At 37.9% G+C, this 55,048-nt stretch overlaps 4 protein-coding genes across 7 annotated transcripts in view; 1 reads left to right on the top strand and 3 right to left on the bottom strand.

The window, feature by feature from the left end:
• Window positions 1-1,186: 1,186 nt before the first annotated feature.
• On the top strand, window positions 1,187-9,670 carry LOC307155401 (natural killer cell receptor 2B4). Of its 3 annotated transcripts, none has more exons than XM_079866003.1 (7): window positions 1,187-1,642; window positions 2,623-2,931; window positions 3,265-3,522; window positions 5,065-5,169; window positions 8,161-8,225; window positions 8,413-8,487; window positions 8,733-9,670. In XM_079866003.1, exons 1-7 carry the CDS (start codon window positions 1,585-1,587, stop codon window positions 8,817-8,819), a joined length of 957 nt encoding a protein of 318 aa, XP_079722129.1. In that variant the 5' UTR covers window positions 1,187-1,584; the 3' UTR covers window positions 8,820-9,670. The 3 variants fall into 3 exon arrangements, with proteins under 3 accessions (XP_079722129.1, XP_079722128.1, XP_079722127.1); XM_079866002.1 differs by having other exon boundaries at window positions 3,265-3,528; XM_079866001.1 differs by having other exon boundaries at window positions 3,265-3,540.
• Window positions 9,671-16,720: 7,050 nt separating this feature from the next.
• Window positions 16,721-24,982, bottom strand: LOC307155058 (SLAM family member 5). Its single transcript, XM_079865385.1, has 6 exons — window positions 24,602-24,982; window positions 24,034-24,348; window positions 22,287-22,559; window positions 18,478-18,600; window positions 18,336-18,390; window positions 16,721-18,255 (listed from the first exon to the last, which is right to left on the bottom strand). Exons 1-6 carry the CDS (start codon window positions 24,648-24,650, stop codon window positions 18,177-18,179), a joined length of 894 nt encoding a protein of 297 aa, XP_079721511.1. The 5' UTR covers window positions 24,651-24,982; the 3' UTR covers window positions 16,721-18,176.
• A 3,071-nt stretch (window positions 24,983-28,053) lies between these two features.
• vangl2 (VANGL planar cell polarity protein 2) lies at window positions 28,054-48,728 on the bottom strand. The gene is made up of 8 exons (XM_079867637.1): window positions 48,472-48,728; window positions 40,783-41,037; window positions 39,760-39,883; window positions 37,665-38,272; window positions 35,325-35,461; window positions 35,033-35,168; window positions 31,858-32,101; window positions 28,054-28,425 (listed from the first exon to the last, which is right to left on the bottom strand). The coding sequence occupies exons 2-8, from the start codon at window positions 40,851-40,853 to the stop codon at window positions 28,165-28,167; spliced, it is 1,581 nt and encodes a 526-aa protein (XP_079723763.1). The 5' UTR covers window positions 40,854-41,037; window positions 48,472-48,728; the 3' UTR covers window positions 28,054-28,164.
• Window positions 48,729-52,598: 3,870 nt separating this feature from the next.
• Window positions 52,599-55,048, bottom strand: part of arhgef11 (Rho guanine nucleotide exchange factor (GEF) 11) — a 38,627-nt gene continuing 36,177 nt past the window's right edge. For both annotated transcript variants that reach the window (XM_079867868.1, XM_079867867.1), the window contains one exon: window positions 52,599-53,218. In XM_079867868.1, coding sequence (XP_079723994.1) covers window positions 53,160-53,218 — 59 coding nt within the window. In that variant the 3' untranslated portion in view covers window positions 52,599-53,159. The remainder of the gene's footprint in view (window positions 53,219-55,048) is intronic.

The following is a 55,048-nucleotide window of genomic DNA, read 5'->3' as shown; positions in this document are numbered from 1 at the left end:
CTTTATCCTTTTAAATGAGTTTCTCTAAGATTTTGAAACAATAAATTATAGCTCATATATTTTGACTCTTTCCACAGAAGATCTATTAAATCAAAGCGTATCTTCCTCCGTCCAATTTTTGGATCAATGTCTTCTGTCTCTTTCATATTTCTGACAATCATCATGTTCTACTTACTCTTCCTGCCCACAGAAATCACATTTCCCTGTGTAATGTTTACCTAAGCCTAATTATTATCTCGTCCCTCCTACTCCTTCCTGTAGTTATACCTCATTTCTCCCACTTCCCTTTGAATCCTGCGAAACCATTGCCCTTTTATTGTTTCTTCCCATCACCTTTGCCATCTTTTCTTCAATCTCTTTTTAATAATGATCTTGATTTCTGATGTTTCTGATGTTAACTGTAAAATCAATGTGATTACTTTTAGTACTGTTCTTTTGTTATTTTGTCTGCCATTTCATTTTGCCATTTCATCACCACATTGTGTGCTGGTGTCCACAAAAGTCCCACCCACCACTAAGTTGTTAAATCTTGCACATTGTCACATCACAAGATGGCGAAGTGGCCACATCAGGTGCACGCTTTTGACTTCTCCTCCTCCTCCTCCTCCTCCTCCTCCTCCTCCTCCTCTTTTTCCTGAAAAACACGGATGGACAGTTATAGAGTGAGATGCAATAGCGTTGCATGTTTTTGTGCTGAAACCTGTTTCCAGTAAATGAGTTTTCCTGTCTCTTCTGCTGACCATCTGAGTAATACTTTCCATTAGAACTAAAACCTCTGCCGATGTGAGTTTCACTTCCTCAGTTCAGATGCTCTGCAATGTCCCGCACAGCCTGAAATATGGCTGTGTAAACAACAAAGGGTGTGTCTTTGACAGTATGCATTTAACTCTGTACTCTTTGTACATTCTCTATAGGCTACATTCAATCGAAGAATGTACAATTTGCATGCCTTCTCTTTTGGAAAAGACGAGTAAGACGCTGGGTAAATGGCACAAGTCGCTTGTCTATGGTGTGGCTGAGGTTAGTTTGTGGTTCACCAGCTTGATGTGGACCAATCGAAAATGCAAAGTGCAAATATTATTCTTTCACATAAGCAAATTAAGCTGTTTTACTCAAACAGATACAGCAACGCAAAGCACCTTTGACAAAGTGAGTCTTTTTTTTTTTTTTTTTTATAACTTCCTTATTCCGACTGGAATTTCACTTCACTTTCGCTCCCTGTTGAGGTGCCAGCACTTTTGCACATTACAGTAATGCATGTTGCGCTTCAGTTCACCTCCATATACAGCAGTGCTGCTGGGTGAAACTGGTGTTCATGCACTAAACTCTGGTGAGCGAGTGGGAGGTGCAAACAGATATAGAGACCGCAAAGCCCCTGAAGCTCAAGCGCATCTTTCAGGAGGCGTCTCTCAGGTCCTTTTGTGTGTTGGCATTTGCGTTTGACACTTGTTTGTGTCAGAAGGACAGCGAGTAAATGTACACAAACTGAGAGGCTCGAAGCGGTCGGTGTGAGGAAGTCGTTTTCTCTCTTCTTTCTCTTCGCTCTTTCTCTGATGCCTCAGTCTGTCGTCTAAACGTCCGGACATGAACATCTTTCAAGAGTCAAGAGTTTTAGCAGTTCTCCTGCTTTTCCTTCTCCAGGGTGAGTATCTTCAGAAACATCTCAGTTAATGTCTCAACAGGCTGTAAGACACTTCCTTATTTGTGTTTGGTGTGTATAGGATACGCATCTGAAAAACTGCTCTTGGTTACATTTACAGACACATATGTGTACATCTTGGGCGCATATGTTTATGTTTGTATATGTGTGTAAATCTGTTTGACATAGTAACTTGAATTAACTGTGTATTTATTATGTTACTGAATGTTTAACGCAATGGATTTTTAAAGGATTTTATTTAAGCTGAAATGTATTTTACGCTTATTTAGACGCAAATGATCATGCATGTTGAGTTTAAGTCTTATCTGTGTTTCATCGGTGAGAAAAAAGAAACGTGCGACTCAGGAAACCTCGATCTTATCTTACAGAAAGTGGCCAAATGTTACTGACCGTTATTCTGTTGCAACCAGCATTAATGAAAAATGTTTGTTATTGCTGGGTTTTAAGTTCACTTGTCATTCATTGCTATGGAAGAATATATATTTTTCAAATGTGCTACATAAACAAGTGGCACTGTTGAGGTGATGGTGGGTGGAGGAGGGGATGCGAAACACTTCCTTTATTGAGCGAGAATGGACACCCGAAACGATGAGCCGAAAATGCAGATCATGAGTCATTGTGCAAATATACATTACAAACCATTACAGGCCATGAGCTAGAGTCTGAAATTCAGATATCCGGTGGGAATAAAGTTGTTCTTCAGCCTGACTTTGTTGTGCTGAAGTTCTTGAGAAGATAAGAGTGAATTCGTGAGAAGTGTGAGATGGTCTGTGATGATAAACCCTCACCTCAAATGCCGTGAGCTTCTTTTGATGGTTTATTTAATATTTGTAATCTCTGTTCCCTTTTTCTCATTGGTTCTGATGATGTTGTTGCCAAACTAATTATCTTATGTTGAATGTGAAAAATATGGCATGATTTTGTGATGATTTGTAACCAGAGTTGTTTGTTGTGTGTTGTAGAGTCACAAGCTGATCCAGATGTTCAGGTGCACAAAGCTGTCGGAGACTCGCTGGATTTAATAGCTAATTATACAAAAGAAGGTCTTGAAGTAAAGTGGAAATATAATGGAGCTGAATTCGCTGAGTATGAGAACAATCAGATCAAACGGTTGGATCCTCCATTATTTCATGAAAGGTTAAATATGTATAAGGACAATATTAGTATAACAATAGAAGACCTGAAACTCCAGGATTCTGGAAGCTTCTCTATTGTTGCATTAGGAAAATCTGGTCAAATTCCAACAAAAGTCATTGAGCTGCGTGTTCATGGTGAGTTTAACTTGATATTCATCCTGTCAGTGCTGTTAATGTAAACACACATAAACACTCAATAACTGGAGTTAAATAAGTCTATCATTTAGCTGAAGTTAAATAGTTCCTTTATGAAGGAAACCGAACACCTTTAACATTAATGATTCAAAGAGGGAATTTGCATAGTGATGTCATAGAAGAATCTTCCAGTGAACAGTTCTAGTGTAAAGAACTATTTTCCACATTTGTACAATAGATATGAAAGGTTCTTCTTGGAAACATAGACACCAAAAATAAAGTTTATTTTCAAAATGTAAATATAATTGACTTTAGTATATTATTCTCCTCCAGATCTCATCAGAGATGTACAGATTGAGCTCAATAATTCCTGGCTGGAGTCAAAAAACATGTGTGTGTTTCATCTTCGGTGTCTGGCGTCCGGTGATGCGAATCCCTCCTACAGCTGGAGTGGAGATCTGGCCAAGACTGGACAGAACCTGAACATCAGCCTCCGTCCAGCAGAGAGCGCTACACTCACCTGCACCGCCAACAACACCGTCAGCATCAAGCACAAGATCCAGACTGTACTGTGCACAGAGAAATCTGAGGGTACAAGTGTGCCAGCGGGTATAGTTTTGCATTAAAATACTGAATTGCTTAACTTCTGTGATTAAACATGTTATACTCTGAAGAAACATCATTTTTGGAAACCAAAAGGAACTGTAGAAGTGATTAAAGCAAAGTCACTACTGTACCCAGCTAACAACAAATAGGCCTATTTTCTAATGTTCCCACGAAGCTAGCAAAAAAAAAAAATTGAATTGAATTGAATGTTCTAATGTTCTTTTTTTCTTGGCTATATGAATGTTGGAACGAAGAAAACATTCCATTTTATCATTCTGCGAACATTTTTGGTAATGTTATTTTTAAATGTATAAACATTGTCGTGGAAATTCTTAATACTTAAAATAAAATTCTTAAAATATAATACAATACAACACTTCCCTGAAGTAAGGTGACAGCGTCCCATCAAGAAGCTACTTTCACTACCTCAATCACACGTGAGCACACAGGTCTTTAGCATCTATACACTCTCACCGTCCCTCTCAGGTGTACGCTGGTCCGACAGAGGATCATTAATACTAACTCAGAGTATCACAGCCTCACCCCGAGGGCGGCTCTATAGACTTCAACACTATCACTGTCTCTGCGCTGGTCTTTTGAGCGTAGAATCTGTTTCTCAGCTGCGCAGCAAATACCTGACACGACTCCCAAGTTGCTCTTTGTAGAAATGAATGTTTTAGAAAATGTAGAAAATGTTTTATTCACGGCCGAGAGATCACTGGCCACAACAACCAAGTGAATCTCCTGAACAGAAAGATACATGTACATTTATATCATACAGTTGAGTAAAAATCAATGTCACTCAAGTCTTCTTCACTGTGATTTGTTCAGGTGATTGATTTGTAATGATCTGAGCTAGTCATATGACTGTTAGTTCTACTGTGTTAAGCACTTTTTGGTTAAGTATGGCCTTTGACCTGAGCATCCTTAGTCTGCGTTTCTCTGTACATTTAATGTTGAAAATACCCATTACAAAAAATATTTCTATCACAACATTCTGAAACGAGTTGCATTAATGTTAGCATTTAAAAAATGGTAGATGAACATCCAACTAAAACGTAAAAAAAAAAAAAAAAAAGTATAACATTTTTGTGCTAATGTTTTGAAAACATTATTAAAAACCAGATAACTTTGAACAAACATTTTATTAACATTATACTGGAAGGAAGAACGTTTGTTCACAACTTTGAGAGAATCTTGACAGAACGTTAATTAGTTCTGGGTAAATGCTGTCACAGTATTTGAAGCTTTTGTTTTTCAGGTTTATTTACAATTGTAACAGAGTTACAGTTCAGGAAAAGGAAGAGGCAGGAACAAATACAAATTTCTAACATAAAGTTTATTGATAAAACAAAACATAACAGCATTCTATAAATGTAACAAAAACACACTGTAAAATGTCCCAGGCCTGGTCTTCTCTCGCCTTCAAATAATGAGCTCAGTTTTTATCGTACATGTTTTGTAATAACTGTCATGTTTTAATATCGGTGGTACTGATTTAACAGTCATTTGTTTCTTGTGATGCAGGGTTTGATCTGATGTATTTGCTGATCGCAGGAGGCGTCGGTATCGTCGCTCTTGTCATATTCGGTGCAAGCCTCGCCGTGTTCTGCAAATGGAGGAATCGTACAGGTGTGTTGAACACAGCAGAAGTTATTAAAGCAATAAGCCCAAAGAAACCGTGGTTTACTAGACTAAATGGGTTTTACCCCTACGGAAAAAAAATATATTTCAATATATTTATGATCAGTGTATTGAATGGTTTAAATATATTGAAAAATATGTGATGATGCATTGTTACACTAATATCTTGTCACATAATTGAGTTATGTTTCTGCTACACAAGGTATTTGAGCTGCGTTTAGGAGGAAAGTTGTGTTGGTGTTACTTAAAGTCATAGTTCAACCAAGAATGAAAACCACCCCATGATTTACTCACCCTGAAGCCATCCTATGTGTATATGACATCCTTCCTTCAGACAAACACAATCAGAGTTATATTAAAAAATGTCCTGGCTCTTCCAAGCTTTATAATGGCAGTGAATGTCGGAAGTCCATCAAAGCGCATCCATCCGTGATTAAAGTGCTCCACACTGCTCTGGGGGGTCAATAAAGGCCTTCTGAAGCGAAGCGATGCGTTCATGTAAGAGAAAAATGTCCATATTTAAAACTTTATCGGCTTTAACTAGCTTCTGACAGACGGCCGTATGCATCGATTTTCGCCAAAAGAGTCACACTTCAACTTGACGCACAAAGTAATGATGAACACTGTTGCCCAGCCCTGTTTGTTTGAACCGCGAGAGACTCAAAGCTTACTCTACTTCTACATCTACGTCATACATCGTCAAGTGTTACTCTTGTGGCGTAAGTCGACTTGTGTACGGCCGTCTGCCTGAAACTAGTTATTTTAGTCGATAAAGTTTTAAATATGGATATTTTTCTTACACGTACGCATCGCTTCACTGCAGAAAGCCTTTATAAAAAACCCAGAGCCGTGTGGAGCACTTTAATCACGGATGGATGCACTTTATACAGAAAAAAATATACAGCCGATCACTGCCATTATAAAGCTTGGAAGAGCCATGACATTTTTAAATATAACTCTGATTGTGTTCGTCTGAAAGAATAGGTGTCATATACACCTAGGATGGCTTCAGGGTGAGTAAATCATGGGGTAATTTTCATTTTTGGGTGAACTACACGTTTTCAACAAGGATCCTCAAAGGGATAAAGTCTAATTGGTCAAACAAATTAGTTGAATTTAAAATGGAGGTCTGCACGGGACTGTTTTTTTCCCGTCCCGCTCTATTCTAGTTAGGTTCTATTCCGCACCCGCCCGCTGCCGCTTAAACCAAAAAATGCATTGGTTTAACTAAAAAATAACTGAGGCAACTATTTGCATCAGAATATTGAGTATTTTAAACTCCACTAATTTGCGTTTGACCAATTAGACTTTACGGGTTTTCAACATGCACCCTTAAAGGGGACCTAATATGCCCCTTTTTATAAGTCTTATGTGTCCTCAGAATGTGTCTGTGAAGATTCACCTCAATATAACACACAGATAATGTATTATACCATGTTGAATGAGTGGAAGGAAAAACATGCTGTTTTCCTGCATGTCTCTTTAAATGCAAATGAGCTGCTGCTCCGCCCCCATGTCCAGAAGAGGGAGGAGCCTTTACAGTTCATGCCTTGGAAACTCGGCCAAAAATTAAAACATCGGTTTGATTATCATCTCTATATCGTGGTCATGCTCACATGAGATTGCAGTTCTTTGTAATCATGAAAGTTTATTATGTGCATTAGTTTTTTAAAGCCATATTAGTGTAAACCTCTGATGTATGGTTTTCTGAACACACACCCCCGAAGCACACGCACAGAAAGCTGGATGTCAGACGGAGCATCCCCTGAGTACTAAACTAAGTTCTCTTTTCATGTCTTATTAATTTTCTTTTTGTATTTGTCTGTTTTATTGTTTGTGTTTTTGGACCGTGTGTGTCCTTAATAAAAGCTTTAATTGATTGATTGAGATACACACAAGGTCACATAAACACAGTCGGTTATGTCTGTGAACGTAAACAGCAAGTAAAGAAATAACATGTACATTAGATATGTGTATTAAAGTGAAAGCAGCGTAATATAAAGTACCTACTGCTGGATATGCTGTTAATATGAATCAAACAACAAAAGAAAAACAGAAAATCACTCTGACTAAAATAACTTTAGCAGCTTTAATAAGAATACATTTTCTTACTTGAATGCTGCTGTTAAATGCTCTGTCGAGGAGATAAAAGTGGCGGGCTGTGTTCAGCTCACTGAGGGTGGGGCTTACGCTAATAGGGCGGAGTCCATCAGCAGTTGTGGGTGGGGCCTATGCTAATAGGGCGGGTCCATCATGAGTTGTGGGTGGGGCCTACACTAATAGGGCGGAGCTATCATCAGTTGTGGGCGGGGCCTACAAAATGTAACGTCACACGCTACAATCTGCAAACGGCTTGTTCTGAGACACTGCTTATGATTTATGTGGATTAAAAAAAGGAGGGGGTGGATTTTTACCTTTAGTGTGGTTGTGTTCACACACTGCCGACACACAATTATGTTCAAACACCATGTAAAAGTGAATTTTGCATAAGAAGTAATACCAACACAACTTTCCTCGTAAACGCAGTGCAAGTTCTTGGTGTTGCAGAAACAACTCAATTGAGTGCAAGTAACTCGTGAATACACACTACTGTAACAAAATTTAAAAATATTGTCAAACATTTTTCAATATATGAAAAGCGGTAATTTATTTTGTATTATTCAATATATTTTAATTTATTAACACAAAATATGATTGCATGTATTTTTCAAAATATTTAAACTATTTAATATATTTATCATAAATATATGAAACAAGTATTTTCTTTCTGAAAGGGTTTCTAAAACATCCCTTAGCTTCACAGGGCTTATTGTTCTTACAAAACAGTTACTCCATAAAAACATTTATTTTGTATGTTTGTTAGAGTAATTTACAGTGACTTTGAACGCGGCTCAACCAATCAGAATCAAGGAGCGGAACTATCCGTTTCATGAAAAGCGTTTTATTCATGATCTCACAGCTGATTTCACACACTTTTAGGACAAAATGAAAGTGAAGCTGGTATTACAGTCTATGAAGACGTGAACACCGAAGGCATTCCAAAGGTGAGCGGCTCATTTCATTTTCATTTCATAGAAATCTGCCTTTTCAGGTTCCTGTGGATGTGCAAGATGCATTTAAATCACTACATGTCTTGTACGCATTTCTATTTTATATGCATACAAACCTAATTTGTGGCATAGAAACGTGGATATACATTTAGCAGCTAACCAGATTTAATCTATATTACAGAAACGAACTGAAAGTGTTACAAAAGGGATGTCCATTTATGAAACGGTGGACGACCTGAAAGTCACAAAAAACATGGTGAGCACTTGCATGCATCTAATATTGCTGTCATCCTTTTTGCTTATAAAATGGGTTTATAATATGCATTTGCTTTACAACACAATAGTTCATGTTGTTCTTTGAAGTAGCATAGAGTGGGCAAAACAAATATGGTAATGATCATGAACATCTTAGCTGCATGTTTAGAGACGTTGGTTGACCGCACCGTTGCAGAGCATTTCTGTGTAATATGTTGTAACGTCGTCCTCGTACTCCCTCTGCAGCCTCAAACCCTGTATGACAAAATCAACTTCCAGCGTCACCCTGCGGTCGGACCCAGCGCTTCCTCGCCTTACCAGGAAGTCCTGTGAGTGACAGACGGTTCATGTGTTGTTTCCCGTCTCTGCACCAGTCGACCTTGAGCGTCTCGCATTAAATGTACTGTGTTAAATATTTCATGTTGAAACACTTTTTGTATGAAAGAGAATTGTCTTTGTAAAAAGCATAATTCACAATGCACCACAATATTACATTATGCACACTGTCATTCAAAAGTTTGGGCTCAGTATGATTTTTTATTGTATTTTTTTTTTTATGTTTTTGAAAGAAGGCTGGATTTATTTGATGCATTTATTTTGATAAAAATACCATAAAAACTGTAATATTGTGAAATATTCAAATTTAACTCTTTCCCCACCGGAGTTTTTGAAAAAAGTTGCCAGCCACCGCCAGCATTTTTTGATAATTTTTACTAAAAATTCATGTTTTATGAATATCTGAACATGCAATATATCAAAAGAAAGAACAAAGCCTCAGCTTTTAAACAAAAAAAAAGTTTTATTCTTGTTTTACGCATTCTTTTTTTTTTTATCAACACTTGAATGTGTGTATGTTTCATAAAAAAGCAACATTTTGAAAATCATGTTTTTACATCCAGATCAGATTCAGGACGATGATTAGGGTGACCACCTGCTAATAAGCCCAAGGGGGGACAAGGGGTATGTTTCTGAGGGACAATGTGGGACACTGCCTGGCGCGGCGGTGCCCCCACCCCACGGGCAGACTCACTGATAGTGGTTTACCCATTTCTAGCACATACCACCTTACATGGTAATAATGCCCTATTCCCCTAAACATGAGTAATTGCTGATGTATGCTCATGAATAGGCCAACCAATGTGTATTTTTTTTCTAAATAAAGATTCATAATATTTTGAACATTCAATGAATTGACAGATGTACTTCCACTTAAGATTTACTATTTAATTGTATTTATTTTTCATTACAATTTATTCACTTTAAATAAATTATAATATAAAATTATAGGATTAACAGGAATTGTAGTTGCTCAACACCACAGGAACAGTAAAAAAAAAAAGTATTTAAAAAAAATACGATTGACATCGTATTCCCCTCCATGTCCGATTGAGAAGGACGTTTTGCAAAGGTCACAAAAAGCCCTCTCGGTATCCCCCTCAACACCTTTCAGCCACAAATATTCATTTTCCCAGTCTTTCTTGTACCCACACCTTCTCTTTTTAATTGATGATGACGGTGCCTCTCAGTCTCTTTCTCGAATTTTTCGAATTGGAAAGCGCGCATCTAAAAGTTCCTTCCTTCCAAGTGTGTCTGGTATGCGCGTGCGTGCGCTGTCATGACAACAACGAAAAAGTTGACAACAACCTAGTCAGCAGTTCAACTGAGGGGTGGGTGTGGCAACAATAGCGTGCTGAAATGTCAAGTAATGTTCGTTTGTCTGCTTGGGGCTCGAGGATATAGAGCGACCAACTTTTTTTTGAGCAAGCATAGATTATACGTGACACGGTCTCAATTTGCGGGACGCATGAATTGGGCTTCAAACGCTGTGCGCGCACGCGCTACGCGGGACGGGTGGTCACCCTAACGATGATCAAAACACAGATGAAGATCGAGTCCATCAACAACCCCTCATGCTTCACAGTCCTAAAGCTCATCCTGGGTCGACATTTCATTCAGTAACATTAGGCAGTTTTGATACCGTATGTATGCTGTTTAATGTTGATGATCGCGTTATTTTACATATGCATCTGCTTACATATGATATCACTTGTTTCTGCTGCTTTTTCGCATGTGTTTAGATCTGGAGATTCAGTCTTTCAGAAGACGTGTAATAGCGCCCCCTACCGTATAACAGTGAAAACACGGAAAGCCAGAAAGTCCGTCAGTGGCAAGGAAAGAGTTAAAGGGGGGGTGAAATGCTCATTTTCACTCAATCTCCTGTTAATCTTGAGTACCTATAGAGTAATATTGCATCCTTCATATCTCCAAAAAGTATTTTGTTTTATTAAATTTTTAACATAAAGATAGGCTGTACCGAGTCTTTCCGGAAAAAAACGAGCGGCTGGGGGCGGGCCCTGTGGGCGAAGCTTAGCTGTGCTAACGCCGCGCCAAGCTAGTGACAACACACAGAGACATTTGTTCAACAAACAGTTTTACTCACCGTCCGGTTCCAACGCACGACCGCGAACCTTTATCATTGTGACTGCTCGATCCTTAAGCATTAGACGATCTGCAAATCCGTCGATCTGGGCTTTGTTTATAAAACAATCATCGTCGAAATGCAGGGAACAAAAGTCTTACACAACTCCGTTTATGCTCAGGAAAACAATCCACGGGTTCCTTAACGCTGGGTTCTTTGGGAATCTGTGCAGGGTTGTCTTGCCCTGGCAACCAAAAACACACTTCTTTGGTGACATTGACTTCCCAAAAGCCGGGCAGGGCGCTTTGATGGCGAACTGCTTTCACTCTCTTGCTCTGGTCTACGAGTGCGCGCGCGGCCGCGATCTTACCGGAGAAGTGCCCTTAGGACCCATATAAGGAAATTCCGCTCTATCTTACGTAAGACAGAGCCATACTCGAAAAAAACTTTCCGAAACTTGTGACAAACCGTAAGGAGTATTTTTGGAACAAAAATACTCCTTCAAACGTACAACTTAGTTTTTGAAACTTTGTCCATGTTTAGCATGGGAATCCAACTCTTTACCAGTGTAAAAAACTCAGTATGCATGAAATAGCATTTCACCCCCCCTTTAAAATAACTGTTTTCTGTTGTAATATATTTTAAGTCATTTATTCCTGTGATGCAAAGCTGAATTTTCAGCATCATTACTCCAGTCTTCAGTAGATGTTTCCATCCACCTTTTTCATGCACTACGATGGAAACACGATGCAACACTCATGTGACTTTGCCTCAACAGTGGATGTGATTGATCCACTGGTTAGTCCAGTTATCCAATCGCATCGCAGCATCTCAAATGTTGGTTTAGTCAAAGTCTGTCATCAGAATGATTTGGTTTAATTCCCTCCAAAAGCGTCAAACACCGGCATCCGAACTTAAAAGAACATGATGGAGGGAAAAAAGAGCCCAATTGAAGAAACTTACATTTTGAATTACTGATATAATGCGCAACTTTGAATGGAAACATACAGCTAGTGTCACATGATCCTTCAGAAATTTGCTGATTTGATGCTCAAGAAACATTTCTGATGATTATCAATGTTAAAAACAGTTGCGCTCCTTCCTATTTTTATGGAAACCGTGATGCATTTTATTTTTCAGGATTCTTTGATGAGCAGTAAGTTTAAAAGAACAGCATTTGTTTGAAATATTACGCTTTTGCAAAAATGTTAATGTATTTTTTTATCAGTTTACTGAACAATACAATTTCTTTAAAAAAATATTGTTGATCCCAAACTTTTGAATGGTAATGTATATCTTTCATACACTCATCTTTTATATAATAAACAGTTGCGAAACCACCATTCTGCCTTTTCTGAATATGATAAATACTCCAAATTGATTAGTTTCATATTGAGATGCATTAAATCAGTCATATTGAGATCAAAGACTACAAGCACCAAGAACAGTTCGAGACAGATGTGTGAATGACTTTATGATGTGACTCACAAGTGCTTTATATTATAAATTGTTGTTTTCTTAAAATAACAGCGTCACACTTGACAGTTGTCATTTCTACAATTGTAGTGAATCAGCACTTTATCAAGAATAAATGTGTCTTTATGGTATTTGAACACGGGTGAATTATTGTATTGATCCAATGTTATTCTGGTTCAAGTGTTCATGTACAGTATGAGTATGGATCAGCTGCTCTCAGACACTTACATATCGGTCACTTAATTGCTTAAAATACACTCTTAAAATAAATAAAAGGAAGAAGCCGTTTTGGTTCCTCAAATACTTTTCCAGTGAAAACTTCATACGTAACCTTTTATTTCTTTGAACATTAAAAAAGACAGCCCTACTGTGAGCTATGAGGTTGTCATTCGATAGTGTTTCTGTCGAAGGCGTCAACCCGCATTACTTCCGCTTATTTTTTAAATAAACATGTTTAAGGCGAGACACCCATGGTGAATAGGGTAAACAAGATAACTAATAAATATCACCATACTTCACCAGTTGATTGAGTACATTAATAACAGCAAAGATTTTCTCTATTACAGGTTTTCAGAAATGTTATGTTTAAATATGAAAATGAGGCATTGTCTAATTAAATATGCACTAATTTGCATACATTTCTAGAACAAAAATCTGAACATTGGATGAAGTCAGGTTAAAAATTATTGTTTCATTTATTTGATATATTAGAGCCAAAGGTTTTTACTGAGAGGATTTTTGATATCTCTATTTATAACTCCACAAATCAAAAAACTGTCAACAGCCAAAAATAATAAATATTAGGAATAAAATGTTGTATAAAATCAGGAAAACTATAAATGAACAAACCCCTTTGTAAAAACCTTCATAATATAGATAAGAATAAAACTGTAAGTGTTGCTGAAGTGGAGATTTCTGGCTCAATGTAGGAGGAAAAACTCATTTTGAGAAAACGGCCTTTAAAGATATACACTGTAATTAAATTCTACAGATGCAAATAGATAAAGTGTTCTAAAAGATACAGTTAAAAGTGTACTTTGGATGTTTTCTGTCCACTAGTCTGAAAAAAAACATGATCCCAAAATCTCAAAATTGACAGATGCATGAAAAAACTGTTTTTTGTCAGTAGTGTCTCGCCTTATTAACAGTGGAATTTGTGGTAAAAAACAAACAAAAAAACAAAACAAAAAAAACAAACCTACATTACTTTTATGATGTTGTGAAGAAAATTACACCAATCAGACTCAAACCACGTAAAATACACCAAAAGACATCTTTAGCTTCTCCCACTCCGTGAAGCACCGCAAATTACGCAATCGAGTCGGCCTCTCAAAAATGTTTATATATTTTATTGCAAAATATGCATATACAAATATTAATTTGAATATATAATCAAGTAGTTTTAGAATTCTCCATTGGTTTTAATTTGAATATGCTGTTCGCAATGCCTCATGGGATTGTAGTTCCCTCGCTAAAGCTGTTAAGTACACACTTAAGTGTCTTGTACCTTTGTGTTTTTCTCTGATTTTCAAATACTGTTTTGCTTCAAATCCAATTTTGTAATGTTATGATTCACCCCGTTGCTGACTGGCTTGACTCATGGCTTTTTGGAAATCCCTATGGGAGAAACGAATGGAAAAAATAGGTATGTAACCAATACCGCTGAAAAAGTGGACGGGCGCTAATGCACTATAGATAACCTTTATGTTTAAATGTAGGAGTATCTAGCCTTTGCTATCGGTCAGCAAAGAGTCGCTCACTTCCCCTTCTCATATTAACGTCAGACATTTACAGACATAACGGGTCCCTTAATTTCTCTTTCCATCAGCACCTTTACTTCTCTTTCACAGCTCGTCTCCGGTCTCTTACTTCCTCAGCCAGAAGCCGTCTCACCTTTGACACGTCACCCCAGTTCTCAACTTCAATAGATTTAGTTACTTTTCAGAAACAAACCATATCTTGTTTCTGAGACTCGCCAGTAACACCCACGAGTCTCACACTTTAGTTTATGGTCCAATTCTCACTATTAACTACGACTTTTGCCTCAATAAACTCATCATAACGGCTTATTACTGTTTAGTAGGATAGTTGTTAAGTTTAGGTATGGATTAATGGATGTAGAATATAGTCATGCAGAATAAGACATTAATATGTGCTTTATGAGTAGACTACTAAAAAACAGCCAATATCCTAATAATCTGCATGATAAGCAACTAGTTAATAGTGAGAATTGGAGCCTAAACTAAAGTGTTACCCAGGATTTTAGTGCAGATCAGCAGCTTGAAAGTCACTGTTGACTAAACAGTGTTAATAGTCTTCCATTGTCTGACAACAGAAGTGTATGTTCACTAGTCGTATCTTCTGCTCTAACTGGTGTTTTACTATAGCCAGCTCTTACGTAGGCTATAAGTTGTGCGTTTTTTTCGCTCTTTCCGTAAAGCGACCTTGAACCTAAGAGAACAACGATGTAAATGAAGCATTGAAATACTTCTGAAATAATGTCACTGGGAAGTTTGATCGAGTGTGCAAATGTTTCAGTGGAATGTCATTTTTATAGGAGGCTTATTTCTGAAGTACTGACTCATCTGCAGATCTGCTGAGATAAAGGTGATGTGTCCATTTCTGGTTACACTTGACCACTTCCCATTGTCACAATGACCTAAAACTGACGTGTCAGTTCTGAGAATACTGTGACACTGACACGTATACACTGACGCATAAACTCGTTTCATCAGGCAGAAGTCGGCTTCAAGACTCAAGGAGTTCATTTACAAAGATCACAGTAGTTATACCCTCCACCGAGGTCTGTTACATCATTACTTCAGGTTGAATGATTCTGATTGGCTAAGAACTAGATAAACAAAGTATATTTCCACACATGGACTGATAGGCAGTAGCTCATCTCCATAGTGTGTACGGCTGCCGCCAGGACCCTGAGTACCAGTGGCCCTCCGAGGTCACAAGACTGTGTCTGTAGGCGCCAACATGTCGAAGAAAACAAGTCATTCAATCTCCAATAATGCCACTTGTTCCTCAAGAATACTAACACACACACACACACACACACACACACACACACAGAGCACGACCAAATCCAACCTTGAAGAAACTATCAACAGGAGACTCTTCCCAAAACATAAAGATACATGTTTTTTTCTCTCTCTCTCTCAGTGAGGTGACACTTTAATATATAACAGTAAAGTAAATGCTTTAACTAAGAAATGGTCACTTAACCTGTTGGTTCCAATGACTCTTGTGACATATAGCTGTCATGGTGAGCTAGAAGAACAGGAATATGTTTTAACACGTTGACATCTTTCTCAAACAAAACGAGTCCATATTTCATCTCTGAAAAAGAACATTTCATATGTAACAGGAACTTTAGAGACGCAGCACACAGTGCAGCTCACATTTCACACACACCATCTCCCCCTTCATCCCCCTCCTCACCCTCACCTAAAACTCACTGAAAACCTATGCAATGTTAAGAATGTACAAGAAGTAACTATGCGTGTTTGATATCATTTAAAGTGTCTCAGTGCGCCTGGTAAAATGGTCTCATTCTCCCAACTATAATGAAAAGCTAAAAAAAGTTATAAAATATGAGAAAAGTGATGTGTCCCTTGAAGTTGTTCCCTCCCCCAGATCCTCCATTCAAACTAACTCCTGTGTGTAAAACAAGAACCCATTCAAGTACAAATTCTGATCTCACAGTGTGAATCCCTCAATAGGGAACCAAAATCTAATTATAATGACAGATGCCACCATTTGGTAAGAATATTGAATTATCTGGGTATATAAGGAAAAGGAGCAGAAAAGTCTGTAGGTTGACTTCCCACACAACCGCTGTGTGTATTTTTTGTTGCCAGGTAGCCTAATCATTTCTACAAATTCCTCTATTTCTGAATTGTTATGCTTAACTGATGATTTTATTCTTATGAATGGGATTTTGAATTATTGCTTCATTACCTGGTCAATAAATTGTAAACGTTTGATTTTATTCTGACTGACTCTGAGATTCTTTTTCCCAAGTAGATTATCGGATTCGTATATTTCCACAAGTTTGCGTCATATTAGTGACGACTTATCTGGTATCAAATTCAAGTGTGGTGCGTTCAAGTCCTCCTGGGAAGTTCGTACGTACGAGGTGGGAAGTCTTGCTTATAACGGCATGTGCGTTCAAGTCACTTTCGTCGGAGCAAAATGGCGGAGTACTTTCTCTTAATTAATTACACAAAAATACAGTAAGGTTCTTAAACTCTTTTTCTAGAAAATGAAGACCAAAGAAATGTGCATCAGGTGTACTTTGTATTTTTATGTTTTTAATTAATTTATGAAGCCACTGCCAGCTCATCGTTATATGTTGCATTGTTATATTATAATACTATCATATTCTGTGTTGGCGATTAGCTAACTGAGCTGTTAATAGTTAATAGCCTGACAATATCACAGCTAAATACCTTTACGTATTGTGTATTCCACCATGTTAATCACTGACACGCCCCCAACTCGTAAAGATCGGAGCTTAGAGAAAATCCCGAGCTCCCCACTGGTATTTACGACATTGTGGTGGCGTTCAAGTGCGTTCAACTCGTAAATACGATCTATACGAGATGACTTGAACGCACCATTGGATGCAGAGACGAGTAATTTCCGTCTAAAATCTGCAAATGCTATTTGATCAACCTTGATTTGGGTGCGTCTAATTACCTCTGTTTTAATTGAATGTTACTTTAGATAAGTGTATGTGAAATGCCACGGGCTTGGCCAAGCTCAAAGCCATTTTAAGAGAAGTGAAGTTGATCGACTATCTTTGATTGTGTACGTGTGAATACAGCAAATCCCAGATATTTAGCCAATTACCTCTGTTTGATGACTGGAACTGGCGAAATTGTGCCATGAGAAAGAAAGGCCTCAGAGTGATATAGCTTCCTGATCTAAGCGGGTAAAATATAATTAGAGTTTAAAAGAATAATCTAATATTTGTTCACTTTTAATGATGCCCAGACATCATTAAAATCTTTTTCATTTATGGAGTCAGATGAAATAACGAGTCAATACATGTGAGAAAATATATTGTATTTAATCTTGTTGTGTTGCGAAGAAGGAAAGACAAGCAATGCAGTGAAACCTTCCCCGTATTAGTGGAAACCCTCATTGGACCAATAGAGGGGCTTACAAAACAAAGTAAATTGGGAACTAAACACAGGCAGTGAACACTGGGAAAAAACAGAAACAGAAAAAAATACTTCAAAATAAAAGTCCCTGTAAACAAACCAGGACAGTAACTTTGCACTTACATTCACTGCTACAATTCATTATAACAGTCCTGGTTACCAATTTACATATTATTTTTGGTTTTGTTTGCTCGTGAAATGTTTCTATTTATTATATAAAAAAAGCTGCCATGGTTGTAGTCAAGTAAAGTTTGATAGGAAATTAGTACCAGAAGAGTTACATCCATTTTAACTGACCTTGCAGAAATATTACCTCAGATATAACCTCAGAAATAACCTCAGATATTTGAGCCAAATGGATTTTGAAGACATCCATTTTTTAATAGTTTCATCATAATTTTTGGTAAAAAGGTTGTGTGTAGATCATGAATCATCATTCACACATGGGTGCATTTCTACACACAGAATCCAGAGATCAAACCCACAGTCACAACTTTAAATCGAAGCTTCTGCCTCATGATGCTCCCAACCTGTGTAACTATTTTCTTGAGGAACACAATGTCCAATCAGCTCCTTTCTTTGAATAAGCATGCATGCTGGTCACTGTTCAGCTGAATCTTATACAACAGAAGTGTTTTTGTCCTTCTTCATGTTCTTTTTTTTTTCTTCACCACCACCGGACTCAGAACTGGAACCACTTCAAAAAATAAACACCTAGGATAAGTATTGCTGTAAACCGCTGAGTCCTTTACATCTATGATCTCTGTGGTATATTACCATATATTCCGGAAGAAATTCTGGATCGTGTCAGGCAAGGCATCTTTAATTGTATCTAGGACAGACAAATTATAGTTAATACGACAATATCAGTCATGCAACTGTTGTATTGTAAAGTTTGATTATAAGATCTGTTTGTTACCTCTCTGTGTAAATGCACATGCAACAGCCAAAGTAAACATGACTGTAAGCACAATAGTCCCAAACACAGACGGAGCACATGAACCGCACGGACTGCAAGTGCAGACTTCACACTTCTTCTCCTCTAGAAAGAAAAGAACAAAAGAACTCTTCATTTGCATCTATGTAGACTTCCTATTCACCGGCGCTGCCCTGTTGAAGCATCAGTGCTGTGAAGTTACAGGCAGTAAAACTGCTTCTGTCAGGGACAATGTCTTTTGAGCCCCTTTCTTATGATTCTTGAGTGCATTGAAGTGTATTTACTCCCTCACTGCACATGTGTTAAAGTCAGCATGAAAACAATATTGACTATTCTTTTTTTTATGTAATACTGCAGTATTTATTATAAATGATTCGTGCACATCATTTTAAGTATTTGTGTGCCTCGTAATGTTGAAGAAAAACAAGTTCCCCTTCCTCTTGCAACGACATCTCTTCTCTGAAGACATGTTTACTGGCATGAGGGTGGGACAACCTGTCAATCACATGAGATCCACCAATAGCAAACCATCCAATCAATTCCGTATGAAAAAAATAAATAAATCAAGCCCCGCCCTACATTTGTTCTTGTTTGCAAAGTCGCTTCACTCGGATATATGTCATAATAGTGAAGAAAAAACTATTGGTGGATCTCATGTGAGTGACATGTTGACCCGCTCTTATCATCAGAGAAGAGAAGAGATGCTGAAAGAGGACTATGTGAGATTATGAAGGAAAATACACTTCAGAAAGATAACGATGGACTCTGATAAATCATTAATAGCAATATTCCATAAAAAAAGCAATTGACATTTTCCTTTCATGGAGACATTAGCCCTCTCACACAAGTGCTTGACAACGTGGCATCTGTTTTTCGGTCTTCCATCTCTTCCCGTTTCTTTTGTTGACTCTGAAACAATGGCCTGGGCCAGTGTTGCCACGATGCTATCAAAGCTTTATTAGAGTTGTCAAAAAGTACAGACTTCGGTACTGAAATTTTAAAAAATGTGACGATACCACCATTTCCCTTCAGCATTTTGAGCTTTTGAACGGATTCTTAAACACCTCTGATTGGCCAGTGTGTTGACACGCTCAACATATATGTCTCTGATTGGCCCTTGTGTTGACACACTCAACATATATGTCTCTGATTGGCCCTTGTGTTGACACGCTCAACATATATGTCTCTGATTGGCTATTGTGTTGACACGCTCAACATATACGTCTCTGATTGGCCCTTGTGTTAACACGCTCAACATATATGTCTCTGATTGGCCCTTGTGTTAACACGCTCAACATATATGTCTCTGATTGGCCATTGTGTTCGCATGCTCAACATATATGTCTCTCATTGGCCCTTGTGTTGACAAGCTCAACATATATGTCTCTGATTGGCTATTGTGTTGACACGCTCAATATATATGTCTCTGATTGGCCATTGTGTTGACACGCTCAACATATATGTCTCTGATTGGCCATTGTGTTGACACGCTCAACATATATGTCTCTGATTGGCCCTTGTGTTGACACGCTCAACATGTATGTCTCTGATTGGCCCTTGTGTTCACAAGCTCAACATATATGTCTCTGATTGGCCATTGTGTTGACACGCTCAACATATATGTCTCTGATTGGCCCTTGTGTTGACACGCTCAACATGTATGTCTCTGATTGGCCCTTGTGTTCACAAGCTCAACATATATGTCTCTGATTGGCCATTGTGTTGACACACTCAACATATATGTCTCTGATTGGCTATTGTGTTGACACACTCAACATGTATGTCTCTGATTGGCCATTGTGTTGACACGCTCAACATATATGTCTCTGATTGGCCATTGTGTTGACACGCTCAACATATATGTCTCTGATTGGCCCTTGTGTTGACACGCTCAACATGTATGTCTCTGATTGGCCCTTGTGTTCACAAGCTCAACATATATGTCTCTGATTGGCCATTGTGTTGACACACTCAACATATATGTCTCTGATTGGCCCTTGTGTTGACACACTCAACATGTATGTCTCTGATTGGCCATTGTGTTGACACACTCAACATATATGTCTCTGATTGGCCCTTGTGTTAACACGCTCAACATATATGTCTCTGATTGGCCATTGTGTTCGCATGCTCAACATATATGTCTCTCATTGGCCCTTGTGTTGACAAGCTCAACATATATGTCTCTGATTGGCTATTGTGTTGACACGCTCAACATATATGTCTCTGATTGGCCATTGTGTTGACACGCTCAACATATATGTCTCTGATTGGCCATTGTGTTGACACGCTCAACATATATGTCTCTGATTGGCCATTGTGTTCGCATGCTCAACATATATGTCTCTGATTGGCCCTTGTGTTGACACGCTCAACATGTATGTCTCTGATTGGCCCTTGTGTTGACACGCTCAACATATATGTCTCTGATTGGCCTTTGTGTTGACACACTCAACATATATGTCTCTGATTGGCCCTTGTGTTAACACGCTCAACATATATGTCTCTGATTGGCTATTGTGTTGACAAGCTCAACATATATGTCTCTGATTGGCCATTGTGTTGACACGCTCAACATATATGTCTATGATTGGCCCTTGTGTTAACACGCACAACATATATGTCTCTGATTGGCCATTGTGTTCGCACGCTCAACATATATGTCTCTGATTGGCCCTTGTGTTAACACGCTCAACATATATGTCTCTGATTGGCCCTTGTGTTAACACGCTCAACATATATGTCTCTGATTGGCCATTGTGTTCGCACGCTCAACATATATGTCTCTGATTGGCCATTGTGTTAACACGCTCAACATATATGTCTCTGATTGGCCCTTGTGTTAACACGCTCAACATATATGTCTCTGATTGGCCCTTGTGTTAACACGCTCAACATATATGTCTCTGATTGGCCATTGTGTTCGCACGCTCAACATATATGTCTCTGATTGGCCCTTGTGTTAACACGCTCAACATATATGTCTCTGATTGGCCCTTGTGTTAACACGCTCAACATATATGTCTCTGATTGGCCCTTGTGTTAACACGCTCAACATATATGTCTCTGATTGGCTATTGTGTTGACAAGCTCAACATATATGTCTCTGATTGGCCATTGTGTTGACACGCTCAACATATATGTCTCTGATTGGCCCTTGTGTTAACACGCTCAACATATATGTCTCTGATTGACTATTGTGTTGACAAGCTCAACATATATGTCTCTGATTGGCCATTGTGTTGACACGCTCAACATATATGTCTCTGATTGGCCCTTGTGTTAACACGCTCAACATATATGTCTCTGATTGGCCCTTGTGTTCGCACGCTCAACATATATGTCTCTGATTGGCCCTTGTGTTCGCACGCTCAACATATATGTCTCTGATTGGCCCTATCAGTGACATATATGTTGAGCGCGTCAACACAATGGCCAATCAGAGGTGTTTAAGAATCTGTACGACAGCGATCAAAATGGCATGATAACAAAATGGTCACATTTTTTAAATTTCAGTACCAACTTGGTACCGAAGTTGGTACTTTTGACAACTCTAAATGACACTTACCTCAAGCACATTGTACGCGTACCCTTGCCTGCATGTAAAAACCAAACTATACTTTTTCACTTTGCTGCAACCCTTCTGTGATATCATCTATAAATCAATGTGAGGGTCAATTTTGTGTATGTGCTTGCGTTTTGAATCCCTGATGCTAAACATACGCAGTATGCAGCCTCTTAAATAAATGTAAAAAAACCCTCACAGTGTTTCATCTTTTAAAGAGACCCACCTGAACATCCCACTGTGATTTGTTTGGTCTCTGTCTGTTGACCATTGGAGGCGGTGCAGTTGAACGTCACGTTTCTGTTGCCACTGAATGACGTGAAAAGAACCAACGAAGAGTCGCCGGCGTCTCCAGAAATATACGATCCGCTGAACTCGCCGTCAGAAGTCCAGGACAGATTAACACTTTTGTGAGACGCATTGCAATTAAGGGCCACGTGGCATTGGCCGTCTTTGAGGGAGTCAAACATTTTCTGGATGTTTGGTTCATTGAGTGGTTCTGCAGTCGGGGTCAAACATTATATATCAATTATTCAATCTGGCTGAAAGTCATTATCACTCTTAAAAATAAAGGTTCTTCATTGGTATCTATGGTTCCATGACAAACCTTTACCATCCTTTACTTTCCAATGCCAAAAAGGTTCTTTATAGTGGAAAAAGACTTTAGATTGTTAAAATGTGCTACAAATAAATAGTTCTTTTAACCCTTGTATGGTGTTCGGGTCCCATTTTCATTTTTTATCAAAAGAAAAAATGATATGATTAATTATTTTTTAAACTCAGACTCCTTGGCCTTGGCTAATTTTCTGTGAAGAACATAAATCAGAACACATTTTCAATGACCACACACTGTACACCCCCCCCCCCCCCCTCTATTTATATTACACAAAGGATGTTCGGGTCCACTGGACCCGGGGCTAATAAAAGTGTGGAAATTTAAGGTCCTGTGTAACTTTACTCTGTCCTCCTCCTGTCAGGGCCTGCTGTTATTGTGTGTGTGTGTGTGTGTGTGTGTGTTCTTGTGTATGGTTTATGACAGGGTTCACCAATCTCGGTCCTGGAGGGCCGCTGTCCTGCAGAGTTTAGCTCCAACCAGCTCCAACACACCTGTTTGAAAGTTTCTAGTATGCCTAGTGAGACCTTGATTAGCTGGTTCAGGTGTGTTTAATTGGGGTTGGAGCTAAACTCTGCAGGACAGCGGCCCTCCAGGACCGAGACTGGTGAACCCTGGTTTATGAGGACACAAATGTGTATAATGACATGGGTATTACAACGTAAACATGGTTTATGACGACATCTGTGTCCTCATAAACCAAACGGCTTAAAAAACATACTAAACATACTCAGTTACTTTGAATTTTGAAATTCAAAAAAGGCCAAAAGTTTTCTGTGATAGGTTTAGGGGTAGGGTTAGTGTAGGGGGATAGATTATACAGTTTGTACATTAGTAAAACCATTACGCCTATGGAGAGTCCCCGTAAACCACATATCCAAGTGTGTGTGTTGTGTATGTGTGTGTGCATGCGTGAGTGTGTGCGTGCATGTGAGAGAGAGATTGTGTGTAAGTGTGAGAGAGTGTGAGTGCAAGAGTGAGTTTTGTGTTTCTACCCCTGCCGTTCCCGAACAAGGTTGCAATTCTTAAATGTGATCTAACAAAGGTCAAGAGAAAATATTAACCATATGTGCTGTTTATATTGCTTGTAATTGGGATGAAGTAAACATCTGTTGAGTATTTTAACATAAATAGTTTGATTCTGTTGAATTAAAAAACCCAAAAATGCAGCGGGTCCACCAGACCCACGAACACTGGCTGAATAACAAAAATATGAACACCACACAAGGGTTATGAACTGATGCCTGAAAGATTCTTTGCGGAATCAACTCTTGTCTTGTGGTTCTTCTATGGCATCACTTTATGGAACCCATTATTTTTTAGAGTTAGTAGTTTGTTAGATATAAAACATCTCTCTTACCTCGGACTGAGAGATGAACTTGAGTTTTTTCCCGGACATCACTGGAGGTGACGAGGGCCACAGTGTATATCATGCTGTCATTCATAGTCAGATTTTTTATTGTTAAATCTCCAGTTCTTGTGTCGAGCTCAAGTCGACCCTGATGTGTCCAAAAATTGAATAAAGTCACATCGCCGTCCTTTAGACTTGCAATGTATGTTGTGTTCTTATAAATGGACCACTGAACTTTGGTGAGGTTCCATGATGTGTCTGCACCAGATTTCAAGACGACTGATTGGTCGCAGTAACCAGTAAGGAATTCCTCTCTACCGCACACTGCAGAAATGAACACAGATAAGTCCATGTGTGTGAACACACCATGTGAGAAAAGCATTTTGTGTCGCTTCACAGAAAAGGGAAACACCCTGTTTCCAATGAAGCAGAATTCAGACTGACTTTATTTCTCATTGAAAGAACAATTTCTAAACAAAAAAAAATCTTCAACAATCTTGCCCAAAGGACCAAACTAGGTAACATCAACAAACTCTACACAATACAACAATATGAACGTGAAATCCAGTGAACACACCTTGTTGAATACACACGACACAGATTAGCAGGGTTCTCCATGGACTCATTGCTCGTTGGCTTGTCGATGTAAATCAACAGGTTCTTGACATTGACGCTGTTGGCCTTCGTTCCCGCCGGCCCTGAGAGAGCAAGTCCTAGTCCAGAGCACAGTCGACTGTGTTGTATTATCGAATGACACTGAAGGTTTCAGAGGAAATGAGGAAGTGTGCAATGAAACACGTGTTTCCTCCCACTTCATATCTTGTGATAACCGACTCATAACAAGGAGCGTTAAGATGAAGCCTTGGTTTTTTGGTGGACTTTTTAGTGAAGAAAACATATCATCCCTTCATGCATAATGGCCATCACAGCATTTTGAAATCAGTCGTGACTCGAGCATGTGCATTTGTCTTGCATAAAAAACATATGCATTTACCATAAAACCAGGCCTAAAAATCCCCCGAGCCGAGACACTTCCTCTTCATCGCCCACGTTATTCACAACTTAAATGTTATAGACACCCCAACACGCCTACTGACTTTTTGATCTTGACCTTTATCCATCGCATTAGTCTTCAAACAATATGCTAATCTTTTTTTTTTTTTTAACAACAATTTAAAGCGATTGGCACAGTTTACTCACCCTCGTGTCGGTCCAAACCTGTGGAACACAAAAGACGTTTTGGAGAACGTGTTTGCAATACAATAACTGTAAATGATATATGTTGTGCTCATAAAGAAAACAGAACAAACCAGAAATATATGAGGAACCATGTCTGAATGCATGCAAACAAGAGCCGTGGCAAAGAGGAAGATTTTCTGTGAATAATGGCTTGTTCGAACATGGATGTTTTTAAAAAAAGATCAGACATTATCATATGACCAGACTTGGAAGAGCATGAGTCAGATGATGACTCAACACAGATTTCGAACAACATGAGGGCGAGTAAATGGTATTTTTAAAAATCCCATTTATTTTTATTTTATATCATTTTAAGACAAGGTCACTCAAAAATGATTTAAACTAAAAAAAAAAAGCTTTAAAATAATGTTAAAAAATAATTCTTATTTTAATTCAACTTCAACATTTTTGTTTTCGTCTTACAGGAACCAGGATTCCAAAAGTCTTGAATATTTAAACCTGAATATATGAAGAAGCCATATTTTAAAAGTGTGATTTTTGATGAACAGCCAAAAGTTTTCTGGTTTTAGTTGAAAATGGTGTCATACAACCAGCCCCTAAAATATTTTTATTCGGTAGTAATTGAGTTAAGAATGTTAAAACAATTCCTTACCAAGTAAAAACAACTGACGTAAATTCACTGATTTAAAAAAAGAAAAAAGCTGGACACATGAAGAACGTTCAGCTCCTAAATCTTCTGGGATCATGAAGTTTATTTTAAAGGAACCGCATGTAAGATTGTGGCCAAAACTGGTACTGCAATCACTTTCATATTACTGTGGAGCGGTGTATCCCCTGACTCCAGGTTGCCAGATAGGCTGCAGGATCCAGCAGGAACATGATACAAGGAGCTTCCAATGGCAAGTGACGAGTCCTACACAGTAAGTTTTATTTCCGTTAATTATCTTTATGCTTCATGAGAGATGTTTTGCGTATTTCGGATTCATAACGAGGTCTTTTAGGTTTCGTAATGTTAGACATTTTTTATCCGCCACGTTTGTAGCTGCAGCTGTGGTAACTAGAGCAGAGCTGGCAACCCGGATGCGAAACACTACTGACTTTGTGATTGGTAGATAGGTGGAGGGTGGGGCTTCAGGCCAAAACACAACATGACATCATCAACATCAGTTGAGGGCTGCAACTTCACTTTTAAATGACAATATCCTGGCCGGACTACTGTTGTCAGTGATATAAGTATTTGAAATTAACATGATTTCTTAATGTCTAGTGACATATCAGGGCCATTTTATGATTAATTGAAATACATTTCTTACATACAGTTCCTTTAAATTTGATTTTTTTATTTTTATATATATATTTTTTTTACATAAACTAGGAAATATTATGGGTCATGGTGAGAAATTGTTCACACTGTCAGGCTATATAAACTTCACCAGTTTATGAATGCTTTTCACTTTTAAATGTGTGATGGCATGTATTAGAGGACGTGGTCATCTCGCCTGACTCTCGTCAAGTGATGAGTGAAGTCTGCAGCTCGTGCTGAACGGAGCAGAGGCCTTCAGTTTATAATCGTAACGTCCATAGACCAAATGAACAATGGTTTTAATTCTTATACATGCGCAAACCAACAGTGTGGGCGATAGGCGAGTAGTGGAGATCTAGACTAAAATAAGCTTTAAAACCCAGAACTAGGGCGAAGGGGACTTTAAAAACCACTGCTTAAAATACACTTTAAATACAGACTCTATAATCAGACCATCAACTACATATATACTCAAAACATGAGCCAAACTCTTTAGAGTCGAGTTGATCTTTTATTTAAAAAAAAAAAAAAAAAAGGCTGCAACATTTTTAGTTCTGAAATTATCAATTGGTTTCCACACAATAACTAAAAAATCTACAAATCTCTTTACAACAAACCATTTTTTTTAAAGGGAAACTGTTAAAAGATTAGCTTAACTTTCATACAAAATGATAAAAGTAAAAAAAAAAAAAAAAAAGGTACAAAACTGCATCGCCTGTATCCATGCATCAGGCCTAAAACCGAAACGGTCAGTTCTGGAAACCATAACCACCTACATCATGTCAGATTCCTCTTTCACCGACGTCCACAAGTGTATAAAAGCAGAATGAGTTATGTACAAGATGTGGGAAACTACAGTGACCCAAAGCCGGAGGTCAGTTGAGTACACGGGATGGACGAGGTCATTAGTTTCCTCAAACCACTGGAAATCTGAGTCCGGTCCGGATCCGGACAGCTCAGTGTGTGTGTGTGTGTGTGTGTGTGCATAGCTCTGCAGGCACAGGTACAACAATTGGCACACATTCATGTCTTTGTATTTTATGCAAATGTCACATTTGATTGGTCATGACAGACGCACATACCAAACAAAACCAAACCACGACTGTGTTGGGAAGAAAACCGCGCTCTGGGGAACGGACAGTGAGTTTGCTGGTGAACAGAACAATGTAAACCAATGATATAAAGGCCCCTCGATTCATTAGGATAAAGAATAAAGTACTGCAAAAACATACAACATCTTAAAAACATTCACGACGAGTAGTGTTACAAACATGCTTCTCATGTGCTTTTGATCCACAATCATTCAATAGTAAAGCACTTGATTTCTCCGCGTTGATCAGCTACAATCTTATAGTGTTTCCATCACTTGTCATGGGTTTTGAAGGATAAACGTGTGTGTGTGTGTGTGTGTGTAGAGTTGCTGGTGCGTCTCGCAGAGACTGATTTGTGAAACTGTATTTGATCATTATTCACAGCTGAAACGCAGAAGAGTTAGTCAGTCTAGAGTCATCCTGACGGTCTCTAGATCGAAGGAGTTCATGTAGTGTATAAAAAAAACATACAAACAGTCGTTTAAAAGTGATATCTAGAAAGAAAATGGAGTGGTTGTGTCCCTCTGTCTCTGTCTCACTGTCCTCTCACACGGAGGTTTCCGACTGCAGCCGCATCACGAACTTGTGGCTCTTGGGGTCGATAAACTCCTCCCCCAGGTTGAAGAAGGGGAGGGGCGTCACCGTGACGACCAGGGCGAAGTCGAGGCGCCGGAGGGAGAACACGAGCCCCTGTCGCAGCGCTGATGTCACGGGCTCCTCGCTCACCAGGGTCCACTGGCGCCCCCTGCCGTTCTCACGCTGGTACTGCATGGTGGGACCCGGGGTCAGGTACCGCTCCAGGAAGGCCTGGTGGAGGGACGGGTGAGAGATTTAAACACCAGTGGGACGGGAACAAATTAAAATGCATGTTGATTTGCATGCTGTACTGCATCTACATGTACTTTAAACAGCATTTTGCTAAGTCTTTATACTGGAACAAGTTCTTACACCACACTTAAAATTATCCAGTGATGGAAATGTTTTTTTTTTTTTTTTTTTTTAAATATAAAATATTCACCAGTAACGAGACAAAATATACATTTTGACAGAGTATAGCATGATTTAAATTAATATATATATATATATATATATATATATATATATATATATATATATATATATATATATATATATATATATATATATATATATATATATATATATATATATATATATTTTTTTTTTTTTTATTCATTAATTTAAATCATTAGTTAAATAATAATAATAAATAAATAAATTTGAGAATATTTTATAATATAAATATATTTTTTCTCTCTATATATACATACATACATATATATTATAAAATATTCTCTAAATTTATTTTTATAATGACCAGTGGGATAAGCAGAAATTAAAATGCATGTTAATTTGCATGCTATACTCTGTCAAAATGTACTTTAAACTGCATTTTGCTAATTCTTTATACTGAAACACTTATGAAAAAAAAAATTCTTGAATTAATTTCTTACACCATACTTAAAATAAACCTGTAATGGAAAAAGCTGATAACATTTTTTTTTTTTTTTTAAACATTAAATATTCACCAGTAACAAGATAAAATATACACTTTTCCTTATATGCTCATCATTGTTAAACAACAAAACGTGGACATCATATCCATATACACAAGTTTATAAAAATAAAAAAGGACAAGTTTATGTAAAATAACTAAGCTAATATAATTAGATTTTTTTTAAAATATTTATTTATTCATTCATTCAAATTCATCAAAATTATTAGTTTAAAAGATATAATTAATAAGAAATTAATATTTTTAAATATTCTTTACATTTATTTTTATAATCTAAAAATAATTTATAAAATGTTTTTGTCAAAAAACTTTTGGAAGGGTTTCAATCAAATAAAGCCATTTCCTATGCAATGCTGAAAAATACTATTCACATAGGAAATACATACATAGTAGTTATCAGTTATTTCGTATTTTAATTACATTTTGCGGAACAGTGTATTAAGTTTTGGCAGATAAAAATGAAAACTAAAATAAAGAGTCAAGAAAGAGATGCAGAATATCATATTAAATGAATAGTTCACTTAATAAAAATTCTGTCATCATTTACTCGCCCTCAAGTTGTTTCAATCCTGTGTGAGTTTCTTTCTTCTGTTGAACACAAAAGATGATATTTAAACCCCATTGACTTCCATAATATTTTTAATTTATTTTTTCCAATTATGGAAGTCAATGGGTTCTTCAAAATATCTTGTGTTCAACAGAAGAAAGAAACTCACACAGGACTGAAACAGCTTGAGGGCGAGTAAATGATGACAGAATTTTTATTAAATGAACTAAGAGTAAAAAGGGGCTTTCGCAAGAGAGGAACATTTATATATTTCCTAGAACTATTGACGGAAGTTCCCGGATTTTGCCGTGTTTGCACCACAGAAACTAGGAATGATTTTAGTTCCAGGAACTCTTCTGGAGGAACTAATTTACTCGTACTTCAGAGTCGGTCTAAACCAGCGCTATAGGAACTACAGTGACGTCAGTGTTCGCTGATTGGCCGAACGCACGCGAAACACCAGCACCCAGCATTACTAAACACACAGATTATAGTCTATATATTTACTCCACAAACTAACTCTACAAACAAAACAGTGATAGATGATAGATCTTGACCTTTACGCTGAGGAGAAAATCCAAACCAGCTTTGAGGGACCAATAGAAACATGATCATGTATTTCTGCTCCGCAACACTGGACATCAACCACACGGCATACGCTAATAACTTTTCATTACAGTCTACTTTCTATTAGGGCTGAACGATACATCGAATTTTCATCGTGAACACATCGCAACAGACAGCCTGACACGATGAATAATGCTTGGTTCAGATTACAAGATTTTTGTGTCTGTTATGATAGTCACAGAGTCAGATTAGGCCACGTTTTTGACTCTTGTCATGTTGTGGACAAGAAACATGTCAGACTACACGTTGCTTTCCGACCAGTCATCGCGTGCCGTCACACTCACACATTCACTCGCGCGCGCACACACTCACACACACTCACTCACACACACACACTCACTCACACACACACACTCACTCACACACACACACTCACTCACTCACACTCACACTCACTCACTCACACTCACTCACTCTCACTCACTCACTCACTCACTCACTCACTCACTCACTCACTCACTCACTCACTCACTCACTCACTCACTCACTCACTCACTCACTCACTCACTCACTCACTCACTCACTCACTCACTCACTCACTCACTCACCTCACTCACTCACTCACTCACTCACAACCCGTCATGGAGGACCGTTAAAAAATTAAACATGCTAGTCTTTCTGTCGTGCAGACGCGACGTAGGTTGTCGCCCACTATGACACACTATACGAGATGAAACGATCGAATCTTGCGTCCCAACGCCCGTTGTCGTTTACGAATCCCCACGACACATACGTCAAACGGATCGTGCCAAAATCGCGCTAAAATCGTGTAATCTGAACCAGGCAGGTAATAAACGTTTGACCTATCACGCAAAGAACCTATTAAAGCACTAAGACATGGGAACAGCATAGCTAACATTCACATTTGAATATTTATCGCAAGTCATATCGTCATTGCAATATTAAACAATCTTATCGCACATCGCAGCTTTTCCTCATATCGTGCAGCCCTAATTTCTATGTATAATAGTATCTAATACCGTGTTCGACAGATCGTAAATGAACACGGAGAATGTGAGCGCTGTTTGTTTGCTCTGGCGTTCTCAGCGCCGTCAAAATAAAAGTCACGACCGCAAGCGCAGTTTACGTCACTTCAGAGTTCCTACTGGCGGTGCGAATGCAACCAGGAAGATGTTCGTAAAGAACTTCTCTTTCTTTATTAGTTCTCCTGGTTGCAAGTTTCCCAGAACTACCCGGTGCGAAAGCCCCTAATGATGACAGAATTAATTTAAGTGAACTATTCCTTTAGTGTTACTTCCAGGTTCATTGGTCACACTAGCATTGGAAGGTCATGAGACGATGGCATTGTGAGATATAGTACTCTCTGAAGACTGGAGTCACATTTGAAGTGGATCAAAACATAACTTTCATCAAAGTTATACATTCATTTTGAACAATACCCGTTCTTTAACTGTTTTGATCCACTTTAATGGTTGACTACTGTATATTGCAAATATCGTGACATGTACTAAGGTGTGTGAGTATTGCGTGCAGACGGAAGCAGAAGTGTGTCTCGTCTGGGTTCGGTCACCTTGGGCGTCATGTTGTGTGTGATGCAGAACTGCAGGTGGGCGATGATGCTCTCCATGCTGTGGTAGGGCTGCTGGCGGGTCGTGCGCAGGTACTTCTGCATGGCCCGAGCCATGGGGGCGAAGATGGCCTGCGCCGCCTCCCGGGGGTCCATCACCTCGCGCGGGTGTTTGGGGGACGCCGCCACCTCGTCGTCCTGGAGCCGTTTGATATGAGTGAACGCCTCCTCTACCGCCACCACCAGCCTGGGAGGAGAAACACAACCATGAGCACACGTTCTCCACAGACCAAAGATTAAAGTCATAGTTCACCCAAAAAACTAAAACCACCCCATGATTTACTCACCCTGAAGCCATCCTAGGTGTGTATAGCCCTATTCGGACGGGACTAGTTTTCCAAACAACGTTTGAGTTACAATTCTTATCAACCTACGTCTGTGATTTCATGTACGGATTCGGACGGGACTAACATCTCCATGTTTATTACCGAGGTAGGAGTGTCTGTGTTTTACATGTGGGCGTTGCAGAAGATCACGTGTTCAGAATGCGTGGATTGCGTATGGTCAAATGTATCAAATGTATTTTGAAATTAAGTACTTTTAAAATTAAGCACTTTGAAATATTTAAAGTAAAACGTCCTAACGCATTTAGTGTTTTGTAAACATTTTATAAAAATTGTATAAAAAAAGTAAACATACATTATCATCATGATTTTATAGAACTGGGTTCTTATAATAAACTCACTGGAATAAAAAGTTTTAACTTATATAATTTACACGTTATGTAATTAAGTGCAGAAATGAAAGTAATCTTACCTGAAACTGATATTACAGTAGCCAGTCTTAACAGTTTACGTGATTTGGCTCTTTCTTGTTGATTTCATTTTTCTTATTTTTCGCCGTGTACCGAACACATCTACATCCATTATCAGTGCGCAGCGAGAGATTGTATGGCAGTTCACGTTGACCAAAACACACAAGAAAAAGCGTTTTGGAAAAAAACATTTTCGGCAATCACAGACATTCGCATTCGGACGGGATTAGATTTCTCTGAGGACCGCCGAGTTTGACGAAAAACAGTAGGTAATTTGCTCTGGAATTTTTACAGAGGTCGTGTGAGAAAAAGACAGACATGGCAGATTCGGACAGGATTAAAATCTCAAAGTACGTCTGTGAAACAGAAATTTCTCTAACGTCCCCCTGTGAAACTAGTCCCGTCCGAATAGGGCTTATGACTTTCTTTCTTCAGACGAACACAATCAGAGTTATATTAAAAAATGTCCTGGCTCTTCCAAGCTTTATAATGGCAGTGAATGGGTTTATTTTTTCCGAAGTCCATCAAAGCGCATCCATCCGTGATTAAAGTGCTCCACACTGCTCTGGGGGTCAATAAAGGCCTTCTGAAGTGAAGCGATGCGTTCGTGTAAGAGAAATATCCATATTTAAAACTTGATCGACTAAAATAACTAGCCAGGACATTTTTTTAATATAACTCTGATTGTGTTCGTCTGAAAGAAGAAAGTCATACACACCTAGGATTGCTTCAGGGTGAGTGAATCATGGGGTGATTTTCATTTTTGGCTGAACTATCCCTTTAACAGTTTAACGCAGTGTAACACCGGGCTGGTGTTAGTTGTGGTTACACTATGGCACGATCAAATCCCTGTTTAATATTGGCCAAACAACATTTAATTCAAATGTCCACTTAAACTTTAATATTTGGTCACTTCTGTATGATAGAAATGCAACAGCCGCTGTCATTACTTGCACAAGAACATGTGCACATCAAAACATGCAAACTCAGAGCGAGAGTTTAAACTTTTTAAGCGAGAACAACTTTTTGCATTCCCAAAGGCACGTTATTGGAAACCCAAACAAACAGCGCATGCAGAGACTGAGTGTGTGTGGAGCAGCGTTTACTGTGGACGGAGCTGAGGCACTTTTAACATGTAATCTGCACGCAGTGTTGTGCTTCTCTGTGGAAAAAGAAAAAAACTGGGCATATATTTATCTGAATCGCAGCCTTTGTGATTTCACAATAGCACTATGCTATATTATGATTGTAAATGGTTTTAATATATCGAGTAGCCTTAGAAAACGGTGGAACGCGCCACTTCCGGTATTTTACCGGTTATACGACACTACAGGTGAATAGGGTAACATTTTTAACTAGCAGATATCACCATGAAACTTCCCCAGTTGATTACCTACATAAAGATGAGGAAAAAATGTATTACAAGTTTTCTGTAATTTAATGTTTAAATATGCAAATTAGGCAATATCTAATTAAATATGCGCTAATTTGCATATATTTAAAAAAACGAAATCTGAGTATTGGATAAAGCCAGGTTAAATTATTTTTTCATTGTGTTCACATATTAGATGGGAAAAAATTACAGAGGGATTTATGGATATCTACTTTTGTTATCAAACTTTTGTTTGTAAATCAGAATATACTGTTAATAGCCTTAAAAAAAATGATTTTCGCCATGTTTTTGGGAATTAAATGTTATATAAATCAGGCTAGGAATAATGCATTTACAAATCCCTCTGTAAATGTCTTCATAATATAACTAGGTACAAGATTTTGGTGTATATAGGTGCCACTGAAGTGGAGATTTCAGACTTGGAGAATGAGAGAAAACGGCTGATTTATCATCAGCCAATGAGATTGCGCATTCAGCCCTTTTACTTTCATGATTGGTTGCTGATAAAAAGGAAATGACCATATTTGGATCCGACAGCATTGTACAGGAGAGAGAGCGCTTTCCAGCGGTGTGTGTGTGTGATGACAGGGAGCAGCGTGTTGATTAAGAACGCCAACTTTTGTTGAATTTATGAGAAATCTACAGACGCACACAGACAAAGTGTAGTAAAATAAAGACCTAAATGTGTATTTCAGACTTTTTTTTCACCACAAGTCTGAAAGAAGACATATATCCCAAAATCTCAAAATTGCCCAGTAAAAAAAAAAAAAATGTTTTTGCCTGCCGTGTCTCGCCTTAATCGAGGAATCGTGACAGCCCTATTTCCATCTACGTTCTGACTCATTCAAAGTTTCATATTTTCATCATTAGATCATTACTGTATGTAATAATGATTTTTTTCTTTGTTGTTTTGTGAGATTCACCCAGATATTCGAGACTAGTTGTGTAGAAGTGTGTTCCAGGACTCTGACCTGGCCTTGCGCTTGCGGACCCTGCGGTCCATCTCCGCCTCCTCGTAGTAATATTCGTTATGAGAGTTGTCTCTCCTGCGGGCGGCGGCGGCGATCATCGCACGGGACTGACCCGTCGAGTTATTAGTGCTGTTCTCTGGGGAGCAAAAACAACAAGTCAGAACCAGTGGACAATCAAACACATCAAAATCACATTCATCGGTTGAAAGTGGACATTTGAACAGATACTTTGGGAAGGGAAAGAGAGAAAAATACACGTAAAAATGGAGAAAGACCATGACATGTCGCGTACCTTCTCCCAGAGAGTAGACTTTAAATCCAGACATCTTTTTAGACAGGATGGACTTGGGTAGATTGAGTAAAGCAGGGTTGTAGACTGAGAAATCAGTGTAGTAGTGATCCAGGACCCACACCGCTGCTCGCTGGATACTGAGAACACACACACACACACACACTGTTTACAACATCACGATTCTTCACACTTCTGCTTTATTCTAGGGCTACATGAGTATTTGAAATAAAACCAATATTGTGATATGGATCAGTGCAACTATGTTCGTTTGTTTTTTAACGCCATGCTTCTGTGGCTATTTTCATGGCAAGACAAGTGTATGGTCAAACTATATCAGGTGTTTATTTTTGCTAAAAACTTTAAAACTATATTTGGTTTAACTGTTAAAAATGTCTTCAAAAGAGTAAACTGAATAAAAAGGGTCAAAACTAGCAACATCTAATCAAAGAAGCTTCAATGATAAAGAGTTTTGCTCAGTGCGATTATCAAACACCAAAAGCTGTGATTTAAATAACGCATGCACTGCACATTTCAGAGTGAAGCGCGGCGCCGAGTTCATTATCACGAGAGCGGCTCATTATATGTGATCTAAGTGGAAAAGCAACTCCATCTCTGCACCGGCTCTGAGTTCGGGTCGCTGGCTCTCGGGCATTTGGGAAAACAACATGTGCCAACCATCTTCACAAAAGCTGTGAATATTTTCTTTGGTTATATTGTATTTATTCATTTATGCTCAGAATAATGTATCAGTGAGGTAAGGGAATGGGTTGTGATTTGTTGCATTATTGAATTTTAAGAATGCATGATATATCGACCGATATATGTTTGTTTATAATGTTATCGTCCTAATACGAACATTTGGCCGATATATTAAAGCCGATAACTAATGTATTGTCTCCTTCAGCTGAGACTCTTCAGATGTGCACTGTTCAACATTATGCTTTTGAATTGCTTGAAATATGATTGAAATCACTTCAAAAAAGGAAAATACAGTTCAGTGCAACATGCAAATCTCTCATATCGGCTACATAAAATTATAATGAGAACATCATTATTGTGTGCTTGACATGTATTTAATGGTGAGACTTCTGTTTTTGTATCAGGCTCTCAAAAATGATATACAAAGTTTGATTTAGATTTATCGGCCAATATTAGGGGTGGGAATCTCTAGGCACCTCACGATTCGATTACGATTCAGAGGGTAACGATTATCGATTATTAACGATTTATTTATTTTTTTTAACTTACTTGGTACATTTAAAGCAAAGTATTTATGATGACCCATAACGAACTTACTTCCATCTTCCTATATTAATTTTATTAATAAAACAAATGGAAGTGATTTGAACATTGCAAAGAACCAACAGGAAAATAAATGTGTGCCTGTGCTAGCAGCGTACTTGTAGTAAATGAATACAAACTTCAGCATATTCTGAATCTCTAGCATTTAATAATAGACTTCTAACCAACATCCTCGTTATTTCCAATGAGCAATATAATCCTTCAGACAAAAAAACATTTTGCTGTAGCAAAATCACAAACAGTTTTTGTTCAAAAATATAGAATGATGTACCGGCAGCTCTCATATAATGCTTGTGGACTTACGCATATTCTGAATAATTAGTAACATACAAAGCCGCTCTTATACACAACTAAATAATAAAGAGTTATGACTTGAAATGTTTGCTGTATACCACAATCAAAAACAGCTTATACAAAAAAAGTGAATGAACATCTGCAGAGAGCACAGTCAAAATGTAACTTTTTGTGACTGGCATTGCACATATTGCAGGGCAGTATAACGTAGCCTATGTATAACAGATCGGTTTACAGCATATTGATGTGAAAACTAAATACTGAAAGCAGCTTTCATACAAAAAATACTAAATAGGTAACAATGAAATTGCCAATTTTCCATACGTTAGCTTTTAACGAAGAGGGTGCCGTTCGAATTTGGTGCTGAGCCATCATGCGTCTGTTATATGCGCGCCACAGACTGTCCGCGCACTGCACGTCCGCTTAGAGTTCCGCCTTTTGCGTTCCGTCAATATTACGTTATTAGAAAGAAAAAAAATTTTTTTTAGAGAATCGATTTTTTGACATTTGTGAATCGATTCAGAATCGTCCACGTCCGCATCGCGATGCATCTAAGAATCGATTTTTTCTCCCGCCCCTAGCCAATATATCGGTTATCGGCTTTCAAATAGAAAGAGTTATCGGTATCGGCCAACATTTTCATATCGGTGCATCCCTATAATAAAGGAATAATAATAATAATAAATGAAGACACTGTGCAATGACTTCTAACATATAGAGTGAGTTATGGCTCAGCGCTCTCACCTGAGGTGTCCCACGTTGTAGAAGCGGCTGGCTCCGTCGGTGGTGCGAACCACTTTGAGGCAGAAAGCCGGCCTGAGGTGCCTCACTTCCAGGAGCACGAGCGCCAAATACTGGATGAACAGCAGCGCGTCCACCAGCGACACGGCGTATCCCACAATGCCCCTGTAGTCGCGCTCTCGGGGCTCCAGCACCCTCACGCCGTAGAACAGCCAGTACGACGCCACGAAGAGGAAGACCAGCGCCATCAACAGGCAGCGGAAGACGAAGAAGCGCGGGAGCGTGGCGCGCGGAGGCCGGAGGAACAGAGCCCAGGACGAGATGAGGAGCACCAGGAGCTTGAAAGCCAGGGACACATACAAGCCTTCGCAGGGCGTCCCGCAGGGGTCCAGGGCGTCGCGCCACAGCAGCTGAGGCAGCAGGAGGAAGGCCAGGGGCGTCAGGAGCGCGAACAGGCCCAGAATGCCACTCAGGACGGGTCCCGCGAAACGACGGCACTCCAGGGGCGAAGAGTCCTCGAGCTCTTTCGACGCCCGCGTGAGGTCTTCATTCGAGACGCTGTGCTCGGACGTCCCGGTCACTACGGTCGTGGTCTCGCCCCAGTTATCATCCTGACAGGGAATCAAGAGAGAGTCTGTGAGTGACAATAACACACTGAGAGCAGCGGGAACATCTTACATACGAGTCCGTTGCTTCAGAAGACAGGTTTTTAATGTGGTTTATGTCTATGTGGTGTTTTTAATACGCTTTAAGACAAAGGATGTGTAAATTCATAAGTCGACAGCATTGCTGAGTATTTTCTCCTTAAAACTGCAGTGAACCAAAGACAGTCTCAAAAACACGCTTTGAAATCGCTGGTGTTTCTGACGTCACAAACTACCTTGTAAGCAATCAGATCAACGTGTGATCGTCAACCAGTGGATCTCTGAGCTGAGTGAGTGAGTGGAGGCGGGGCTCATTTGCATATTCATATAACCGCGCATACTAAATGAGGCAAGGGTGTCGAGTTACATTCAAGCTATTTTAAGGTATGATGACATTTTTTTTTCCCAAGGAAAAAATGTTTAAATATCTTTTTGGTGATCAAATATGAGTTTTAAGGGATACAATTATTGACTACAGGCGGACTTTAACTACAAATATTTATTTTAACTGAAATACAGCTTAAATAAAACTTAAATAGTTAACTTAAACAGCTTAAATAGTTGAAAAACTTAAACTTAACAAAAATTAGAAATGTTGCCCATGTTGGCAATAAACTGAAATGCGTATAAATTGAAGAACTAAAGTTATTAACTTGAAAAAATAAAATAAAACTGAAATAAAAATAAATGAAACCTAAATAGTAATATTTAAAAATAAAAATAATAATAATACTAATAAAATGACAAGCACATAACGAAATGACTAAAAATTAACTAATAAAAATAAAAGCTAAGTTAAAACATTAATAAAACTAACTAAATTAACACTGGAATGAGTTATGAGTTTATGAGTTATATGTGTGCGTGTATATAAATAAATCATTCACTAAATGAAGCTGAAATTAAAAACATAAATATTCAATGAAAGACAGACTAAAATTAAATTGGAAATTGTGCATTGGTAACTAACTGAAATAAAAAGTTAAATAAAAATAAAAAAGTACTAAAATGATTAAAACTAAAAATAAGAAAAATCACATAAAAATGTACTAAAAATAAAATAAAATAAAATTCAAAGCTGAAAACAAAACAAAATCAAAGCTGAAGATTTAGCAAATTATTAATATTAATAAATAGTCACACGGACTGATGTTATGGCACTTTTTGTCAATTTTGTTGCTAAACTGCTACTGATCTCAGTCCAGCAAGTGCACTGAGACCTGTCAAAAACACTCCACAATTAAAATCAAGAAAACAAGAAATGACATTTAGCATGAAGAAAAAGTCTGTTTTAAGTCTTTTATCTTTAAAAAACAACAAAATGACAACAAACTCTATAGCTGGCCAAAAAGCCCAAAAAAAGAAAAGTGTTTTTAAAGTAAATCTGCTGTGTCCTGAAGTTTTACTTTACTCTTCTCACTGTAATGCTCTCGAAACACATGTTTTGCACTGACCCGGTCGTCTCCGCGTGTGGACTCGGCGTCCAGCAGTGGCTCTCCGGGAGCCTGGATGGTGACGGATTTGTCTGCTCGACTGCTGCTGTCTCGGCTCTTAGAGCGATGTCGGTCTCTCCGGTCCCTAAAGACACGGGACACAAGTTACTTTATACAGCACCTGGCCTTCACAACCAGCAAACACACTGAGCCACTAAAGCCGTCTGTACACTGCGAACGAAAGAAAGAAGTTTCTGTTGACATTAGGGGTGGGAGATGTGGTATATATATATATACTGTAGTTATGTATGCTTTAAATAAGGTTTTTATATCATCAATTTGATACCACTGACATTTCACAATTTCAACATCACAAAAAACGATGCAAGCATGTTTCCGTCACTGAATATAAAATAAAAAGGTAACTGCAACTATCTTATGATTCGGACTTCTTTCCTGAGCAATTGCACATTTATATCCCACAATTAAATCGAATTATAACATCCAATTCTGAGGAAACAAAATCACAATTATCTTTTACATTTTTTAAATTCTGTGGCAGAAACAAGCTTCCATAAAAACTATGGGATTTGCAACTATCTTACGGTTCTGACTTCTTCCCTGAGCAATTGCAAGTTTACATCTTGCAATTCTGACTTTTTTTCCCCAGATATAAACTCGGGTTATAAAGTCCAATTCTGAGGGGGAAAAAAATGCACAATTATCTTTAAAAAAAATTTTTTTTATTATTATTATTTACCAATACCACTGAAATTTCACCAATTTCAGTATCACAAAAAAATACAGAAGCTTGTTTCCATCACTGAATACAAATAAAAGGTAATTGCAACTATCTAACAATTCTGACTTCTTTTCTCGCAATTGCAAGTTTACATCCCGCAATTCTGACTTATTTTTCTCTCAGATCTAAACTTGAGTTAAAAAGTCCAATTCTGAGAAAAACATTTTTTTCACAATTATCTTTTAGCTACATTTTTTAAATTCCAAACAAACTCCCCTAAAATCGCTGGGATTTGTGTGTACCTGTGCTTGCGAGAGCTGCGTGAATGGGAAGACTTGTAGGAATATCCGGAGTACTGCGACTCGTTGTCCATGTCTGGGGCCGGTGGGCGGGGTTTATGGGCCCCAGCTCCGCCCCTGGAGCGCTCGGTGGTTCCGCCCAGCTGAGACTTGCGCTCCGAGATGGATTTGGACGACAGAGACAGTGGCAGCTTCAGCAACTCCACTTTACTCCTGAGAGAATCTATCTTGGAGGCCGGCGGACAGGAGAGGACGGGCCTGTGGGGGAAACACTGACAGATGAGAGGAGCGCTTAGCCAAATCCTGGACTTAGGCAGGATTAACAATTATATGCTTTTTAAACATCATTCAAGAATTACAAAAATATAAAAGAAATCTATATTAAAAAATAAAATAAAAAAAAACACTGGAGGGAAAAGCCAATTCACTTTGTAGTTTTTTTTTTTGCAATTTTTACAATTGTAAAAATTGCCATTAAAAAACTTCAGTTAAACATTGAAGTGGATAAATTTATCATCTGATAAAAAGACATGCACACAAACTATGATGGAAACACATTATTCGAATAAATCCCTCGATGCACAACAAATCACGCACGTGACTTTGCCTCACAGAGGCTGTGATTGGATAACTGGACTAACCAGAAAATCCGAAATATAAAATCCAAAATCCTTGACATCGACGTCACAACACAGAACGCTTGAGATGCTCCCATAGGTTCATTTCAAACCATAAACGCTGTGTTTAGGTTCTTGATAGTTTATCAAATTCAAGAATCGCAATTATAAAAATAAACAAAAAAATATATATTTAAAAATAAATAAAAAACACTGGATGGAAAAGCCAATGCACGTAAATTCCCAAAAATTTGCATAAAAAAAACTTAAACATTGGAAACACATTTACAGAATAAATCCCTCTATGCACAACAACAAAAAAAACCTCTTGCCTCAACAGTGGATGTGATTGGATAACTAGATTAACCAGCGGACCAATGGCATCGCAGCATCTCAAATGTTGGTTTGGTGGCTCTGAAACGCCCGAGTCAAAGTGTGTGATCAGAATGATTTGGTTTAATTCCCTCCAGAAGCGTCTCACGATTGTGTTCCCGAACACCAGCATCCGAACGCTAGAGAACATCAGCGTTTATGGAGTTTCGTCTGACGCTCTGAGACACACTCATTTATGATGGAGGGAAAAAGAGCCACAGTTTCTCCCCGATTGCAGCAGCTTCCATTTTAGTACTGATATTTTGCGCTAGTTTCCCAGGAAGTGAAGATTTTGTTTTCTTGAACACATGAGATGGAAACACTGCTTTATCTGCAAATGTTATAATGCGATATTCCAATTTTGCACACGAGTTAAATTTGCAACTTTGGATGAAACATAAAGCTATTAATAAGACAATTTAGTGTCAAAACAATATAGCACCTCAATTATATTTGTATTTTGGTTTAAAAGTCTATAGTTATATGCAAAACATGTAGGGGTGGTTGTGGCGCAGTGGATAAGACACATGCCTTTGGTGTGAGAGACCTGGGTTCGAATCCACTGTAAGACACCAATGTGTCCCTGAGCAAGACACTTAACCCCTAGTTGCTCCAGAGGCGTGCGACCTCTGACATATATAGCAATTGTAAGTCGCTTTGGATAAAAGCGTCAGCTAAATGAATAAATGTAAATGTAAATGTAAATGCCACGGATGGCAAAGAGGAACACTAAGAAATATAATATATGAAATATAACATATGACTATATGAAAAATCTTGGCCGATATCGATAACTCCTTATAGCCTGTTTGAAAGCCGATAACCGATATATTGGCCGATAAATCTAAATCCACATTTATAAATAATTTTTGAGAGCCTGATTACAAAAACAAGTCGCACCATTAAAAGCCACATCCCAAGCACACAATTATAATAATGTTCTCATTATAATTTTACGTAACCTATATGACAGACTTGCGTTGCACTTTACTGTATTTAAATCATATTTCAAGCAATTCAAAACCATCATGTTGAACAGTGCACATCTGAAGCGTCTCAGCTGGAGGAAATAATACATTATTTATCGACTTTAATATATCGGGCAAATTTTCTTATTGGGTCAATAACGATAACATTAAAAATGAACATATATCGGCTGATACCGATATGGTGGCCGATATCGTGCATACCTAAAATATAATCTAAACTGATTTTACACATTTCAAACATTATTGAATATTATCCCCTTAACGCCCACTGTCGCGAATTTGCAACAAACCCCTTCCATTCAGACTGCAGGCGAGATAGCGTGTGTTTTCCCCCAATGCCTGTTTGTGCACATTCGATACATACCTAGGAACATTTTGCACGCACTGGTTTCTCGTAGGAGCGGTCGGAGTGGGAACTACATCCGGGTCACCGAAGCTAATATTTTGGTTTGCAAAATCCGCATATCAAGGGCGCAAATGTGGAGAAATTGCCCAAAATGAGTTAAGTTGTGCTAAGATAAAAATATGTACCAGCTTATTGATTGCTTCTATAGCTATGTTATTCATATAGACTTCATGTGACGAATATTTTTTACGTACTTTGTAGATTTCTGTTTGTAGCAAATTTGCGACATTGGTCCATAACGGCTGGATTGGGCTAATGGCTACATATTATAATAATGCTGTATTTAGATGGTTTCAGCCAAAAATATTTTTTTTTTTTTTTTTTTTTTTTTTCACAAAAAATAGCATGTTAGGATATAACACTATAATAATATATAATGTATGCACTGGAGAAACAAGGAAAGAGTTAAACAGAGTGTAACATGGAATGTATAAAAACTACTGTCAATGTTAGGGAGTAGGAGAGTGTTTTGTTTCTTGCTGTTGTCAAGATTCATTAATTTGTCAATTAAAGTTTATAAGTTCTAACAACTTTGTGCCATGAATAAAATCTACATACCTGAGATGGGAAAATGTGTTTTATTAATTTTACCATTTTGTAAAAATTACCCTAAATGCCTGTTGTCGCAAATTTGCAACATACCAAAATTTCTATTTATTTGTTGTGCAAAAGTGAAATTGATAATCTCAACATTATTTACCATCTACTTAAAGGCAAAAACACACATAATTTTTTTTTTATATACAGCTATATAAATTCAGGCATTAAGGGGTTAAATTAGCGCACACACATCTCGGAGACGTTTCACGAGTGTTCATCTGCAATACGTCTCCAAGACATTTCCCGACAGATGTAAAATAGACATCTAGATGTTTATGATTTAGAATGAAAGTAAAAATGACTTTTTAAAGATGTTTACCAGATGAACTGCTCTTTAACAGACATCTTGGAGACGAACGTGTGCCATCAGGGAAAGTTATCACATATTTTCCTCAATATCGCGCAGCCCTAATTTACACACATATATTCATAGCCGAAAACCCACATTTGACCTTTATGTAAAAACGAAGAGCCTTATTCTTTAAACACGGACTGGGGAAATTGTTCTCAAATCATTCTCACCAAAATCGTCTCATTCAATTAAACGCAACAATTTGGGCAACACACAATTTCACACAGAAATTCGTTCTGCTCACACACTGAATGATGCCCATTGTGCTCGAACATCTCACAGGAATACATAATCACACTCCTAATCATTTTAAAATGGCTTAAAGTATGTTACTGAGACAAACAGGTGACATGAACACACTTCTGTAACGCTTTAAGAACATTAAAACACTTTTTGTGACTAAACTCCGCCAAAGCGTCCTGCACAAGGACTTCGGCATCTCCATAAAAACCCCATTACTTACTCACACACACACACATTCCCCAGCCATCGCCTGTCATCTCCACAGCAACTGAGCTTGTGTGTTACTATGGGAATGAATGCGAGGGTACGCGTGATGGGTCAGACGGGGGGTGTGTTTCTATGGCCGTCTGACCTTTACACACATGAAAGTATGAAACTTAAACCAGTATTAGGAAATAACCGTCTATTTCCGCATGGTTTTATGCAGAGTTGTTTTGCTCGCTCTAAAGTAACAGCTCGATTCGATTATCTAAATTAGAGGCGGCACTGCGGCATCTATTTTCGCTCACATTTCTGTCTCCTAACAAGACTCATGTGAGACGGGACGAGACAGACAGCGTTTCTTCAAGCACAAACACACATGCTGAGTGTGTGTGGGCCGTCAGGAGTTGTTTACGGAGCTGATAAGACACCATTTGTCCAGGCCGGATTCGGAGCATGTGTCACCCATCAGTCTGAGGAGGAGCGACACACACACACACACACACTCAACATATCAGTTCTAGCATTCTAGCAACTATTTTTGGCTTTTCGATTTCAGATAATCGTTTTATGCAACAAGTCAATTGTTCCTAAGTTTATTAATACAGTGCATTTCCCACACATTAATTCAATTTAAATCAGGTTAAGCTTGGTGTTTTTAATAAATGTTTATAAGGAATACAACTAGAATATGTGTTTATTTTATACTTTTACTTTTCATTCTTGTTCTGTATATTACATTAAGGAATTTTTTGGTGGAGTGAGGGGAACTAAAATAATGTAAAGGTCGTACAAACTTTATTTCTGAATATGCCGCTAATAAAATGTGACTTGGATACCAATGTGACTTAGCTTTTTTTTTTTTTCCTTTTAATAACGCAACTTTGACCCAGTACGACTTATGTTCCCATCTGACTTCTTTTTTCAACATTAAATATGGTAATTACTTGCCTGGCTTAATCAAAAGTATTGAAAGAATTGTTCATGAAATTATAAAAGTGGAATTGTGAATCAAAACATTAAGTTCCTCAAGATTCCCACAATTAGACATGTGCATATTCACTATTTTTAGTTTTAAGGGTTAGATCACCCAAAAAATGAAGTGTAATTCCTTACCCTTATGTCGCTCTAAACCCTTAAGACTTTCCTTCATCTTCAGAACACAAATGAAGCTGTTTTTGATCAAATCAGAGATATTTCTGCCCCTCCACAGACAGCAACACCACTAGGCTACCACTTTTAAGGTTAAACCACTGGAGTCACATGGATTACTTTAATGATGTCTTTACCTTTCTGGGACTTGAAAGTGGTAGTTACGTAGACTGTCAATGGAGGGACAGAAATCTCTCAGATTTCATAAAAAAATATCTTCATTTGTGTTCAGAAGATGAACGAAAGTCTAACGAGTTTGGAGTGACGAGGGTGAGTAATGGATGACATAATGTGCATTTTTAGGTGAACTATCCCTTTAAGTTGTGATCACATTCAATCAGATTTTTTCCTAATAAAATCCAGTCATTTCAATAGGAATCCACACGATAGGGAAATTCGTCTGAGGGCGAAAGATCCCCACACAGATTTCACAACAGTTTAAGTTGTTTGAGCGAATTCACCACATTAACCAAACAGAAAGCTGCTAGATTATAAACAATGGAGCATTTTTGCTCATGAAATGTCTCTAATGTGACCACACCTGGGACAGAGCTCTGGGACTTTCGTGTTTATGTGGGAACTGCTCGTAAACGCTTCAGCTACAGGTGTGATAGTGGAACAATCTGACACACACACAACAAAAACATACAGACTAGATAAATCAATGTAGAAATGTTGGCTGATTATCATGTCATGACCAATAGACAATAGGATGGACAAGAGTGTGAATATTCCCGTTTTAGAAGAGAAAACTAATGTCAGAACAATATAATACACAGCAGTAAAGATTAGTATTTGATAATGACTGTGCATAACAACTAAATAAATTAAATCTGCACCATGAGACAGGTTAAATTAGCAGACAGACCTCACAACAATCTCAAGAGGTCCATGAGACCAACACAAGCGTCCACATCCGACAAGATACTGAATATGAATCCAGGACAGCACGACTAGGTTTTGCACCATAGTTTTACTGTAAAGCCCCAGAAGTTCATCTGTATTCAGTGTGGATGCGTTCGGCAGCTGCAGTAATGCGTGTGTGAATGTTAGGCGTGGCAGCTGTGATTTATGAACGAAGACACCGGTCCCAGGTGTGTATTCTGCCTGGATATGGTTACTCATTATTCCAGGTCTCAACTGACCTATTTAAAAAATAACACAGTTGAACAAACACACATGCTCAGACGCCACAAGACACATTACAGGCACTAAATGAAGCCTAAAAATTCAACTACACTGCACTTTCGTTTATGAAGGATCAAACCATACTGTAACGTCAAAATGTTTTGTCCATTGCGATCATGAGCGTCCATTGAGTGTTTTAATCTAGTTCTCGGGTTACAGTCTCCTTGGAGACGGCACATGAGACATCTGAGCTCATCGCACCGCACGGGCCTCAAAGCCTCGGACTGGCGGCGTCAATCACCCCCGCGTGACACGCGCGACACCTACGGCACCCGCGCTTACGAGAGTCCGAGGCTTTCGGGCCTTCATGCGCCCGCACTCGACGTGACACAGTAAACTAAATACAACTAACAAAATTAAGAAGAAAATGGATTTTTGTATACGTTCTGCATACAAGTAAAAAGTTTATACAACAAAAACCCTATTAAAAAGGGTATCTAGTACGAGCATTAGTTATCGAGGTCTTGCTTGAGAGCGAAATGCAAACAATGACAAATCACTTCTAAACCGTGAGTGCACTGAAAAATACGAGTTTGATTTAAATTTATGCACGTATAAGATTGAAATCACTAAGGTCAAATGCAAAAAAGTATGCATTAAGAGTTCAGTTTCGAGGAAAACGTTTATAATTACAAATACATTCATATTACCCAAAGTTACATTTATGGGTTGTGGAAATGTTTATATTACTTTCACATTACTTGCATTGTATTACAATCAGCACTAAATGTAACAGCATCCAGTGAATAAGTATTACTAGCGATGCTCGAATGGCCAACGAATCATTCTTTTGAACCGGATCCTTTCAATCTACGATTCGATTCGCTGCCTATTCGTAAATTGCTCGACTGCGAGCGCGAAGCGGGTGACATGTTGGAATCATAAACACAAAAACATGTCAAAATAACAATTAAAATCAGTTAAATAAAAGTAAACAAAAAAGTAAGAAATACAAAGCTTCTGTGAGGGTGACTCAACCGAAGCGGGATATGAAACGAATCGATTCGCAAAAGTGAATCATTACGTTAAACATCACTTTATCGAGATATGGCTAAACAGCAAAACAACTTACTTTCGATGTAATACTATTAACTGTGCTTACAAACAGAGTCAAAACATAAAACGTCCCGGGCTGTAACCGGGAGCACCTTTTCTTCCGATCGGGCGCTTTTGTGGATCTGAACACAAAGAAGAGTCCGACAGAAGCTCTGAAACAAACCCGCATTCAAACGCCCAGTTCACACAAAACAATGAAAGCGAATCCTGAGGTTCATTTCCAGTGTATTTAATCGCAAAGTCCCCGATAGATTCACGGACAACTGTTTAACTTTAAACGTTTGGTGCAACACCAGACTGAATATAATGGGTTGTCCCGGTAGAAAACAATCCAACTGAGATATTAATGATACAAATGTTTCAGAAACGGAAGTGTAATCGCTACTCTCTGCATCGCCTGTAAGAAACATGCAGAACGCACTTTCGCGCGTCTTTGTATCTCTTTTCAACAGAAACAATAATCCACACGATACAAAAAAGGCAGAGAGAAAAATCCTCTTTTCTTGAGAAACTCACAGTTTGCAGACGAGTAAAATCCTCTGTTGTTTCAGAGCTCCGGGTCACTGGATGTGAATGTTCTCCGGCCTGCGGCTCTACTCCGCGTCCGTGTGTGTGTGTTTTTTTTTTTTCTTCACAGAAACTCACATATTTCCGTCTCCATTCAAGCCTGAGCTGAAACACGCCCCGAATGAGCGCCGACTCGAGCCGAGGACCGAGAGCCGAGAGCCGAGGCTACACTAGACCTCCCCCATGTTCCTGCTCCGCCCTCCGCCACCGGCCTACAGTTTGCAACAGGACAAAATATATATTATATTATATATGTGTGTGTGTATAAATACAAAAATCAGGAATGACCTTATGATTTGTTATTATTATTATTATGAATTATTTGAAATCGAAATGACCAAATGTTTGGAAAATATGTTATTTTTATTATTATTTGAAATTGAAATTAACTATTATTTGGAACATATTTATTATTATTATTATTATTTATTTGAAATTGGAATGACCTAATTTTTGCAACATAGGCCTATACAGTGGTGTGAAAAAGTGTTTGCCCCCTTGGTAAATTTGATCAAATATGTCTGTAAAAAATAAATCTGCATTTTTAATCCTTTTGATATTTTATTTAAAAAATGTGCAAAAATCGAACCTTTCATTGAAGTAAAATAATTGAAAGTGGGGGTGGGGGGGGCAATTGTTTGCCCCCTTTTATTAAATACTTTTTGCAACCTCTTTTTTCCAAGATAACAGCTCTGAGTCTTCTCCTATAATGCCTGATGAGTTTGGAGAACACCTGACAAGAGATCAGAGACCATTCCTCCATACAGAATCTCTCCATCCTGTTCTCCGTTATAAGATGTCTAGCACAGGCTGTCAGGTTTAGATTTTTTATCTGTTATCTGATCAAATCCGTGATGCCATGTATCTGAACAAGATGTCCAGGACCTCTGGCAGAACATTAGGCCCACAGCATTAAAGATACAGCAGAGTATTTCATTTTACACATGCGGTACTTTTATATCCCTGTGTGCACCAAACCCATCTTAAATGTTTGCTGCCAGAAAAGCTGATGTTTTTGTTTCATCTGACCATGAAATGCAGATTAATTTTTTACAGCCATATTTGATCATATTTACCAAGGGGGCAAACACTTTTTCACACCACTGTGTGTGTATATATATATTAGTACAGGCCAAAAGTTTGGACACATTACTATTTTTAATGTTTTTGAAAGAAGTTTCTTCTGCTCATCAAGCCTGCATTTATTTGATCAAAAATACAGAAAAAAATATAATATTGTGATATATTATTACAATTTAAAATAATTGGTTTTCAATTTATTATACTTTAAATTATCATTTATTTCAGTGATGCAAAGCTGAATTTTCAGGATCATTACTCCAGTCTTCAGTGTCACATGTGACATCCAGTCAATCACATGATCCTTTAGAAATCATTATAATGTTCTGATTTATTATGAGTGTTGGAAACAGTTCTGCTGCCTAATATATTTGATGAATAAAAGGTTAAAAAGAACTGCATTTATTAAAAAAAAAAATATATATATATATATATATTAATATAAATCTTCTTTATTATCACTTTTTATCAATTTAACACATCCTTGCTGAATAAAATTATTGATTTATTTAAAAAAAAATAAAGAAAAAAATTACTGACCCCAAATTACTGACCAGTAGTGTATATTGTTGTTATAAAAGATTTCTATCTTGAAAACATTTGCTTCTTTTTTTTTTTCTTTTCTTTTTCTTTTTTTTTTATACATCAAAGTATCCTAAAAGTTTCCAACTTTGATAATGAATCATCATATTAGAATGATTTTTAAAGGATCATGTGATAGACTGGAGTAATGATCCTGAAAATTCAGCTTTGCATCACCGAAATAAATGATAATTTAAAGTATAATAAATTGAAAACCAATTATTTTAAATTGTAATAATATATCACAATATTACATTTTTTTCTGTATTTTTGATCAAATAAATGCAGGTTTGATGAGCAGAAGAAACTTCTTTCAAAAACATTAAAAATAGTAATGTGTCCAAACTTTTGGCCTGTACTAATATATATACATATATATATATATATATATATATATATATATATATATTTTTTTTTTTTTTTTTTTTTTTTTTCTTTAACTGTTTTTTTTTTTTTTTGGAACATATTTAGTATTATTTTAAATTATTATTTGAAACTGCAGGAATTACCTAATATTTGGAACATGTTTTATTGTTATTTGAAAGGAATTACCAAACTTTTTGAACATAGTTATATATTATTTTTATTATTATTTGAAACGGCAGGATTTACCAAATTGTTTAACATATTATTATTTTTTATCTGAAACTGCAGGAATAACTTTTTTTTAGGAAAATATGTTGTATTATTATTATTATTATTATATTTAAACTGTAGGAATGATCTAATTTTAGGAACAAATTAATAAATAAAAAAAAAGTACAATTATTATTTTAAACTGCAAGAATGACCTACTTTTTGGAACATATGTTTTATTTATTTTTTAAACTGCATTACCAACTCTTTGTAAACATAGGTATAATTTCTTTTTATTATTATTTGAAAAAATATAACTATATACAGTATTGACCTAATTATTATTATTTTTTTTTTTAAACTGCAGGAATGACCTAATTTTTGGAACACATTATGTATTATTATTATTATTTTTAAACTGTATGAATGACCTAATTTTTGGAACACATTTTTATTATTATTTGAAACTGCAGTAATAACCTAATTTCTGGAACAAATTTTGTATTATTATTATTAATACGTTTTTATATGTTCTGCATATTTTATATTGCATATTTTATATTTTATATGTGTAAGTTTGTATTAAGTGTTGCCTCATTTATTGCAGGCTATATTGATGCATTTAGGAAGGTTAAAAAAATAAAAATACATTGACACACATTGGTCCAGTAAAGGGGTAATTTGTCACAGGCTTTTCAGCAAAATGGACAAAATGTGATTCTTAAAAGAGCAAAACTCTAAAAGGGAACATCAAAACCATTTATTTTTATTTTTATTATTATTAATGGACAAATGTATCTGAAATGCCAAACACTGTCCATCTATATAATTGTGCATAATATAAGTAAAATATTGAACGATATCAACTTTGACGCTTCAATCGGTTTTCAAAGGCCGGATCCAGTTCCAGCGCAGCTTTTCCTTCATCATCAGAGATAAAGTTACAGGAAAGTGAGAAGTAAATCAGTTCAGACAGGTTTTAAACACACAAACATTTCTGAAATTCACCACCAAAAAAAAAAACACACACTGCAACTTGTTTTCTTTTTTAAACATATGTTTAATTTCACAAAACAAATGAGTTTTTTTTTTTTCTTTTTTAAACATGAGTTTTCATTTTCCTTCTGTGCATCTAACAATCTCGCCGTTTTTAAAAAGAGGGAGAGAAAATAATTTACACATCTTTTGTTTGTCATATCTACAAAAATAAAATTAAAAGAAATGACCAGAGCTTTACAGAAAATGAACATATAAAACAGGCCGTGAACTATATTACACGAGTGATAAAAATAAAAACACGAAGGTTCGCGTACAGTAGTTCGCACGAGCGCTTTCCTTCCGTCCTTGTGCAACGAACCGCTGACGAGTATGAATGACGTGAAGCGATGGAGGAATGAGGCGGGAAACGAAAGAAGAGCGGGAAACTCACGGGGAAGAGTTAAAGCTAACGAGAGAAACACGTCTACATCTCTCCACCTGAGTTAACAGCAGTTATCCATACAAGCAGCGTCTCTGAAACACTTTCTGCAGTCGCACATACACACAACCATTCAAACAGAAGAATAAACGAAAGACAAAAGGAGGCGAGGTAACGATCCTCTTTCGGTAGGTTAGGCGGACGAGTTAAACGCTGTTTTCATTTATTAGAGTTGCCGATCCCTTCATTTTGTGTTTTCAAGCAGCCGTTGAGCAAGTGAAGAACAAACGTTCAAAGTTTTTACACGTAATACAAGTGTGTCAGGTCACATGACATGATGTCAGAATTCATAAACACGCCCCTTTTTTCCCCCTGCGAGATATAATCAGGAGTCCAGATAATAGTGCGTCGAAACTGAACAAACGTTTGTTGGATATTTTATTTCTTCCATAAAAATAAAACAAAATAAAATTATATAAAACCTTCAGCTTTTGTCGTTTTCCTTCTTTCGCGTAGTGTTTTACGTAATCAAACACGAGCTACGATATTAGCGATATATATCCGTGAGACATCCTTATTCCCAGTGCAAAAGATTCTGAATTCGTGAAACGGCTCAGGTTGACGATGAAAACGAGATGTAAAGCAGGTAAAGTGCTGGGGTTTCCTTCGAAGGACAGAGTCATGTCTTCAGCCGCGCGACATCACTTCCTGTTCGTCACGCATCACTTACAATCTTCCATCAACCAATCACATTTCATCTTCTCTCTCTCTCTCTCGAATCGTCACTTTCCTTTCTCCGTCATTTCTCTCTCAGCGCGGGCCGAAGGGTCGTCCGTCCCGTCTCTCAAGTCACGAATTGACACACACAACACATAATTCAGCCTGGATGGTGCTTCCAGGCGCAAGGCATGCTGGGAAGGGGCTACATCATAGTGAGTTTGCGTGAGTCTGTGCGTGCGAGATGAAAGTCCAGTGTGAACCGTCAGAAGCCAGTGGACTGGATTTCAGGCTGAGCTGATTCTGTCGAGACGCCCTCTTTACCTGAAAGAGCGAAGACACGAGTCAGTGTCACACACAACAGACGAGTCAATAGCCGCATTTCCATTACCCTTCAAATTGTGCAATTTGAAATTGTGAATTGAAAATACGCTTAATAGAAACACGTCAATTTTGCAAAAACTCCCATTTATCGCAAAAAAGGTTTTCCTCTCGCATGAGGGGGTTTTTCAGGCAATTCGAAAAATAAATATTTTGCAAATCTGCAATGAAAACAGTTTTTGCGCATTTACAGGTCACCTGACGTCGATGACGCGGTGTGTTTGGACAGAATACGAGACAGAGTTCTTTATTAAATTCATATTAGACAAAAGAATTACATTTAGTATTATTCTAAACCTCAAATGCCACAATCAAGACCTCGAAGCAGATCTGAGGGAGAAACACCCAGAAACTCCTCATATGTGCCGCTCACAGGTATAATAAGGGTCGTTCCTTACCATTAATGATTGGAAAGCACACATACGCCTCCTTCCATTAATAATAATGGCTAGTGCAGTGGCTGGGATATAGTACATAAACCTACAACATCCGTTGCCATGTTTTTTGGAATGATTTGACTTATCGCGAAAGGAAAAAATTAAGTTTTAGTCGCATAACATCGGTTAATGGAAACGGCGTCATTTTGCAATAGTTTTTTGTCGACATTTAGAAAAAAAAAAAAAAAAAAAAAAAAACCCAAAAGGTTTTGCGCAAATCTGTAATGGAAACGCGCCTAGTGTCACACACAACACGGTGTTTAAAGGGATAGTTCCCACAAAAATGAAAATCACCCCATGATTTACTCACCCTTAAGCCATCCTAGGGCTGTATGACTTTCTTCTTTCAGACGAACACAATCAGAGTTATATTAAAAAATTGTCCTGGCTCTTCCAAGCTTTATAATAGCAGTGAATGGGTTTATTTTTTCCGAGGTCCAACAAAGAGCATCCATCTGTGATTAAAGTGCTCCACACTGCTCTGGGGGGTTAATAAAGGCCTTCTGAAGCGAAGCGATGCGTTCGTGTAAGAGAAATATCCATATTTAAAACTTTATCAACTAACATAACTAGCCTCCGGCAGACGGCCGTACACAGCATCGATTTACGGCGAAACAGTGACCCTTGACCTGACGCACAGGGCCGTTTCTAGCCATGTTGACGCTCTAGGCGAAATCCTTATTGGCCTTAAAATCTTAAAAAGCAACATTAGTATTTCTGGTATTCATTTCAGGACTACTTGCTTGTATAAACTTCCCCTTATAATAACGCGACACTATGCCCTCTGTATGACACATTATCACTGTTAGAAGGAATGAATCGATACACTATCTGCCCATTTCACATCGTGAGTTCTCGACTACCGCAAATACTGATTGTGCACTTTTTCCTGTACCTGTTTTTTTTAATTGGCCTTTGAATTTAGCGTTATTGCGTGGTTAAAAAAAAAAAAAAAAATCGCTACCTTGCCAAAGCATTGACCGAGCTCTGTGATCTAGTGGTGTTGTTGAGCGCTCCAAACGCAAACTTTACATGCAACAGTCAGACAGTAATTGTCTGTTCTCTGATCCAATGGCACATAGGAATCCTCAGATTGACAGGACTCTAGACCAATAGTGTTGGGAGAACCAGTGGGGGGTGTGGCAATCATATTTCAGGGTGGCTGTGACACCCTTCACACACACCCCTGCTGAAGTGCCAGACATGCGCTCATTGGCTTCGAATTAGAAAACGAGAATTTTTAAAGAGAAATGTCTGAGCGCTTGAGTTTGTTGCCCAGCTCTGTGTGTTTGAACCGCGAGAGACTCGAAGCGTACGCTACTCCTACATCTACGCC

Source organism: Squalius cephalus (genome assembly GCF_949319135.1).
Source record: "Squalius cephalus genome assembly, chromosome: 3".
In the NCBI taxonomy this organism is placed as follows: Eukaryota; Metazoa; Chordata; class Actinopteri; order Cypriniformes; family Leuciscidae; genus Squalius; species Squalius cephalus.
This window is presented reverse-complemented; position numbering and strand designations above follow the sequence as displayed.

Excerpts from the sequence above, each read along its gene's own strand:
- LOC307155401 (XM_079866001.1), top strand. The coding sequence starts at position 1,585 with ATGAACATCTTTCAAGAGTCAAGAGTTTTAGCAGTTCTCCTGCTTTTC. Across the intron at positions 3,541-5,064 it reads GGGTACAAGTGTGCCAGCGG|GGTTTGATCTGATGTATTTG; the intron begins GTATAGTTTTGC and ends CTTGTGATGCAG. Across the intron at positions 8,488-8,732 it reads TGAAAGTCACAAAAAACATG|CCTCAAACCCTGTATGACAA; the intron begins GTGAGCACTTGC and ends CTCCCTCTGCAG.
- LOC307155058 (XM_079865385.1), bottom strand. The coding sequence starts at position 24,650 with ATGAGTCCATGGAGAACCCTGCTAATCTGTGTCGTGTGTATTCAACAA. Across the intron at positions 24,349-24,601 it reads TGTCGTGTGTATTCAACAAG|TGTGCGGTAGAGAGGAATTC; the intron begins GTGTGTTCACTG and ends TCATTTCTGCAG. Across the intron at positions 22,560-24,033 it reads AGTTCATCTCTCAGTCCGAG|AACCACTCAATGAACCAAAC; the intron begins GTAAGAGAGATG and ends CCCCGACTGCAG.
- vangl2 (XM_079867637.1), bottom strand. The coding sequence starts at position 40,853 with ATGGACAACGAGTCGCAGTACTCCGGATATTCCTACAAGTCTTCCCAT. Across the intron at positions 35,169-35,324 it reads AGTCTACTCTCTGGGAGAAG|AGAACAGCACTAATAACTCG; the intron begins GTACGCGACATG and ends TTTGCTCCCCAG. Across the intron at positions 32,102-35,032 it reads GTCCGCAAGCGCAAGGCCAG|GCTGGTGGTGGCGGTAGAGG; the intron begins GTCAGAGTCCTG and ends TTCTCCTCCCAG.